Genomic DNA, 53,339 nt, shown 5'->3' on the forward strand with positions numbered 1-53,339 from the left:
TTACAGAGAGGCAGAGAGAGAGGTCTTCCATCTGCTGGTTCACTCTCAGATGGCTACAGAGAGAGCGAACAAGAAAACCGCTTCTCAGCCTTTTGGCTAAGATCAAGTGCAGAGAGAGAGTGAGAGATCCTCCATCCACTGTTTCACTCCCCAAATGACCCCAATGGCTGGGGCTGGGCCAAGCCGAATCGAGGAGCCCAGAGCTTCTTCTGGGTCTCCCATGTAGGTGCAGGGACCCAAGCACTTGGGCCATCTTCTGCTGCTTACCTAGGCCATAGAAGAGAGCTGGATCAAAACTGGAGCAGTGGCCGACGCCGTGGCTCAATAGGCTAATCCTCCGCCTGTGGCGCCGGCAGCCTGGGTTCTAGTCCCAGTCGGGGCGCCAGATTCTGTCCCAGTTGCCCCTCTTCCTGTCCAGCTCTCTGCTGTGGTCCAGGAGTGCAGAGGAGGATGGCCCAAGTGCTTGGGCCCTGCACCCCATGGGAGACCAGGATAAGCACCTGGCTCCTGCCTTCGGATCAGCGTGGTGTGCCAGCCGTAGCTCACCGGCCATTGGAGGGTGAACCAACGGTAAAAGGAAGACCTTTCTCTCTGTCTCTCTCTCTCTCACTGTCCACTCTGCATGTCAAAAAAAAAAAAAAAAAAAATTCCCGGAGCCAGCATGGTGCCACACAGGTTAAGCTGCTGCTTGCAGTGTTGGCATCCCATGTCGGCACCATTCAAGTCCCAACTGCTCCACTTCTGATCCAGCTCCCTGTTCATACACCTGGAAAAGCAGTGGAAGATGGCCCCAAGTACTCAGGTCCCTGCACCCATGTAGGAAACCCAGATAGAGTTCCAGGCTCCTGGCATTGGCCTGGACCAGCCCTGTCGTTGTGACCATTTGGGGAGTGAATAAGCAGGTGGAAGACCTTGCTGTCTCTGTCTCTGCTTCCTTCTTGGTCACTCTGCCTGTCAAATTAAAAAAAAAAAAAAATCCCTAGGGCCTGGGCTGCTACAGGTTAAGCTGCCACATGCAACACCAGCATGCTCAAGTCCTGACTGCTTCTGATCCAGCTCCTTAATGTGCCTGGGAGGGCAGCAGAGGGTGGCCCAAGGTGACAGCTAGGAGGTCTGTGCAGAGAAGAGAGGGAGAGAGCAGAGGAGCTGATTCTCCTAGGCTTCTTGGCACAAATCAGGAAGGTGGCCTTGGTCGGCAGTTTGGATTGGTTTTGTTGGAGATGCAGGAATCCAGCGTGTCAGAGCTCAGAAGCCACGTAGCCCTTAGGATGCAGGGGCGGGATGTGTGAGGGCAGCTGCAGCCCTGCCAGGCCCTGTGGCCTCTGGCTCAGGCTCACACTTTGCTCGTGCCTCCCTAGCTCTCTCTTCTCCCCACTCTGGCTCTGCAGCCTCTGATAGTCCACCAGCTCTGCATTATACAAGGGCATGACCTAGGGAAAGTGACTTGGCCAAGGTCACATAGGCGCAGAGTGGGGACCAGACCCAGGACTCCCCAGCCTAGCCCAGTGCTTTCCCTGCAGCTGCATAGTGGCCCCGGGCCCATCAGCCAAGCACAGGATGCAACCTGCCTCTAGGGGAACAGCCAGGCTTCGTGCAGTCCTGCTCGCTGCTTCTGCTTGGTTGCCTGGAGCAGCTGAGGAAAGTCTGGCTTCAATGGGGATGCATCCCAAGCCCATGGCCACCCGTGCTCCTGGTTGGGAATGTGAGACTGAGCTGAGCTCCCGGCTGAAAGCGATCCTGAGGCCTGGCATGGTGCCTCCTCCGTATCGGGTTCACTGTGCCAGTCCTGCTAGGACTCCTGGCCTCTCGGTCTCAGCCGCACAAAGCCAGTGCTGGCCGCCTAGAGGCTGTGACACTGTCAGCTGTGTCCTCTGCCCCAGGAGGGTCAATGCAGAGCAGCCCAGGATGGGCAGTGCAGGAAGGGCTGGGAAAGTTCTCATTTGCTTTATTGAACATCCGCAGGGGGCGCCTCAGCACTGACCATGCAGCCAGAGGAGGGCAAAGCAGGCAGGAGGGGGCAGCCGGGGAAGAGGACAAGGGTGCTCTCATTTCCAGTCCTTGAAGAATTGCTTGAAGATGGGACTCTCCCGGCCCTGGGGCAGAATCTCCACCTGCAAGAACAGCGGGAGAGAAGTCAGGCTCACAGGCTGCCACTTCTGCCCCGGCCAGGGAGGACGGGGGAGGGTGCTGGGCATCAGGCCTTACTGAGTTCATACACCATCCAGGCCAGGGATGTGCCAGGGACAAGGAGCAAGATTATAGGGGCCTGGGGCTGGGGCTGGCACTGTGGCGTAGTGATAAAGCCGTCACCGGCAGTGCCAGCATCCCATATGGGCACCAGTTCAAGTCCCGGCTGTTCTACTTCTGATCTACCTTTCTACTATGGCCTGGGAAAGCAGTAGAAGATGGCCCAAGTCCTTGGGCCTCTGGATCCACATGGGAGACCTGGAAGAAGCTCCTGGCTCCTGGCTTTGGATCGGACCAACTCCATTTGGGGAGTGAACCAGCGAATGGAAGACCTCTCTCTCTCTCTCTCTCTCTCTCTTTCTCTCTCTCTCTGCCTCTCAAATAAATAAATCTTAAAAAAAAAAAAAAAAAGATTACAGGGGCCTGTGAGATAGCGCAGAGAGCTAAGCCGCTGCATGCATCACTAGCATCTCATATCCAAGCACTGATTCAGGTTCTAGCTGCTCCACTTCCCATCCAGCTCCCTGCCAATGTGCCTGGGAAAGCAGTGGAAGGTGGCTTGAGTGCTTGGGCCCCTGCGACCCACATGGGGGACCTGGGTGGAGTTCCAGGCTCCTGGCTTTAGCCTGGCCCAGTCCCAGCCATTGAGGGTATTTGGGGAGTGAACCAGGTTCTCTCTCTCTCTCTCTCTCTCTCTCTGCCTTTCAAGATAATAATGAGAAAGGAAAAAAAAAAAAAAAAAAAACCATTGGGACACAGCCAAGAAAACAGATTGCTTCAAGAATTTGTGTGCACTCTATGAGAGATGCCCCCAGTTACAGATGAGCAGGCTCAGCTCCCCTGGCAAGGACTTGTGGATGCCCTGAGCTGAACTCAAAGAGGTGGCACTAGCCAAAGACAAGAGCCCAGAGGAGGAGGCCAAGCTGCCCAAGACACAGGCAGTTCCCTGGGCTCCCAGGGCAGCACAGCCGACATCCTCTTACAAATCTAAAGATCCAGAGGGTTTCCAACCACTGGATGGGTCTGAGACAGAGGCTGGGTTATTCCTGACTGTGCCCGTGGCCAGTTGGAGGGGTGGGAGACACCAGAGGAGCCCCAGGAGCAGGGCTGGGGGCACAGGCGTCCACTCACCTGAGTGTTGGGTGCGTACCGCATGCGGGAGATGAAGCCCTCAGCCACCTGGAGGGCCGCCTGCCGCTCCTTCTCATTGGCTTTCCGTCCTGGGTCACAGGAAAAAGGTTTCCAGAAAGAGCAGGGACCTCTAGCACCCATCCCATTTTTCATGAGAAAATCTCCGGGGGCCTGCAGAGTAGCTGGAGTTTTAATCCAAGTGGACCCGAGGTTGCCAAGGGGCTCTTTGGAGCTGTGAGGTCAGTCCCTCCAGGCTCGTCCCAAACTGGTAGCTCCAAGCTGCAGGAACACTGCTCCCCTGCCAGGGTCTCATCACCATAACCCAGGGACTCTTCAGGGAGGAGAAGGGATCTTCTCCCTGGCATACAACTCCAGGGTCAGGTCCCCCTGTCCCCCCATGTACTATTATCACGCCTTTTCCACAGAGTCAGGACAAAGGGTGCAATCTATTACAGAGGTGAACGGACTCCCATAATGCCAGCAAACCCACGTTGGCCCAGTGCAGATGCTACCTAAATGCTTGTGAAGATAAAGACCAGGGACCAGTGTTTCTGCACAAGCTACACTGCCATTTGAGATCCCTGCTTCAGATCCAGCTTCCTGTTGGCCTAGGAAGGCAGCAGAGGATGGCCTAAGTGCTCTGCCTCCTGCCACCCATGTGGGAGACCCAGATGGAGTTCCTGACTCATAACTTTGGCCTGGCCCAACCCTGGCTCTGGTGGCCATTTGAGGAGTGAATAAGCAAAACAATATCTGTGTGTGTGTGTGTGTGTGACTCTGCCTTTCAAGTAGATTTTTTTTTAATCTTCAAAAAAAAAAAAAAAATGAAGACCATATGCAATCCATTTGCTTCTGCAGGCTGGCTCTGGAATGCAAGCTATGCTCCAATTGAAGGCATTTTCCCAAGGAAACCAATGCTGTGACCAGTGGCTGGCTCTCCAGCCAGGGTACAAAGCCCCCCTGAAGGGCACATTGTGAGCTAACCAGCTGCACTCCAAATCCTAACTGCTAACACTTCTCCTCCTGGCCTCCTACACTTCCTGCTTCTCTGTGACTCTTTCCATAATGGTTCCGTTCCTTGCTTGGGTTTTATAAACTTCCCTGGGAGCGCTTCTATGCTTGGCATTGGTTTTATGGGGCGTTCACCCTCTGCGGGAGCCAGGCAGCCACCGTAGCACAAACCTCTCTCTTGCCACTCTCAGCCCTTAGTAACCTGCAGAGTGCTGGCTGCTGCACACCCCTCGCCTTGGCCTCTGTGTGTGCAGTGAGGAGCAGCTGTCCCAGGACCCTAACCACTTCTCCCTCTTCCTGACCAGACCCGGGGCTGACAATTTCTAGACTTTCATTGACCGCACAGCTATTCATTGAGCAAATGCTACTTTGTCAAGACCCTTAGGCGAGCATGTTTCTTGCTTTCAAAAAGCTTCTGATCTGGTCGCAGAGACCAGACACATGCGCAAGAAAAGGCAACGTGGAGAAGTCCTCAGGTGGCCAGGTCACGTGGAGACTCCAAGTGTTGCTTCCCCTTTTTCGAATCATCAGACCATACGGGCAGCTTGTGTTTGCGGTATTTCTACTTCCAGCTGATAGAATCTCTTGGAAAAACAAGTTCCGCAAGTTCACACCCCCCACACACACACTGCGGAAAGTGATTTGTGGTCTAAAATTTATCTCCCAGCACAGCTCGAGGTAAAATCCTCGGATGGGGGTCCCAGTGACCCTGAAGGCCTGGGAATGGGCTAGGACAGCGGCTCTCAAAGTATGGCCACTGGAACCAGCAGCAAAGGCACCACTGGGAGAGAAACTCGACTCACGGGCCCCACCCAGACCTGGTAAATCACTGTCTCTGGGCGGGGACCTGGCGGCCTGCTGGAACAGGCCCTGGGCTGAGTCTGAGGCCCGCTGTGGTCCCAGAACCACTGCCTTGGTTTCGGGGGTGGGAAGGGCAACAAGAAAACTCAGCTCGGAGCAGCTGAGGCTCTCTCGCAAGCGGCCAAGCAGGCAGGGGCCCTGCCATGGAATGGAAGGTTGCAGGGACCTGGGGCCTGTATGCAGGAGCCACACCCACCTTTCCAGATGTAGATCTTGCCACACAGCCCATTGTCCAGCACAAAGCAGTCATCGGACACCAGCAGCTCCGGTGCAAAGGGGCTGGAGTCGGCCACCTTGGTCAGGTTCATCTGTCCCGTGGCATCTGAGACCTGGGGAGCAAGGGCAGCACCAGACCTCACCCTTGTCCCTGACACAGCGGCCCTCCCCAACTCCCTCCTGCCCTGCCCTCACCTCTACCCCACTGCTCCAGACCCAGAGAAACAGCTTCTGGTCCCTCCCATCACCCTCAACCACTGAGGCACAGGGCCCTGAGCCCATCTGGCAATGAGGATTCCGACATTACAGATACATATGCAGGATTCAAAATAGGAACACTCAGGGGCCGACAGGTAGCACAGAGAGTTAAGGTGCTGCCTGTGAAGCCAGCATTCCTTAGGAGCCCTGTTCCAGGTCCCGGCTGCTCCACTTCCAATCCAGGTCCCTGCTAATGCACCTGGAAAAGCAGTGGATGCCAGCTCAGGTGTGTGGGCCCCTGCACCCATGTGAGACCTGGAGAAGTCCCAGGTTCCTGACTTCAGCCTGGCCAAGCCCCAGCTGTTTTCAGCCATTTGGGGAGTGGATCAGTGAATGGAAGACACAGATCTATTCCCTCTCTCTCTCCCTCTCCCTCTCCCTCCCTCTCTCTCAAATAAATAAATCGTTAAGGAAAGCTCAGCTTTGACTTCAAATCCTCACCAAGAACAGGCCCACTGCCCACCCTCCTCAGTCTCCAAGCCCAGCACAAACCTCACCCCTCCCACGGCCTCTCCTCGCCCTGCAGCCCCATGTGCACGCTGCTGTGTGTGCCGGCTCCCACCCCCACCCGGTCCCGGGCAGCCCGGGAACACCCACCTTGTACAAAGCCGCGGCCTGGGCGTTCGTCTGGTCAGCTGTGAGGTCTTCCTCGGGGTTGCCCTCCTTCAGAGGAGGCTTGGGGCCCAGGACCTGCAGGCCGGGGTCGGGTTGACAGGGATTCCTGCCCCGAAACCTCCCAAGCCCCTGTCTCTGTGGGATGCACCCTGTCCTACACAGCGGCACCGGACAGAGGTGAGTCGGGCCTGGCTCCAGCACCCGTCAGAAAGGTGCTTACCTCAATACTGCATCCAGCCAGAGGGGCGCCTTATCTTCCACACACAAAGGCACACTCCCGCGTGCGCCAGGTGCCCCTGCCATCCCCTGGCCACCCTCAGCTCCCCCCAGCTCATCCCCACAGAGGCTCCTGCTGCCCAGCCCAGCATCCCCAACCTGGATCATCTCCGCAGGCTCTTCCCCATCGGTGACAATCTCCACCTGGGCCTTGCCCTGCCGCTCGCTGTCCCGGATGGCCAGGGCCAGGTCCCTCGCCTTGTTGCGCTCCAAGATGTTGGACTTGCTGCCACACCAGGCAAAGATGTTCTGCAGGGAAGCAGGGCGGCTCGGGTCAGAGCCAGCTGCCCGGGGCCCGCCCCGTCTCCCTCTCACTGTCCCCAGGGCAGGACCATCAGGGGACCAGGGGGGCAGCGGCAGACCTCAGACACCACTCAGAGGACGGCGATAATGACACCTGCCTCCTCTATTATTTTTCTCTGTGTCACTCACCGCCGCGTATGTCAACGTAACTATATAATTACCCGTATCTTGTGTAGAGCCTACCGCCCCAACCAAAAAATAAGCTTCCTTAGGGCATAGATGCTTTGTTTCCCTCTGTTCACTGCTACGCGCCCAGTGCTAAGACACAGGCTGGCACATATTTAGCACAAGATAAATGTTTACTGAATGACTGAATGAATGAGTGAGTGAGCGAGGGCCATCCAGGCAGAGCCCTCCCCTCCTCTCCTGGACGGGTGATGGCGAGCAGTGCGCCCTGACCCCTGTGGCTCTCCACCACTTCCAGTCCTCACAGTCTCCTCCTGGCTTCATCTTCCTGCCCCCGAGTCTTCAGCCCACTCCAGTCCTCAGAAATCCAACGCCCTCCTGACCCGTCCCACCTTCCCCAGCAATTCGCACTCCCACTGCTCCTGGCTCAGGTCCCACCCCGCTAGACCCCTCTCTGCTGCCTCGCTCCTGCCTGTAACCTTCCCCCACCCATTTGGGGCAGGAGGTCGGCTCAGGCTAGAGGGCCCCCGCTCTGCCATCCCAAGCTGCCCCAGCACATGGCCACCGCCCTCCTTCCGGCCCACCCCAAGTGACCAGCCTGGCCTGGCTGTCTCCCCAGGACAGGCTATGATGCTCTGCACGCTGGCTCACAGAGCGCCTTGGAGAGTCACTCAGAGCCACAAGTGACTTCCCAGAGGCCCTGAGAAGGAGGGAGTGAGCTGCCAGAGTCTGGAGGCAGTGCCAGGCCTCAGAGGAAGGCTGACCCCTGTCCTTACACAGAGTTGCACCTCCACACTCGTGGACCTGACCAACCACATTCCACAAAGCTTCAGAAAAAATAATGTTGTCTGCACGAAACATGGATGGTTGTCTTTTCTTGTAATTATTGCCTAAACAGTACAGCATTGCAGCTGTTGCCATAGCATTTACATTGTACTAGGAATTAGAAGCCACTGAAGGAGGCCAGCACTGTGGTGCAGCAGGTTAAGCCGTCGCATGCAATGATGGCATCCCATGCGGCGCTGGTTCAAGTCCCAGCTGCTCTGCTGCCAATCTAGCTCCTGGGAAGGCAACAGAAGGCCCAAGTGCTTGGACCCCTGCACCTGCATGGGAGACCTGGATGGAGTCCCAGGCTCCTGGCTTTGGCCTGGCCCATCTCCAGCTATTGAGGCCATTTAGGGAGAGAACCAACAAATGAAAGCTCTCTCTCTGTAACTCTGCCTTTCAAATAAATAAATATTTAAAATAAATGTCACCTAGGGAAGGTTTGGAGTATATGAGAAGATGGGTCCTTTGGCCTTTTCATTTTCTGGCCTTTTGCCAGTGTGGGCCCCTGTGGCCTTGTGCCTCCAGGGCACGTGGCCTTTGGGCCATCCACCCCGTGCTTCCTGGCCTACATGCTCCTCCACTGGCTGGCTCCTGGTACTCGGTATGAATCCAGATTCCTCTCTCCTTTAGACAGTGCCTTCACTCTCCTATGTATTTCTCTCACTGAATAAAAAGCTTAAAATGTTAATATATATATATATACATACATATATATATACACACACATATATATATGGGTACAGGTGATTTGCAAGCACTGTGCCACTTTATAGAAGGGATTGGGCACGCGGGGCGGTCCTGGAACCCACCCCCCAGGCGTGCCAAGGGAGGAATGCGCAGGCGCATCCGCTTCTCTGCCTCTCCCCTGGCCACCTGCTCCCCGCCCCGTTAAAGGCCAGCGCCGGTTTGCCCACCTGGCCCAGGTCGAGGATGAAGCAGTCCCCGGTGTTGAAGCTGTCCCAGCCCAGCGCCCGCTCGGTGGCACGGATGTTCTTCTTCCCCTTCACCTGGTACAGCTTCCTGACGGCAGCCGGGGCGGCCCCAGGGGAGGTCTTGTGAAACGCTGAGTCCACACCGCCTTCCTGCAGCCCAGACAGTCCGTCCAAGTGGATTCCAGAGAGCCTCCCCCCACCCAACCCCGTGCCACTGGGAGATGGGAGAAAGGGACCCAGCCGCCAGGGCACCCGGGGCTAGAAAGGGCAGGAACCAGCCAGAGGCGGGGCGGAGGGCCAGGGGGCGGGCTCTGACCTGGTACTTGAGGCCGCGTGGGAAGTAGCTCATGAACAGGTCCGACTCATTGCCCTGCACCTCCCGGTGCTGCACCGGCCGCTCCCCAAGCTGCGTGTTGAGGTGCACGGCCAGCACGGCGCATGCGCCCTGCTCGTCCCGGGACGACTGCTGGCCTGGGACAGGTGGGAAGTGGCAGGGCAAGCCCTTGAGACCCACGTCAGCCCCAGCCCCCACCCAGGCCAGAAGACCCGCCCAGCCCAGCCCACCTCACCGATCCACAGGTGCAGGTGGGAGACCTCTTCCGGGCCGTTGTGCAGCACGAGGTAGGAGTCCCCCGAGAAGAAGACGCCCTGGTTCTCCCGTGCCACGGGCACCGGCTTCAGCTTCTCCACGCGCCATATGTGCAGGCCAGGATCCTGCACCGAGGCTGGGAACGGAGAGCTGCCGATGGGAGGGAGAGGGTTGGTGGCAGCCAGGGCCCCCGGAGAATGGACCCACGAGTGGAGCTCTGGGCAGAGGGGTCAGGGGGATGAAGGAAGGCTGAGGAGGGGCAGAGCTTGGGAGCGAAGCAGGCTGATGGGAGGAGAGGGGATGGGGCCCACAGCATACCTCTGGGAGACGGGGGTATACATGCTGGTCTCAGATCTGCAAAGAGAAGGTGGCATCGTTACACATGTCCTAACAGCAGCCTCTCACGCTGGTCTGGGGAGGACCCCCAGGCGGCCCAGTCTTTCCACATTCATCCACTCCACCATGCCCAGGAGCCCGAGATCATCCCTGGTTCTCTGATGCAGGCGAAAGAAGTGAGGCTCAGATTCTAAGTCCAAGGTCACACAGCCAGTGAGCAGCTCAAAAAAATCAGAGCTGTTAGGGCCGGCGCCATGGCTCACTTGATTAATCCTCCGCCTGCGGCCAGCATCCCATATGGGTGCTGGGTTCTAGTCCCGGTTGCTCCTCTTCCAGTCCAACCCTCTGCTGTGGCCTGGGTGGGCAGTGAGGATGACCCAAGTGCTTGGGCCCTGCACCCACATGGGAGACCAGGAGGAAGTACCTGGCTCCTGGCTTCCGATTGGTGTAGCTCTGGCCGTAGCGGCCATTTGAAGGGGTGAACCAACGGAAGGAAGACCTTTGTCTCTCTCTCTCTCACTGTCTAACTCTGCCTGTCAACTAAATTTAAAAAAAAAAAGAAAAAGAAAAAAGAAGAAATCATAGCGGTGCCCCGGGCCAGTGTCTGCGCCGCGCCAGGAGCTCTCGGCCACGCCTGTCTTCTGCCTCCCACCTCCGAGCTCTGCTATTGCACAAGGCTGGGACACAGCTCTCTCAGCAATAACTGCTTACGTTATTTACAATTAATGTAAAATTAATTTTACATTAAAATTAATGACTTAGGCTTCCCCAGTGAGAGGAGTAGTAAAACGGGACGGGCATTTGGCAGAGTGCTTAACACACCACTAGGAATGCCCCCATCCCACATCGGAGTGCCTGGCTTGAGTCCCGGCTGCTCCGTGCTTCCAGTTCAGCTTCCTGCTAATGCACCTGGGAAGGCAGCATATGCTGGCCCTGCCACCCGCATGGGAGACCAGGACGGAGTTCCTGGCTCCTGCTGTGGGCTGGCCCAGAGCCAGCTGTGGTGGGCATCTGGGGAATAAACCAGCAGAGAAAAGTATGTGCTCACTTCTCGGTCTCTCCGTCTGTGTGTCTGTCTATCTCTCTGTCACTATGCTTTTCAGATAAATAAATCTTTTAAAAAAATATTCAGGCCGGCGCCGTGGCTTAACAGGCTAATCCTCCACCTTGCGGCACCAGCACACCGGGTTCTAGTCCCGGTTGGGGCACCGGATTCTATCCCGGTTGCCCCTCTTCCAGGCCAGCTCTCTGCTGTGGCCCAGGAAGGCAGTGGAGGATGGCCCAAGTGCTTGGGCCCTGCACCCCATGGGAGACCAGGATAAGCACCTGGCTCCTGGCTTCGGATCAGTGCGATGCGCTGGCCGCAGCGGCCATTGGAGGGTGAACCAACGGCAAAAAGGAAGACCTTTCTCTCTGTCTCTCTCTCTCTCTCTATCCACTCTGCCTGTCAAAAAAAAAAAAAAAATATTCAGGAGAGGCTGGTGTTGTGGCACAGCAGGTTAAGTGGTGGCACGTGATGCCCACATCCGGCATCAGAGCGTTGGTTCAAGACCTACTACTCCGCCTCTGGTCCAGCTCCCTGCTAGTGCACCTGGGAAGGCAGCAAAAGGTGTACTTAGGTTCCTGACGCTCATGTGGGAGACCTGGCTATAGTTTCTGGCTCCTGGCTTTGGCCTGGCCCAGTACAGCCAGTGTAGCCATAGGAGAAGTGAAGCAGCAGATGGAAGATCTGTGTGTGTGTGTGAGTGTGTGTGTGTGTGTCTTTCCCTCTCTGTCTGTAACACTGCCTTTCAAATATAAACATCTTTAAAAATATTTTTTACCGGATGTGTAGTCACTGCCACTTCACTCAGTGTCTACTTCACATGGCCCCATCACCAGACGGTTTCTTTTTTTGGCCTACAATGCGGCGACCACATACCCACAAGACTGTGTGCTGTGCATCCAGCCAACGGAGTTTTTGTAAGGTGAGCCTTGGGGGATAGGGGTTGAAGGGAAAATGCAAATCGGCACCACTGGGAGGTTCTTGGGGGCTGGGCAGCAGGAGGGGAGAAGAGCAATCTTTGGCTGAGAGGGAAGAGAGCCGAGTGTGAACAGGAAGTAAGGGTGGGGTTGAGAGCAGTGGGCATTGGGACTTTCCCTTCCCATTCCCCACCTGCAAGGAGGCGTTTTTGGCCCCACACTTCCCTGATGTGGAAATCAGTGAGGGGGCGAGGCTGGAGAAGGGAAACCACTGGTTCTCCCAGCCACAGGGGTCACATGCTCCACCCACCTCCCCTGCATGGGGCAGGCCAGCGGCGACTCCAGGCTGAGGGGGTGAGGGAGTGAGAAGGCGGCTCCGAGGATGCTGTGAGCCAGCCGGCAGCTTTACTTTTCCGTTCTGTGGTACTGAGATGAGCATGCACCCTGTCCTCAGAAGCAGGCCGGCCACGCACCAAGCCACTTGCTGCAGGGTTTGCACGCAAGGGGGTCGCCACCTACTCCTCCGTCACCCTGGCTGCTCACAGGAATTACCTGGGACCTAATTAAAACCTAGTCTGCTGGGCCAGGCTTGGCCAGACTTCTGAACCTCCTCCTGGGCCCCTCTGTGCACATGCCTGCAACATCCAACTTCAGCAGAAGAGCCCTGCTAAGTCAGTTCAGCCAGAACTGATCACCTTTGGTATCGGAGCAGGCTCCCATCCTCCACCACCGCCAGGCCCAGGGGAGGGCTGACCTCCCCGGCCGGCCGGCCGGCCTTCAGCAAGAATCCTGGAAGGTCAGGCTGGCCAGGACCCTCCCCCACAACTCCCCAGTCCTGATGCTCCTGCTGAGCCACTTTCACCTACGGGGCTCCGCCCCTGGCTTGTTGGCTATACATTCCCAGTTGCCCAGGCTATACTTGGAGCTGAGCCCAAACTGTCTCCCCCAGTGCAAGACAGGGAGGTGCAGGGGTCTCTACCTGCAGCGAGGGCCCTGAATACGGCCTTCTTTCCCGTGCTGTAATGGGAAACATCAAGATGACTGCATTTTACCCAGACCCGAGGCCCAGACCTGGAGATTCTGAGTCCACAGGTCTGGGATAAGGCTTGAGCCCACAGACTGAAAATACAGTCAAAGGGATGCTGATGTTGCCAGTGAATTCTCTGTCCAGAGCAGCATCTCATACTTTGCCTGCACCTTGGATCACCTGCAGGCTTTCAAAGAAACCCAATGCCAGGGTAAATGCTTGGTGGTGCAATGTTATGAGGCTGCTTTGAGTACCTGCACCCGATACTGGAGTGCCTGCTTTTTTAAGATTTATTTATTAATTTGAAAGGCAGAGTTACAGAGAGGCAAAGAGAGAGAGAGATAGGTCTTCTATCCGCTGGTTCACTCCACAAACAGGCCGATCCAAAACCAGGAGCCAGGAGCTTCTTCCAGGTCTCTCACTTGGGTGCAGGGGCCCCAGGACTTGGGCCATCTTCTACTATTCCAGCCCATAGCAAAGAGCTGGATCGGAAGTGGAACAACCAGGACTTGAACCGGTGCCTACATGGGATGCCGGCACTGTAGGCAGTGGCTCTACCTGTTACGCCACAGCACTGGCCCCATTGGCTGGGTTTGAGACCCTGCTCTATTCTCAATTCCAGCTTCCTGCTAATGTGCAACTGGGAGGCATTAGATGGTGGTTCAAGTAGCTGAGGCCTCGCCATCCACCTGGGAGGCCTGGTTCCAGTTCAAGCTCCTGGCTTTGACCTGGGCCAGCCCCAGTTGCTGAGGGCATTTGGGGAATGAACCAGCTGATGTGCGCTCTCTTCTGTCATCTGTGTCTGTCTGCCTCTCTTGCTCTCGCTGCCTTTCACATATAAAACAATGCCTAGCTTCCATACTGTACCAGCTAAACTCAGACTCCCTAGGCAAACCCTGCAGAAGCTCTAGGTCAGCCTTCTAGACTCTTCAGATGAGTATCCACCATGCACCTGGCCTCTCTCTCTCTTTCCCCTCTCACCTGGGAGCACACACCCCGGCCCCTACTCATGGGCTGTCTCCTAGCACGAACAATGCTTCATTCAGGCCTCAACCAGGGCAGGGGGTACACCTGACACCTCCATGTCCTCAAGCTGCCCACCCGAGTCTATTCGATTGCAGTTGAGGGGGCTCGGGGGCTGGGGAGGCTGGGGTGACGAGGACCAGCTGGAGGGCACCATGAAGCTGGGAGGCACACCCTCAAGACCACAGCAACTGCCCCTGGGCAGCAAAGCCACAGAACTGCAGCATCAGCTGCACGAGATCCTCTGCCCTTATCTAGTCCTGCTCGGCACGTGACAGCCCACTGCCCCCAGACATCCCACTGCCCCCTGCCGGGTTTCCCCTGATGCCCAACCTGAAAAGACTCTGATATTTTCCCATTCTCTTCCTGCAAGTTCCTCCACTTTCTGCTTTAACCATGGGTCTAATCGTATGTGTTCCTAAGTCCCTGCTTTCTTGGGAGACCTACTCAAAACACAACAGCACTGTGCTGGCCTGACTCTGAGCCCCTCCAGCCAGAAGTCCTCTCACCAGCACTTACCAGCACGCCAGTTCCCTCCTACCTAACCCACAAAAGCCTTCCCCAGGCCCCTGAGCCAGGAGCCAGAGTTGAACACTACCCCTGACTCCTTACTCGACCTCCCTGTAATATATTCTCTCTGCAAAAAATCAGCGCTTCCGTGTTTTGGCTTTCTGACGCACATGGCAGATGGACTCATCTTGGATGGATACCACACGCACCTCTCAAGACACACCCATAAACACACACTGCAGAAATCCCTTCTGAACACCCTCCGCCCCCCACCCCCCATCAGCAACCGCTCACGAGGCAGCCTTGGCCACAGCAGGTGAATTATAAACTAGATTGTCAGGGCCTTTTGTGCAGGAACTGTATTTTGCCTTTATGGATCTAGCTGGGCCCATGCACCTTGCAGGTGCTTACAAAAATGCATTTGATAAACTGGACTTGTGGGAACCTGTCCTGTGGGATAGCCCAGGATGTCAACAGGCTGGGACCGGCTGCAGCAGCCCTGGAGGCAGAGGCGCTGAGGGTGGGGAAGGACGCACGCCCTGCTGACTGCACCGTGGCCCTGACTAAGCCAGTCTCTTCACAATTCACTCATTCACTTTATTATGTGAAAGACAGATACTAAGAGCTCCCATCCTCTAGTTTACTCTCTAAATGCCTGGGACAGCCAGGACTGGGCCAGGCGGAAGCCAGGGGCAGACAGTTCAATGTGGGTCTCTCTCCCTAGAGCCGTCATTTGCTGCCTGCCAGGGTGCACATCAGCAGGAGGATGGAATCAGGCCCCCATCTCAGGCAGTCTGATGTGGGATGTGCGTGGGTCTTAACGGCTGCACCAAACACCTGAGCCTTCACTTGTCTGGAGACACACTGGGCGGGGGTGGGGGGGCCATCACTGTTAGGAAATGGATGATGGCTGTCAGAGTGACACAATCCTGCCACGCACCAGTGCTGTCTTTGTCCTTGTTTAGATCCTGGCTCTAGTGGGTCCCTTCACTTTACAAACCCTGTTTGCCTCGAGCTGGGAGGAAACAGCATCTGGCCCTCTCCTGGACAAGATGTGGAGAGGTTGGTGACCACACAGACACCTCCCGCCCCCACCCCCACCCCCGACCCCCTGGGGTGTGGTCAGTTCTCAGGGGCTGTGGGTCAGTGCTCTCCCCTCACACTGTGGTCTCCTCCCTCTCCCACCCTAGCTGGGGCAGCCAGGCCACACCCACAGCTGGGATCTTGGTCAATGTGCCCCAACAACTTGAGTTCAAATGGCCAGGCTTGGACTGCCTCCCCCGCCCCCCCGCCCCCAACCTCTCCAGCCCACTTAAGGATAGGCATCACCAAACCTGGGTCCTCCTCTGGGCCGGCGTAGGACCTTCAGGAGGCCCGGAGCTACTGCTCAGAAGCCAGGCCAGCCCTGACCCAAGCCCATCCCATCCGTCCTCCGGGGTAACCTACCTGGAGCCTAGCGCACGGCGCCAGGGACAGCAGACGAGGGAGCACCGCTCCCGGCTTTGTTTCTGGACTTTGGCAGCCAGCCCTATTCCCAGGGGCCACCACCCAGGCCCGAGTCCTGCTCACACCTTCCCACACTCCTCTTCCTCCCGCTTCTGCCTCAGCTCTTCCTCCCAGCCGGCCCCACCCCAGCTTCTCACTTCCCTCTTACTCCTCCAGGCTGCCCCACCCACCTGTCCCGCCCTGGAGGAGCAGACTGCTGGGAGCAGGGCAGGCACTGGGCCTGGGCAGAGGGTGCTGCCGAGCCGGCTCCTCCGAGAGGCCCACAGAGGGGCTGGAGGCCCACCAGAGCCGAACGCCACCCTGGACACCGCCTGTGGCTGGGGACCAGCAGGCAAAGCCACAAATCCCACTCACCAGCCCCAGCCAGCAGTCTGCGGCTGGGTTAGTCACAAGTCCTGGGCGGGGTCACTGGCTCCCCACCGCTTTTGCTTTTTCCTCCTCCCCTAGCCTTCTCCTGAATGCAGGCATTGATTGTCCTTAAGGCCCCATTCTCAAGGCGTGGCGGGGGCCCTTCCTTGGGCAGGAGGTCTCTCCCCGCCTACCCCTCAGCGGCGGCCAGCTGGACACACACTGCCTGTTTGCCAGAGTCCGGGCACTGGGCACTCTGGCCCACGCCAATGGAAATGAGCATGGCTCAGGCTGCACCCAGGGCGGCCACCCCTCCTACAGTCCCGGGGCCCAGGAGCTACTCTGCTGGAACTCCACGGCTTGGGAGAGGCAACTGCCATGGTCACAAAGCGGTAGGGGAGACCTGTGGGGATCGTGAGAAAGCGAGTGCCCAGTTATGCAGCCACACGCCAGCTCCTCTGCCCAGGGCCCTGGCTGGTCTGCTGTGGGAGACCCCACCCAGGGGCCAAGGCGGGGGGGGGGGGGGGCAGTGGAGCAAAATCTGGAACAAGGCTTCCCAGCAAGCTGACCTTCAAAACAAACCTCATTATTTGACTGGCTGAGAAAGTATGAAAAAACGGAGTGCTGGGTGAACTTTTCTCATCCGTGCCAAAAAGTCTTCAGAGCAAGACAGGAAGTGAAATGCTCTCCCTAGAGAACACAGCACCCCGGCGTCTCCACCGGCAGACTGCCAATCTGGAATCCAGATTTCAGCGGGCCCTCAACCTGTGAGGAGCAGGTAACTTGGCAGAGTGGGTAAGGCTTGGACAGTTCGGGGCCGGCACCGCCTCCCACATGGCCACGGGTTCCTATCCTGACTGCTCCACTTCTGATCCAGCTCCCTGCCAGTGATCTGGAAAAAACAGCAGAGGATGGCCCAAGTACTTGGGCCCCTGCCACCCACATGGGAGACTTGAGGAGGCTCCTGGCTCCTGACTTTGCCTGGCCCAGCCCCGACCAATGCGGCCTTCTGAGGAGAGAACCAGTGGATGGAGGATCTCGCTCCCTGTGTCTAACTCTTTCAAAAATACATAAATAAATCTTTTAAAAATAAATAAATCTTTAAAAAAAAAACAGTTGGACAGTTTCACTACTTACCAGCTGCACTTCCTCAGGCAAACTACTTCACCTGCTGGAGGCTTTGTGTGTAGGATCTGTGAAATGGGTATACAGAGAAATGTGAAGGTTACATGAGACCCTATGATTAATGGTCAAATAATAGGTGCTCAATAAATCAGACTTCCTTCTCTTCTCTGTAGTTGTGGGCTCATCGTAGCGGAGAACTCAGCCCAGTAAATGCACCTGTGTCACCACGGCCCTGCCCCTCCCCCCAGATCAGGGTTTCGCTAGGGGAGAGCAGGTGAAGCTAGGGATCACTGTTCCTCCGGCCACACCTTCCTGCAGTCCGAGTCCAGGCGAGGCCGGTGGATCCCGTGCCCATCTGTGGAACACCTGGATGGCTCCTGGGTCCCGACTCTGTGCACCCGCTCGGGGAACAAGGATGAATGGGAATCTCCCAGGCCAGGGGTGGCACCATCGCCGCGGGGCGTGGAGGCGGGGCGAGGAAGAGGTTTGCAAATTAACATCGACAGCAAAAGAGCAGGTAAAAGTCCGTTCCGCCAGGCACTCGAATAACACACGCGCTAAAGAATCTGGGAACAGAACCCCAGAATTTGCTTTTCACCGGAACCGCAGTTGGCTTCCCGCCCCCCGGACCCCCAGCGGTTTGTCCCAAACTCAATAAAACAAAGTGTTTCTTTGGCTCGGCCCCGGCCTCTTCCGCCCCTCCTTACGGGAAGCCGGGAGACGGGGCGTCCCCAGCAGCGGTCGCCAGGCGCGGCCCCCAACTCCCGGTGTCAACCCCGGAGCGCGCGCCGCTTGCCTGCAAGCCCGGTTCCGGCTCTGGGCTCGGGGCTCCGGCCGCGGTCTCCGCCACCGCCCGGCCGCGCCCCTGCCCCCGCCCCGGGGCCGAGCGGCAGAAGCCTCTGGAGTGAGTCACAGGGAAGGACTGGGGAGCTGGCTGGGGGCGCCCCTGAGTCCACCGCCCGGGATCATCGGTCCTGGGCAAGTCTAGGTCCCGAAAGAGGCCGGGGTGTAGGGGCGCTGTGCTGGGGAAGCCATGCTCTTCTGGAAGCTGAGAGATTATAATAATAGAGTCCACTTCCTATTCAGCCCGTGGCCCTGGCCTCAATCATTCTTGAGCACTTACTGTGTGCTGCTGTTCCTTGAGCGCCTACTGTGTGCGCGGTGCTTTAAATGCCGTCTGGTGCGTCCTCAGGTCTACCACCATTACTGCTGCTGCTTAGATGGGGAAGTGGGGGAGGTTCACAGAGGGCAGGGAGGATGCCCTCGCCTTCTCCAGTCTGCACCCCTGCCTGGGCCCTCTGGTCACGTGCTGGGCAGCACACGGCCCACACTTCCCCTTTGGCTTCTCAGTGTGGCCAGCAAACCCACGCAGGCAGTCAGCTGACCCAGAGCATCAGGACCAGGCTGTGGCCTTGGGGTACAGTGGCAAGACCCCTCTCTTTTTTGTTGTTTCATTTCTTCGGAAGCACCAATGAAAGTCCAACCAGGATGATTTGATCTGAGGCCCACAGATGGGGACTGCCACAGGGGAGACCATCCAAGCCCTATCCATCTGGTCAACCCAGGGTAACCACACTCCACTGAGGCCTGCTTCGAAACTGCCCTGCTCTGACCCCCGCTGCTCACCCTGCAGGACCAGGTCGCACGCCCCTCCTCTGACAGCGTCTCTTCCAGGTGCTCTGAGCCAGCTGGCCTACAGACCTCGTGGGGAAACTTGCAGCCACACTCTGCTAGCAAGGGTGGGTTTACATCCTGGAGGACCCGTAGGCTGCTGGCCAGCTTCCTGACAACTGGCCCTGCACGGCCCTGCTGGGCACGGTCCTCCCACAGTCCCCACATTTACAGCAAAGTGCACAAATCCTGTGTGTACAGCTCAATGAGTTTTGACAGGGAGAACACCCATGTAACCCACATCCTGACCCAGATACAAAACTCCCAGCACCACAGAATGTTCCCTTACCACCACGTCTCACGGTCAGCACCTCCAGCCCAGGGCCTGTGGCCAGTCAACCCTGAAACCTCTGCACTCAGCAGAGCACACAGCAGGTAACAGGCCCTTGGAAGAATTTTCCTGAAGGTGGTAGCAAATGAGAAAGCAATGCCATGGGGCCGGTGCCATGGCGCAGGTTAATCTTCCGCCTGCGGCGCCGGCATCCCATATGGGCGCCGGTTCTAGTCCCGGCTGCTCCTCTTCCACTCCAGCTCTCTGCTGTGGCCTGGGAAAGCAGTAGAAGATGGCCAGGTCCTTGGGCCCCTGCACCCACGTGACAGACCAGGAAGAAGCGCCTGGCTCCTGGCTTCGGATCGGTGAAGCTCCGGCCTTGCGGCCAATTGGGGGAGTGAACCATGGGATGGAAGACCTTTCTCTCTGTCTCTCCCTCTCACTGTCTTTAACTCTAACTCTCAAATAAAATAAATAAAAATCTTTACAAAAAAAAAAAAAAAACAAAAAGCAAGCAAGCAAGCAATTCCACACATTCCAGTACCGCCCCAGCCTCTGTCACCCTAGGGAAACAGCTGAAGTTTCCAAGCCAAATGTTCCTCTTCTGGGAAGCAGGGGTGGAAACCCCAGCCCGGCACCTTGGGGGATTGTGAAGAGACAATGAGACAACCTTTTCAGAGGACTTGGGCCATCATGTGCTGATTTCCCAGGCGGCAATTAGCAGAGAGCTGGATTGGAAGTGGAGCTGCTGGGACTCGAACCGGCACCCACATGGGATGGGATGGTGGCTTAACCCCGCTGTGTCGCAGCACTGGTCCCAAGTTTCAAAAATGTTAATACCAGAGGAAACTCATACATTTAGTTCCATTTTCCCCAACAATTTTCTGAAGTACCTTCATGATTTTTCTCATTGCATGCTACCATTTCCTAACATAGATTCTGTTACTATCTTTATTTTGCAGATGAAGAAATCTTGCTCTCAGACCCACTTGGAAAGTGGAAGAGGGTGGGTGGGAGCCATGTGGCGGGAGCCTACACCTCCCTCCTAACCTTCAGTCCCCACCACTCTTCCCAGGCATGCTCTTCTCTTCCCCTCCACCTCCACTCCCAAAGCCCACTCCGCTTTCACCATCGAATACCATCCTGAGCCCGCCCGAGCTTGTCTCAATGCTAGCACCAGCTGTGAGTTCTTTAACTTAAGGCTAGCACGCTACATACCTTGCTTAAAAAAAAAAAAAAAAAAAAAAAGAGGCAAGCCAGCCCAGGGGCAGACTTTTGGCAGAGCAATTACAACACCACTTGGGACACCTGCATCCCATGTCAGAGGGCCTGGGTTCGAGTCCGGACTCTGCTCTTTATCCCAGCTTCCTGCTAATGGCATCAGATGACAGCACAGTGAATTGGGTCCCTGACAAGCAAGTAGGAGGTTCAGACTGAGTGCTCGGCTCCTGGGTTCAGCTTGGTCCAGCTCCTGCTGTTGAGGGCATTTGGGGCATGAACCAGTAGATGGATGGGAAATCTCTGTCTCTACCTCTCTGCTTTTCAAATAATTTTTTAAAAATATTTATTTATTTATTTGAAAGTCAGAGTTATACAGAGAGAGGAGAGGCAGTGAGAGAGAGAGAAGTCTTCCATCCGATGGTTCACTCCCCAGATAGCCGCAATGGCCGAAGCTGTGCTGATCTTAAGCCAGGAGCCAGGAGCTTCTTCCGGGTCTCCCACGTGGGCGCAGGGGCCCAAGGACTTGGGCCATCTTCTACTGCTTCCCTAGGCCATAGCAGAGAGCTGGACAGGAAGCAGAACAGCTGGGTCTCTAACCGGTGCTTCAGGCCAGGGCTTTAACTCACTGCGCCACCGCTCTGGCCCATCAAATAAAAATTTTAAATGTAAAATAAAGAAACTAGTATTGTGGCACAGTGGGTTAAGCTGCTACCGGTGATGTCACATCGCATGTTGGAGTGCCTGGGATGGAATTCTGCCTGCATTTCTGATCCAGGTTCCTGCTAAGGTGCGCTGTGGGAGGTAGTAGATGCTGGTCCAAGTACTTGGGTCCAGGCCACCATGTGAGAGACCTGGATGGAGCTCGTGCTTCTCCTGGCTTTGGCCTGGTCTAGCTCTGGTTATTGCTGGCATTTGCATAGTGAACCAATAGGGGGAAGATCTCTCTGTCACTTTGCCTTTCAAATAAAGAAAAATAAACTTTTTATAAAGTAAAATAATTTTTTAAAAATAATTTTGTGTTGGGGCGGGCACTGTGGCACAGTGGGTTAACGCCCTGGCCTGAAGCACCAGCATCCCACATGGGCGCCGGTTCAAGTCCAGACTACTCCACTTCCAATCTGGCTTTCTGCTATGGCCTGGGAAAGCAGTAGAAGATGGCCCAAGTCCTTGGGCCCCTGCATCCACGTGGGAGACCCTGAAGAAGATCCTGGCTCCTGGCTTCAGATTGGCACAGCTCCGGCTGTTGCAGCCAATTGGGGAGTGAACCATCGGATGGAAGACCTCTCTCTCTCTCTCTGCCTCTCCTCTCTCTGTGTAACTCTGACTTTCAAATAAATAAATAAATAATTTTGTGTGTAGGGTGGCCCCAGAGCATTTGGTGGGAGTCCCCTAAGCTAAGATATATAAAATTCCCAGTTCTGCCCAGAGATGCAAGTCACCTACCTGAGAAAATCTCTTGGGCCACAGAAAGCCCATCCTAACTAGGAAATACTGCAGTTACAAATGTTTCTTGGGTTGTAGCCCATATGGACAATGGACAGTCTCTGGCTGTCCTGGGCACTGCTCTGATGCAAGTATATGGCCATAGTCACCCTAAGAAGGGACTGCTGCTACAAGTGTACCCCTCAGATTACCACAGCTGATCACAGCCTGTGTGCAGTGTGTTCAGGAAGCCTAGCTCTGTCCACAGTACTGGATCTAGTGAATTCACTCACTTCCCATGATAGTTTCATTCCAAACAATTAGAGACTAACAAAAAGTTGCATAAATAGTGTGGAAGACAAACTATATGCTACAACCTTAAGGAACTTCAAAAATATCATACTAAGTGAAGGAAGCCAATCACAAAACACACACATATTGTATGGTTCCATTTATACTGTATATCTAGAATAAAAAGTCCATAGGAAGTCCATTAGTGCTTGACACTGGAGGAGATGAGGGGGCAGTTTGGCAGAGTTCACTGCTTAGTGGGTACAGGTTTATTTTGGGGGTGATGGAAATGTTCCAAAGTTAGGCTGTGGTGATGGTCAACCCCGTGAATATACTAAAGCATTGCACTGGGGGTGGGCATTGTGACAAATCCCATATCAGAGTGTCCATTGCATCCCAGCCCCTCTGCTTCGGATCCAGCTTCCTGCTGAAGCTCCTGGGAGGCAGCAGATAAACTCTCAAGTACTCAGGCCTCCACCATTCACATGGGAGACCTGGATGGAGTTCCTGACTCGTGGCTCCGTCCTGGCCCAGCTGAAGGTGTTCTAGGCATTTGGGAAATAAAGCAGCAGGTGGAAGATCTCTCTCCGTCTCCCTCTCCCCTCCCCTCTCCCTCCCTCTCTTCTTCTCTCTCTCTCTCTCTTCCACTCCTCTCTGTGTCACTCTGCTTTTCAAACTAATACAGTAAATTTTAAACCACTGAAAGAGTCCAGGAACGTCGCCTCGTCCATCTTTGCCCTCCAGGCCTGGGCCGGGCCTTCCAATCCTAGTCTGCTTTTGTCAAGGGATGGACCGGCCAGAGCGCGCCTCTCCTTAAGATCTGTCCAGATCCAGGGTTCGCGGAGTAAACAAGAAGAGAAGAGCGCCGCTAAAAGCCTCTGGCCTGCGGGGTCCAGTCCAGGACCAGGCCGCTATGAACTACAGATCCCAGCAGGCAGCGGGCAAAGAACCTTCGGGGGCGCGGTCAGGAGGACGCGGCGGACCTCGGGACGCACTCCTAGAACACGCACTACGCACGCGCACGCACCGTCTCGCGAGCGCTCCGGCCGTCCTGGCCCCGCCCTGACTAACTACAAATCCCAGCAGGCAGCGGGCGTTGGGCGCGGCTCCGACGTGGTGGGAGTCCCTTTTCGCGCGGTGGGGCTCCCGGCTGTGGAGGAGCGGCTCTTCCCTCCTCGCTAACTCAGCCCTTCACCCCGGCACGCACTGCTCGACCCTGAGGCCGCGGGCCCGACCCCTTCTCCGTGAACCTGAGCCCTGCCCGGCCCTCCGGAAGACGCCGGGGGGGAGGAGGGCGGCTTGGTGCTGAGCCTCCCCGGCCCTTCTCCACCCCCGGGAGCGAGCTCTGCTTCCTGGACCCTGCCGCAGGGTTAGCTCTGTTAGGATCCCCGTGCGGCCTGCACGTCTCGTGGAGAATTCCTGGAGACCTGGTCCTGGCCAGGGCAGCCCGCGTGCGCCCAGGGCTCAGCTTTCCCTGGCCGAGCCACGGTGATGGGCTGGGGGGCTGCCGGCACTCTCCCGCAGCGTCCTGTGGAGCGCCCTGCTCACACCTCAGGGCCAGGTGTCCGACTCTTGCGCATCTTCCCAGGCTGCCCCAGGAGCCTCGGAGGCGCCCCGGAAGGGACTTACCCAAACCCTTCGGTGCAAGTCAGCCTGCTCGGTGGGATGCGCCGTGCCGAGGCCCCCGCTTCCTCCACACCCTTCGGGACAGGGCAGCCTCTCCCGAGGAGGCCTCGTCTCAGCTGATTTCTGGCTCCCAGGTGGGGACTCAGGTTACATTCCTATCAGGAGCTGTGACACCACAGTGGCCCGGGAACGCATTGGACTTTGTCTCCAACCCCTTTTCAGCTTCTGCACTTCCTGGTGGGGCATACACTGCTGGATCCCTGCTCACCAAGAGGGTATAGGAAAGCACCTGGCCCGGGGAGCTAGGCTGTGGCTCTAAAGCCTTAGCTTTCCCTCGTGCCTAGGTCGAGACCAGCCACATCCTAAACGTGTCCCGTTTAATCCCGAAACTACCAGACGCGGCTGCAGAGGGGGTCGTCGTGAAATCGGAGCAGATTGCGGATACTCTTGGTTAGCAGGGGTGGTCTCCAAAGGGCCCATGTTTGCCCCGGGGAGTTCTGGAAGGCTTGTTTTTCTGACTATTTCTGTTAAGGCAGCCAGCACTTGACTGAGATGAGAGATAGCTACCATAGAAACCTGGGGACGGCCATTGCCGCTTTGCCCGGCTCTTTAACAACTACTAGGAATCTTAGCATTTAAAAGCGATCTGCATTCCAGGGCTCAGAGCACCATTCTCCTGAATCCATAAGAGCTCGTGTGACTTGTGATGTTCCAAGAGCCGTGTAACGCTTACCCCTGCTTCCTGAAGATCTAGAGCACAGGCTGCAGCCATGGGACGGTGTAAGTAGGTCAGTACAGGGAATGTGGCTGTGGGCAAGGGTGCAGCAGAGGTTAAATTCTTTCCCTGAAGGGCCTCTATCTCCCTGCTGGCCGGGCTGCTTCCTGTCACCCTCGGTCCTGGGACTGAGCCACATGCCGCCACGCTCCTCGTGACCGCCAGGGGTCGCCCTCTCCCGCGGAGCGACTGCTCAGGTTCCTGCTGTGGCCTGGGAGCAGGGCGAGAGGACTGCCTGGCGGCTTTGGCCCTGTGTGCATAATTAGATGGCCTTGGCTCCAGGCCCAGCGTCCATCTCCTTTTTCGTCTCGGCTCTTCCGTTGATAAAAGGTGGGGACGGTGATCTCGGGCCTCCACGCCCCTCCAGGAAGGATGCGGGGATGGAGACACATCCGTCAGCCGCAGCGTCTGGTCTTTGCTGAGTGAAGGGGGGAGGGTAGAAGCTGAGCCGGTTTTCCTGACCTCTCCTGGGAGAGGGAAGCCGTGGGAGCGGCAGATGCACGACTCTGGGTGCTGAACCATAGGAGGAAGTCCAAGCAGGGCCACGTTAGGTGACTGGGAGGGCGGGGGAGGAGTGGGTGCCCCCTCAGGAAGGCAGATGGAGGAAAGGACCGGATCTGGGGGTGGGGGATCGTCGAAGGTGTGGTACCCAGAGAAGCCGGTCCTTGGTGATCCAGCTGCGCTCAGAGAAGGGGCTTGTTTTCCGCAGACAGAGGAGTCCCCCAGGGCACGGTGCCCGCGTCTGGGCCTGGTGGTTGGTGACGTATGGACAGGAAAGGAACAAGACATGGGCCCTTCAAAGACCATGACCTTTCAGAGACCAAGGATATGTGGGGAGGCGGGCTCGGAGCAGGCAGTGCTGATGAGTGCTGTTTGAATAGGCAGCTCCCACAAATACTGATCGAGGGCCCGCTGGGTGCCAGCTGTGGGCTGGGGCCTGGGATTGGGCTGTGACGTGAACCCGCAGGACACAGTGGCTGCCAGTTTATACAGCCTTCAGGCGCGTGTGGGCGTCTAGTTCTAGCTGTGAAACAAACCTGTGGGTTTAATTAAAGTGGGGGTCCCTAGGGTGGGGGCTAGGGGCTTCCCCAACTTCACCCCCAAATCCTCCTCCCCCCCTCCCCGTGGTAGAAAGATCACTGCCTATGCTGGGGCCTGCTGAACAGGGGCAAAGAGCAGCAGAATAATGACAAGGGTGCAGCCCCCCCACCCCCGCCATGGAGCCTGACCAGGATTGGGGGAGGGGACTGCAAAGGGTCGAAGGAAGCCATGGATCTGTGTGTTTGCAACCCCGGCTCCCCTACCTGCTGCCTCCTGTCCTTGGCTCCCCCACCACTGGGTCACCTGCTGGCACGCGCTCTCTGTAGAATCTGGGCCATAGGCTCAAGCTAAAAGACAGCTGAGGAGGGCTGGGGCTGGGGCGGGGGAGGGGAGGCTGCCTGGGTCGCTTTGTTGTTGAATTGTTTGAAGTACGGTCCCATATGGAAGAGTGCTTTGTCACCCCTGTTTACTCTGTTGCTATCTTTCAGAACCTTGTTAAGGATTGAGCAAGGGTCTCAGTGTCTTCCACCTGAAATGCCCTTAAGCCAGCAGGATGCAGAAGGGGCGGCGTGGGCCCCCTCACCCGGGAGCTGCAGAGAGATGTGAGTGAGTCCTGGGAAACAATGGCAGGGCCCCACTGGAAAGCAGGCTGGGCGTGATTCCGCGAGGCACAAGATGCACGTGGCCTCCGTTCAGGGAGCGTGGGAGTCGCCCCAGTGTTTTAGGCAGAGCTGGGACACGGGCAAAGGTTGGGGAACAGGGCAGGGCATGCGGGTGAATGGGACGGAAGCGCACCGCCCTGGCAGGAGTGGCGGCAGCCTCAACCCTCAGCCTCCGAGGCTGCCCCTGGGAGGACCTGACCCAGCTAGAGCAGTGCACGCCAGGAAAACAGAGGCATGGGAGGCACCGCACAGCGGGCTTTCTGCCCACGTTCAGGGGAGCGGAGGGAGGCCCTGTCACAGACCTCTGAAGCTGCAGCCATAAATGGCGGCACACCAGGGAGGGCCAGGGCCAAGGAGCCCTCTGGAAGTAGTCAGTCCCTCCGTCTGTTGGCCCTCCATCGCCCATCGCAGCTGTCACCCCAGTAAGCTGAGTCAGAGGCCTGGGGGTGGGGCAGCGGCCAGGCTGTGCTAAACCAGCCCCATGTCCCCACACCAACTGCCTTCCTCCAGAATTGTCCTTGATGGGAAGTTGAACTCCACCCTGCAGAATTCAGATGGCCTCTGGCCAGTCTGCCAGGAATGTCTTGGGCCTTGAACTTAACCACCTGCTCTGGCAAAAATATCCTGAGGACCCAGGGCTGCTTACCCCTTGCAGGGCCTCCTGGTCTACCCTGGCTCTCCTCTCCCTGTCTCCGTGCCAACCGCTTGGCCCTAACTTCATGTTAGAACTTCAGAAAGTTCTCCCTCGCCCTTTCTACCCTCAGCTAAACTGCCACTAGGCCCTGTGGGTTCCCCCCACCCTAGAGAAGCACCCTTGCATCAGTAGCACTCTTTGCGATTTTCCTCCTCTTCCCTGCCTTTGCTGGCTAAGGGAGCCTGGCTGTCCCGCAGCGGCCCTCACCACCGTGACACGCCCATGGCCGGGCCCTCCTCAGTGCACAGTCTCTCTGTACTTCCTCATGTTGGAAATCCAGGATAGCACCCTTTCTATGTGTCATGATCGACTTACCTGACTGTAAAAGTGATCCATGCCTTTCCTTAAAAAGTTATAAAAGCAGAGAAATAGAAAGACACATTTATATATAAATATAAAACTCTGTAGTTCTACCCAGCCCCACCTTCTCAGGAGACACCCACACCTGTCTCCCTGTTGGTGATCCCACTGAGGCTGCCACTGCGTCTCTGGATTAGACTTCTTTAGGCAGAGTAGGAGAGAACCTGGCTTTCGCTGGCTTAAGCTGAAAAATAAGTTATTAAAAATATTCTGGGATAAGCATTTGGCTCAGTGGTGAAGACCCCCACTTGGACTCCCACATCCCATACCAGAGTGCCTGGGTTTGTGTCCTGGCCCCTCTCCCAATCCAGCTTCATGCTAGTGTGCACCCTGGGAGGCAGCAGGGGGGTACTTAGCTTCCTGCCACCACACGAGAGACCTGGATTGACTTCTGTACTCTTGGCTTAGCTTGGCTTTGGCATTTGGGGAGTGAGTTAGTAAGTGGAAGATCTCTGTTTTTCTGCCTTTCTAGTAGATGAAAATAAATTTTTAAAAAATTGTGTACAGGGTGGACATTGGATATAGCAGTTAAGATGCCCCTTGAGATGCCTGCATCCACATGGGAGCGTGCCCGAGTGTTGGTCCCAGGTCCACTCCCAGTGCCCAGCTGACGTGCGCCCTGGGAAGCAGCAGTGATGATTCAAGGGCTTGAGCCCGTCACCCACACGGGAGACCCGGATGGAGCTCTTGGCTCCTGATTTTGGCCTGGCCCAGCCCTGGCTGTTATAGGCATTTGGGGAGTGAACCAGTGGATGAGAGATTTTTTTAATGTCTGTCCATCTCTCCAATAAATGAAATGAATAAATCTTTAAAATGAGAGAAATGTCCCTTTTTCAAAAAATATACGTTCTTTTTTAGAGTTTTTTAAAAAATGTATTCATTTGAATGTTTGTATTTACAGAGAGAAAGGGAGAGACAGAGAGAGCGAGCTTCCATACCCTAGTTCACTCCCCCAAATGGTAACAACAGCCAGGGCTGGGCCAGGCCAAAGCCAGGAGCCAGGACCTTTGTCCAGGTCTTCCCCATGGATGGCAGGGCCCAAGGGCTTGGGCCATCTTGTGCTTCTTAGGTGCATGAGCAGGGATCTGGATCACAAGTGGAGCCACTGGGACTCGAACTGGCACCCACGTGGGAGCTAATGCTGCAGGTGGCAACTTAACCAGCTGTGCCACGGCACCGGTCCTCCCAAATATATATTCTTTAGGTAGAAGCAGGATGGGACCTGCCATGCGGTCCTGGGCCTGGGTGGCTGGTGGGTGGGATGGAGGTGACCGGGGACACAGTGAAGCATCGGCCCACTGCTGGCGTCCTGTGAACAGATTCACAAGGACTTAGCCAGGGCTTCTCGGGGGCCCTGGCAGCTGCACATCCTGCGGTGATGTACTTGTCCGTTCTAGTCCAGCAAGCAGCTACCAGCCCCTGATCCCACTGATATTTCTGCGGTGTGTCTGGAGTCAGGTAATGGGAACATTGTGACTCAGAGACACCATGACGTCACAGTGACTGTGCACAAAATGGCCCCTTGACTCTCCTCAGTTCCCCAGCAGCCCGTCACAGGGACTGGACACCACCTATGTTGATTATTTTATAGCGCTATTCAAGTTCTGCTAATGAAGTCATTCATTTAATGTGCTTTGGGCACTTTTCTGCTTACTTATTTATTTTAGAGTAAGTTGAAACCCTGTACGGACTGACCTATCAAGATACTAATAAGAAGGGCAGGGCTGGCACCGTGGCTCAATAGGCTAATCCTCTGCCTGCGGTGCCGGCACCCCGGGTTCTAGTCCCGGTCAGGGCACCAGATTCTGTCCTGGCTGCTCCTCTTCCAGTCTGGCTCTCTGCTGTGGCCCGGGAGTGCAGTGGAGGATGGCCCAAGTGCTTGGGCCCTGCACTGCATGGGAGACCAGGAGAAGCTCCTGGCTCCTGGCTTTGGATCAGCGTGGTGCGCCGGCCGCAGCACACCAGCCGCAGCGGCCATTAGGGGGTGAACCAACAATAAAGGAAGACCTTTCTCTCTGTCTCTCTCTCCCTCACTGTCCACTCTGCCTGTAAAAAAAAAAAAAAAAAAAAATTAATAAGAGGGGCAGACCTTTGGCCTAGCATTTGAGATGCTGATTGGTAGGGGCATCCCATATGGACGCCGGTTCGAGTCCCGGCTGCTCCACTTTTGATCCAGCTCTCTGCTATGGCCTGGGAAAGCAGTGGAGGATGGCCCAGGTGCTTGGGCCTCTGCAACTGCATGGGAGACCCAAAAAAGGCTCCTGGCTCCTGGTTTTGGATCGGCACAACTCCAGCCTTTGTGGCCAGTTGGGGAGTGAACCATTGCATGGAAGACCTCTCTCTCGCTCTGCCTCTCCTTCTGTCTCTGTGTAACTTGACTTTCAAATAAATAAATAAATCTTTAAGAAAAAAAAAAAAAAGATGCTGATCGGAACACTTGTTTCCTACGAGGGAATGGCTGGGTTTCAGACCTGGTTCTAATTCCAACTTCCTGCTCACGCAGACCCTGGGAAGCAGCAGTGATGACGCTAGTGGGTGGGTCCCTGCCACCCATATGGAGAGACCTGGATTGAGTTAGCCCAGTCTTGACTGTTGTGAGCATTTGGAGAGTGAACCAGTGAATGGGAGATCTCTATCTGTCTCTCTCAGATAAATATTTTAAAATGTGATTTTTTTAAAAAAAGATTTTATTTATTTATTTGAGAGGTAGAGTTATAGGCAGCCAGAGGGAGAGACAGAGAAAAGGTCCTCTATCCACTGGTTCACTCCCCAGTTGGACGCAACAGCTGGAGTTGGGCCAATCCAAAGCCCAGAGCCAGGAGCTTCCTCCGGGTCTCCCATGTGGAAGCAGGGGCCCAAACATTTGAGCCATCTTTCACTGTTTTCTTAGGCCATAGCAGAGAGCTGGATCAAAAGTGGAGCAGCCAGGACTTGAACTGGTACCCATATGAGATGCCAGTGCAGCAGGCAGAGGCTTAGCCCACTACACCACTGACCACAGTGTGAGTTTCTAATAATTCTAGGAATTCATCCCGAGGGAATATTTGTGGCATATTCAAACCAATCTGATGCCAAAGATGGGGAAAGAAGATGACCAAATGTACTTGTGTGGCTGGCGGCAGGCACAGCCCTGCAGCCTGGCTGCAACGAGCTGAGGCCATTGAAGCAGGCCCCCTCCCCCACGTCTGTGCAGGCCATGCCCCTGCCAAGATGGCACGGGTGGAGTGCATCTGCTGCCTGGGGCCTTGCATTTTCCCTGGCTGTGGCATTTGCCTATGCAAAGGCCTGAGCAGAGGGAGGAGATAGTGGTGGGGACTGGGGTACTTAGTTTCAGATTTGTCATGGAGTGAGGTGGTGACCAGAGCCGTCTCCTCACTCTGGCCCACTGGGAGGTCCTCCTGGGTGAGGGAAGTCGCCCCTAGCCTTACACACTGAACATGGAAGAAAGGGCAGCTGTGGGGTGGGGGACTTGGCCCAGTCCCTGCCTCATTTTTCCCTCTCTGCTGCCTGGGCTCCCTGTTAAGCCCCCACAATGACTCCCCAGGGCTTCCTAAGTGTCCCTTTGCCTGCAGGTCCCGGGAGCCGGCTGGTCTTCTCTTAAGGCTGTGCCAGCAGTGGCCCAGCCTTGTGGCCCCCAAGGACGCAGACACATGGGCTTCACGCCTCCTCTGGCCTGGCAGCTAGGCCATCACTAAGGTCACAAGCACGAGAGAGGCTCGGCCCTACACGGTCTCACAGGTCCTGGTGCGTTGTCCTCACACACGCACTCTGGGTTAAGCAGTTAGTTACCAGGACCGCTAGCCCTCCGTTTTCCCCCAACGCTTCTCAGAAGTCAGGCATCTAAAATTCACTCGAGGGACGGAGCCTCTGGAAGTCACAGGCAGCTGCTTAAGGAGGCTGGCGAGTCCCGACGAGCCTGATGCCGTCCCCAGCAGGAGGGTCCACACGACCCTATGGGAGGTGCCGGATGTTCTCTGGTTAGCAAACAGGCTCTGGGCTAGGCACACCGCAGACTGAAGGTCGTCTCTAGCAGGACCTTGGGAGAGTTACTCAACCTCTGGGAGACTGAGCTGTGTCCCCGCACCCTCTCTCCCCACTTGTATGTGGAAGCTCCACCCACCCAATATGGCTGTACTTGAAGGCAGAGCTTCAAGGGAGGTGGTAAGGTTAAAGGGGTCACAAGAGGGGGCCCTAATCCAGTATCTTTGTAAGAAGAGGAAGGGGGGTGGGCATTTGGCCGAGCGTTAGGATGCCCACATCCCATATCGGACTATCTGGGTTCAAGTCACAGCAATTCCAGCTTTTTGCTAATATGCACCTGGGAGGCAGAAGGTGATGGCTCGGGTGGGTCCCTGCCACCCAGATGGGAGATTCAGACTGAGTTCTGGGCTCTGGGCTGTTGGCTATTGTGAGCCTTTGGAGAAGGAACCAGCAGATGGAAGATGTTTCTGTGTGTGTTTCTCTACCTGCCTTTCGAATACAATGAAAACAAAAACTTTCATAGAAGAGGAAGCGTCCCCAGGGCTGCTCTCTGCCTGCAGGCAAGAGGCCATGTGAGGACACAGGGAGAAGGCAGCTGTGCACAAGCCAGAGAGAGGCTGCACGAGCAACCAGCCCTCGTGGCACCTTCACCTCAGACTACTAGAAAATGAAATTTCAGTTTCTGGTTCTCTGTCATGGCGGTCGGCGCTGACTAACCCTCAGTCTCCTCATTTGAAAAGCAGGGATAAAATCAGTACTTGCATCATCAGGTTATTTTGAGAATGCAATGAGGAAATATATGTGAAATGCCTGCCAGTTTAGTTTTGCTACAGCACCTTCAGCACCTGGAACAATGCCTCGTCTACAGTGGATGTTTGCTGAATACCCACTGCATAAATTCATCCATCAGAAGTGGCAGCTGTCACGTTGAATGTCACAGCCATTTCTGAACTTTTTGCTAACCTTCATATCCTTGATCACTAATTTCTGATCCACAGAAAATGACAGCTGTAGTGAAGGGGTTAAGAAAAGGGCCTGGGGCTGGTGCTGTGGTGTAGTGGGTTAAGCTGCTGCCTGCAGTGCTGGCAACCCATATGGGCACTGGTTCGAGCCCTGGCTGCTCCACTTCCGATGCAGCTCTCTGCTATGGCCTTGGAAAACAGTAGAAGATGGCTCAGGTCCTTGGGCCCCTGCACTTATGTGGGAGACCTGGAAGAAGCTCCTGGCTCCTGGCTTCAGATCTGCACAGCTCAGCCATTGCAGCCAATTGGGGAGTGAACCAGCAGATGGAAGACCTCTCTCTCTGCCTCTCTTCCTCTCTCTCTATAACTCTGATTTTCAAATAAATAAATATATCTTAAAAAAAAAAAAGAGAGAAAAGAAAAAGGGCCTGCATGCCCCCCAGTTCTTTTCTTTCTTTGTTTTTAAAGGTTATTTATTTGAAAGGCAGAGTGGTGGGGGAGAGAAAGAGTTTTCACCCACTGGTTCACTTCCCAAATGGCCACAACAGCCAGGGCTGAGCCAGGAGCTTCATCTGGGTCACCCATTTGGGTGCAGCGTCTTCCACCACTTTCCGAGGCACGTTAGCAGAGAGCTAGATTGGAAGTGGAACAGCCAGGACTCTAACATGCACCCATACGGATGCCAGTGCAACAGGCGGTGACTTAACCCATTGTACCATGTGGCCACCCCACAGCTGCCATTTCTAATCGGATCTGTGCGTTAACTTTCTGTTGTTGGTGAACTGGGAAAGGCAGCATTGAGCTGTGAGCCCTGGGCCAGCTTAGCTCTTCCCGAGGCAGAGCCTGGAGACCACAGCTGGGGGAAGCAGGCCTGGGGGTGAGGGGAGGGCTCCAGGAGAGCTGGGGCTAGGCCCTGGGAGTGTTCAGGGAAAGGCTGATCTGGGCTAGGAAGCTGCAGACCCACCTTCCTGGTGCTTAGAGATGCAACCACAGGGACAGTGGGGCCCTGTCTCTGTCTGCAGGCCGATCCAGGTCCCAAGGAGGCACTGCACCTCCACCTCTGCCATGGTGAGGCTGGAACCTGGGGCCCATGACTGTGGCCAGGGAGAGGCCTCCCAGCTGCACTGGCCCCCGCCTCCACTCCCTCTCTTGCTCTTTACAGGACAAGCTCAGTAGGATCAATCCCTGGTGAGCCCTTGGGCTCCTCTCTATCCTGCTGCCCCCTCTTTGGTCTCCATCCCCCACCCGTTCTTTGCAGGACACGGCCATCCTAGGAGCTGGGCTGGCTCTGCCCGGCCTCCCCGCCCAGTGAGAGCATTCAAGTGCCCCCCCCCCCACCTCCAGCAGCACTGGGGCTCCCCACCCCTGGCTTCTCAGGGCACCGACTTGTCTAGCCGTGCCCTCCTGGGCCCTAGCTCTATCCCAGCCTCCTGCTGCTGCCCTGCTGCTCCGTGTCACCGCCTGGCCCCCAATCACAGTCTTGTGGCTGGGGGCTCCTGGGGTGCAGTGTCCGGCTTGTACAACCTCAGGGGTTCCTTGGGCACAGTTGACTAGAGTCTGCTTGCAGGTTAGGGCTCACCCCCAAGATGCACCTGTAAGTGGCAGGGTGGGCCACTATGAGCTGGGTTTCCCTCAGGTACCTCTGGATAGGTAGCTCCTGCTCACCAGAGTTCAGTACGACTATGTCACCAGCGCCTGGTTCTTCCACCTGCCTAGGTCCAAACATGGGGTGCAGGGGCCAGGGACTGGCGTAGGTGGCACAGGCAGCTAGCTGGGAGGCCTTCTGGTTTCCAGAATGCCCACCTCACTGGCCTGCTGCCCTGTAGTGAGTGCCCATCACGAGGGGTGCCTCTGAGTGAAGGACTGAAGCCCAAGGTCAAGTGCAGGTGGTGGTCTATTCTGGGGAGAGTCAGGCCTGCGTGCTGGGAGGAGGTGAGGCCAGCCTGTCTGTCCAGACTCTCCAGCTTGGAAAGAAGATGCCGCCAGCCCAGCTCTTCAGCTGCTCCAGGGGCCTGGAAAGGGGGACGGAGGGGGTGGTAAGTCCAGCTGCTGAGGCCGGGCCGGGAGTCCTGGTCTCAGGGATCCTCCCTGTGCTCAGTGTCCCTTCTTGTACCAGGAGGAGGACGAGGAGGAGGACAAATATGAGCTGCTGCCACGTGAGGCTCTGCCCCTCCATCTGGCCCCTGCCCACCTTGCTGGTACCGAGGAGGGCTCCTTGTATCTGGGTGAGGGCTGGGGAGCGAGAAGGAGGGAGGGTGGGTGCTTGGGCAGGGCCGGAGGGTCCCCACCAGGGAAGAGAGCACAGGCCTCGCCTCTGCTTCCTCTGCCTGCGCCTCCACCACCTCTGTGCTGGGCATGGGGACAGGGCTGAAGGGAGAGGGGAGAGAGGGAGGGAGGAAGGAGGGAGTGTGGGAAGGGGAGAGGGGCCTGCGAGGTGCCGTATCCCAGGCAACGGAGGGAGAGCCGGAGGCCTCACATGGTCCCCCTCTGAGAGCCCAGCACAAATTAAGGCCGGGCAGGAGTGCCAGGGCGGAGGTGCCTGGTGGGGGCTGGGAAGCTGGCCACCTCCTGTTGCCATGGAGACGGGGCTGTCAGGGAGCCAGTAAGGCAGGGGAGCCGGAGAGGGAGGAGGAGATGGAGGCTGAGGCTGGGGGAGGAACCCAGCAGCCCACGACGCACGTGGTCTTTTCCAGATCGCTCTGGCCCCCTGGACCCAAGTCAGGCACAGCTCACACTGCCTCGGCCCTGTGGTGAGGAGCACCCCCCCACCAGCCCCTCCCTCCCCAGGCTGCCCTTTCCCGATGAGTAGATCCCAGCGGAGTCTACTTTACTACAAGCCCGTATTTGCATTCAAAAGGCCCCTGTCTGCTCTGGAGAGCGGAGAGCTGGAGAGCCAGAGAGCCGTTCCCAGGCTTGTGGAGCCTTAGTTGCCTGGCTGGGCCTCTCAGCCGGCCTTGTGCCACCGCCGCCACCAGGGCTGGGCTTTGCTGTCCCTCACCCGGACTCGGGCCTCAGAAGCCCTCGCTGTGCTGCCGTTCCATTCCCACCATTCCATTCCCTGGCTGCGGCCTTTGAAAGCTCTGTTTTCACCATACATTACGTTGGAATAAAAGAAAAAAATCCCGGCGAGCAGCACCTCCTCTTCTGCACACCTCCCCGAGTGCTGCGGTGTGGGTTTTGGAAACTGCACAGATGCCCATGGCCCTCCACACCTCTGCCCCCCATCCTTGCCCTCCCCCCTGCTCAGCTCCCTTCCCCCAACCTCCCTCACTGGTCCCACTGTGTCCACAGCTGAAGGCAGCCATGAACCCACAGGTGGTCAGGACACAGGGGCCCATCGTTGGGAAGCAAGGTAAGGGGGCCACCCTCCCTCTCCCCATTGCTCCACCCTGGAAAGGGGAGTCCTCCCCTTAGCGGGGCAGAGCTAGGTGAGGCTGCCTTGCATCCCCCCAGCTGGGCCCTCACCTACCTGCCAGTCCCCTAAGGTGGGCAGTGCCAAGGAGGAAACATGGACTACTGTGCTTATGATCACCCAGAAGCACTGTCCCTGACCCCCCTGCCCTGTCCTGCCCCTGGTGGGGCCTCTGTTCTTCCTGAGAGCCCTCACTCATCCTGCAGGGCCACGTCAGGCTACCTGTCTCCGGTTCCATCCGTGTCACCGCTGCCCCGGCTGAGCAGAGACCTCCCCCTGTGTCAGGACAGGGATTCATCTTAGCCAACACAAGAGGCCCCAGGGAGGGAAAACGCCTCCTACCCAGGCTGCGCCAGTGGTTGGTAAACCTGAATGACCTTGAGGGTGACTTTGATTTTGGAGCAGCCTGAAGTTACCTGGCAGCAAGCCTGGCAAATGGGCTGGGAGGTCAAGCCAGGCATGTGGTTGGCCAGCGGATGAAGATGGCTCAGGGAGCCCCTTGGAGCCGCACTGAGGACCCTTCACTCTGCAGCCTCCGTGTCGTGTCGTGTCACTGAGCTCCCTCCCCCGCCCTGCTGTTCGTGACTGGCTGGTCCTTCCTTTTCCTCCCAGAGAGTGGGGAGTGGCCCTTCCATCCTCAGCGCACATTTTAGAGTTCCGGCTAGGAAGTTGTCAGGGGTGGGGGCCTCTAAGGCAAGGAGATACCCCTAAAACCAAGGCACAAGGCCCAGGGCACAGCCCCTCGTCTGCCACAGGCGTAAGCCAGTTGTCCCAAGCGTTCCTTCCTGAAAGCCACATTCTCTGAGAGCTGGGGCCTGTGGGAGCCTCTGAAGGGACCCCCACTCGTACAGAGGAGCATCTCCGTCACCACGCTGGCTCCCAGAAAGAGAGGTGCCTTGTGGGCAGGCAGTGCCCTACTTAGTCCTGCCCTCACTGCTGGAGACCTCCCTACCCTAAACTGAGCCCCACACACCCCTCCCCACCCAAAGACCCAGACCCTCCAAAGGAACCCAAAGAGGACCTCTACCTGGGGCTTGAGCCCGGCCCAGGTGAGCGTCTCCCTCCACTCCAGACCCATCCTGGCCCTGAGACCGTCAGCTGCCCGCAACGCCACACGCTCCTGGCTCCGTCTTCTTCCCTTTCTCCTCTCCCTACCCTACAGTCACACACTGGCTGTCGGACACCCGTGTGGACAGCCACACTTCCGCCTTTCGCTGACCTAAGCTGCATCAACCAGGGAGGTGATCCCTGGAGCATGGCCTGGGTGGGGTCTCCCAGCTGCCGTGGCCAGGGCAGCCTCTCCCTCCAGCTGGAAGGACTCACAGCAGGCCTTTGCAGCTGTTCTCAGCACCTCCCAGGCCAGGCTGGGCTTCCTCGCCCGGCGCCCAGCAGAGCGCAGCCTGCCCTCTCTGTTTCAGTCTCGGCCTTGACTCGGGATCTGAGCTCCCTAGGCCTGAAGCCCCCAGGGGAGTGACCCAATCCGGTTTACACATAAGAGAGAGAGAGAAGCAACTCAGGCTTCCCCAGCCCAGACCCTGGGATGCGACCTTCTTGCATTGTCCCAGGGTGCTGGCAGTGGTGGCAGGAAGGGGATGGCTTGGGGTACGGGGCTCACTGGGCCCTTTCTCATGAGGGAGCTAAACCCCTGTGCTCTGTTCCCCAGTTTGCTCTCTGCAGGCCCACCACAGCTCCTCAGGAAGCTCGGGATGGAAGAGGCTGGTGGTGGGGGGAGAAGTGAGCTGGGAACGGGGGAAGGAGGGAGGCACAGGGTGGGACTTCGGACCCCAGGCAGCGGGCCGGCTGTGACCAGACCTCTTGTGTTCCAGGGGGCAGCAGCAGGGGGCAGCACCTCCAAAGGTGAGTCCAGGCGCCTTCAGCATGAGCTGGGCAGTCCTTGGGGCCCATGTCCAGCTGTGATCAGGCCCGAGGGGGGCGTTTTGGGCATTTTCCAGCATCGGTACCCAATCGGGAGGCCCTGCTCAGTGTCCCAAGATCACTCCTTGATGGAGGTCACTTGAGGCCTAGCCGGGTGGGGAGCACTGGCTGCCCTGCTTTGGGCTTCAGGCCTACAACTGCCCCCATCCCCTACTCACTTCCTTTGCCAAAACCCCTCCCAGCCCCCATCCCGGGATTGCTGCTTCCAGCAGGAAGGAGGCTGTCTCTTCCCTCTGAAGCCCCCACCCACAGCACCTCAGCTGCTGAGGTGAGGAGCTGGGGGCAGAGGCCAAGCTTCCCCGCCCAGGAACCCTCCCGGGCTAGGGAGGTGCCCCTGCGAGGAGCACTGCCCGTGTGCCTCTCTGCTCTGCTATGGGACTCGAGCCGAGGTGGGCGGACCGCGGTTCTCTGCTTCTGCTCCCCCGCCAGACCCAGTGCCCTCGGCAGCTGTGTGTGTGTGCGCACACACACACAGGATGGTGGCTTGCTGGGGCGGTCTTGATACTCGACTAACTCAGACCATCAGGCTGTTGAGAGTGCCCTGCTCTGCTTCCACAAGGTGGGCAGCCACAGATCCCGGGTCTTCTCTGAAATCCCTCTGCTCCCAGGCCATGACTGGATGAGTTGGCAGGAGTGGGAGGGCCAGCCGGCCGGTTCTCTACCTCATGGTCAGGGCTGAAGGCAGGACAGCTGGGCTCTCCCGAGCAGGATGGGGCCTACAGCTCCCAGCCCCTCAGCCTGGCTGTGCTCCGAGGCCCGGTCTACGACATTCCCATCCACAGGCTGGATGGCGGGGGCCACTATGCCCTGGCCCAGCAGAGCAGCCCCTTGGGCCCAGCCAAAAGCATGTGCCTAGGGGAAAACTCCATTTGTGCTTTCCTGGGCTGGGGCCAAATGCCAAAGGCCATAGCCCTGAACTCCACCCAAGACCTTTGGCACCGTGGGGAAAGGCCCATCTTGCTCTGGGGGAGGTGGCCTCCTCCCACCATGGCTCAGTCTGCACAGTTGAGGTGAGGGTGTTTGTACCTAGAATGAATGCAGCTGGGAGAAGGGCAGGATCCAGGTTGTCCAGGCTCTTGTCTACTAACTCAGCATTGCACCCCAGCATTTGCAGTCAGCCCACGCCAGAGAGCCAGGGCAGAGCGGGGCCTGAAGTTGTCTCCTTGGACTCTGAGCCTGGCCAGCAGCGTGCCTGCCCATGGGCACTGTTGAAGGAAAACTGCAATCAGGCAGCTGGAACTGGAGCTTCATGGGACAAACAGGAAGGACAATATCTAAACAAATGTGCACGAGCCCCCTGGCCAGAGCCATGCCATTGCCTCAGGAAGTTTCTCACACGTGAGGTTTAAGGGGCTCACCAGAGCCTGTCTCCCTGCACAGCTCTTCTCCTCCATGGTGGCCAAGGTCCAGCACTACCAGCAGCGCCCCCTGCCCCTTGTGGACAGGCACCTTGGTAGCCGGGGCTCACCTGCCTGCTCTTCCCCACCAAGCCCTGAGGGCCAGGTACACACCCACCTTTGCTCCTGGCCCTGTCGCACCTTGAGCTGTCTTCCGATCTCCTGTCTCCCTCTCTCCGACTCTCCCCAGTCCTTGCATGAGAAACCTTGGAAAAGGTTACCAGGAGAGAGGAAGGGTCCTGAAGGCCCCCACCCAGAGGCCTCCAGGAATGGCAGGGGGTCCTCCCTGACTGCTGGGGTCTAGAGAGGTCAGCCTGCTCCTGGGAGCTGAGCCTCAGGGACAGCAAAAGGTACCCTTCCACTTTCTCCTGGGGGAGGGACTGGGGTGCTCTGCACATGGTACACTTTCAATAAACATCTGTCCAACCAATCCTTGAAGCCGAGTGAAGCCGGCTCCGGGGTTCTCAAGTGTGCCAGGGCCGACTGATTGGCAGCCACTCATGCAGCTGCAACAGGCCAGGCCACAGCACAAAGAGCCAAGTCCCATTTCTGCCCAGATTGGGCCCTCCGCCCTTAGATGGTCTGTGCCAAGGAGGACAAAAGCCAGGCGGCCGATGTTTGCTTTCTTTGAGAGGTTGGTGGGGAAGGGGGATGTTAGGGAGATGTTAGGCAGATTGGTGCCTTCTCAAACGGAGCACCAAAATGTTAGGCAAAGGGTGCAGAACAGAGAGGAGACAGAACGCGAACCTGCAGCCAGACCAAATTTATTCAGAGAAAATAAATCTGCAGAGGTCGACCCACTGCCATCAGGCCCACAGAGCAAACACGAGGCAGAGGCCTGGGCCCCAGCAGGCTGGGCCCTTTTATATCTTAGGTGGGCTAGGGGTTGGGGGAGAGGGACAGTAGGCAGAGATGGGCTTCTCCATACTGGGTCTTCAGGTTTGGCCCACCTGCTTCCAACCTGGGGAAGAATGCAGGGTGTGAGAACTGACCTCCTGAAAGAAGTCGGGGTAACAAGAACCCTAAAACGGCTGAGGCTTATGTCCCTGTTCCATCAAGAGTGAGGCTCAGAGTCACCCCGGCCACCACCGCCTTAAGGCTGAGAATGGAGCCCATTAACTCCTCATCCAACGCCCACTTGAGGTCCAGTGTTCCCGAGGGAGAGATGAGCCTGACTGTTAGCACCTGGCGTAGTCTAGAGTAGGGGAGACAGTGCACCGAGCCGACAATCGGGTCTGGACGCCCCAGTGAGGGACCAAAAGCAAGGGCCGGAGGAACGTGGCGCTCGAAGAAGACCGGAGGCCGCCGGAGCTAGGGGGCGGTGGAGACCCGGGAGGCCCAGTTGGGCCGGGGGCTGAGACAGGCCAGCGGCCTGTGCGCGTCCCGGGCGGGGTCCCCGGCCCTGGCGCGGCGCCCGGAACACCCCGTGCCGGAAGCGCCATGTGACCGTGACTCCGCAGAAGTCGCAAGCGCCGCGAAACAAAAGGGCGGCTCCGCGCTGGGGCTGGCACGGAGGGCCCCGACCCCCGCCCAGCCCCAAAACCAGGGCACTCAGCCTCCCGACAGATGCCGGGCTCTGGCCGGGCAAGGAGGTGCGGAGCCCGGGAAGCTGGGGAGGGAGGGAGAGCGGGCCAGGAGGACGCGTGAGAGCCAAGTGCGAGGCCAGGGGCGGGGGCGCGCTCCGTGCGCTGGCAGGTCCCCTCCCCGGACCTCCACTTCCTCACCCCGTGATGCGGGGAGGTTGATGGCTCCTACGCAATCGACCTCCGGAAGGAGGCTAAGTGGGGCGTGCCACAGAACGAGGCGCCGAGGGCTGCCCGCCAGCTCGCAAGTGTACGCGCGCTGAATTCCCGTCAATTAGCTGCCACGGTCAAAGTCACCGCAGGGAAGCCGCTTCCGGCCCGGGCGTCAGGAAGGGGCGGGGGAAGGGCCGGATGGCTGGGCCGGGAGGGCGAGGAGGGGATTAGCGTCTGCGTCTCGTAGAAGCAGGCGGACCGGAGACCCCCAAGACCCTCCCGCGGCCGTGTTAGCGCAGTCCTGACGCCCTCCGGGCCTCGGTGGGCGTAGCCTCTCTCCTGCCTCCTTCCCCGGCTTCCCCTGGCAGGAACCAGTGGCTGTGGCTGCTGCGGGGCTCAGGGTACAGTGAGACCTGTTGCACCCCTCACCGGCCTTGGACTTCCCTGCGGGAGTTTTCTGCCCTGCGGCCACAAAGGCCTTGAGGCCTGTCTTCACTGACCGTGACGCCTGTGCTGGGAGAGCAAGGGCCAGAGCTCTGGGGTTCATGGCCGACTGGGACTCACTTCCAGAAGGTAGCCTCAGTTCCTCCCCAGCCCCGCCCCGGGGAGGCGCTGGCCAGGCGGTGGGGCCGATACATCATTAGGACCCCAGGGCTCAGCATCGAGACTCCCGGTTCCAGGAGCCGCCCCCGGCCCCCCAGTTTGGGCATAGGCACCTTGGGCAATCCCTTACAGCTGCCTTTTCACTCCTAGGACCAGCGGCCGCCACTGCCCACTTTTGTGAATTCCGGCCCAGAGGACTGTGGGTGGCGAATATTTGTTGAAAGATTCACCACAATAGGTCAAGTCTATCCTGGATTCCTCTAAGCTGGTAACATTCGTTTATCAAGACGTCCTTTGTTAAAAGTACAAGCCGTGCTATCCAACAGAGCTTTATGTGGCGATAGAAACCTGTTTCTGCATTGTCCAGTACAGTAGCCGCCAGCCGCAAGAGGTTAGGGAGCACTTGCCATGTGGCCAGGATGGCTGAGGAACTGAACTGTTTGTTAGTAATTTAATTCATTTAAATTTAACTAGCCATATTTAGCTAGTGGCTGTTGTCCTAAGGGGTGTGTGTGTGTGTGTGTGTGTGTGTATAGAGGGCAGTAGCGAATCAGAGCTGGGGAAGGGCTGGGTCTGCAGAAGCTTGGATGGTCCCTATAAGGAGTGTAGGTAATGGGGAGTCACTAAGGTTCTGAGCAGGGGTGTGGTGCAGGAGGGATGGCATTTTATTTATTTTAAGATTTATTTTTTATTTACTTATTTGAAAGAATTAGAGAGGTAGAGACAGAGAGAAAGGTCTTCCATCCGCTGGTTCACCCCCAAAATGGCTGTGCTGATCCGAAGCCAGGAGCCAGGAGCTTCTTCCGGGTCTCCCACCATGGGTGCAGGGGCCCAAGGACTTGGGCCATCCCAGGCTATAGCAGAGAGCTGGATTGGAAGAGGAGCAGCCGGGACTCGAACAGGTGTTTATAAGGGATGCCGGCGCTGCAGGCTGGGGCTTTAACCTGCTGCTCCAGAGCGCCGGCCCCAGGGGATGGCATTTTAAGGTGTCGCTCTAGTTGTGTAGTGCTGCAGGGGCCAAAAAGGCACCCAGAGGCAAGGAGAACCGTTAGGGGTGCAGGCATTTCCATCAATCAGGCAAGAGATGATGTTCCTTGTTTTCTGACCGTGCTAGTGTTCCTCTTAAGGACCCTATCCCCATTTCCTCCCAGCCAACAGGCCAGATTCTAGAAGATTCTAGGCAAGGTTACCCTCTGGGGCATGAAGGAACTTAGAAAAGTCATTTGGTGAAGAAGCCCCTGCATGACAGATGCTCATTTTGATATGTCTGTTGTCCAGGGAAGGCCTGTAGGGCGAGGGGAACTGAGGCGGTGTGGAACTGGGAAGGGTTTGAAAGCCATGGCTGAGCACAGCTGCACCTGCTGGGCCTCAGAGTGTGTCTAAACAACCATCCAGCACATTTTTGGCTTTGGTTTCTGAAGAGGCAGCTGGCTTTGGACAAAAACATGGGTAGAAGGTCTCAAGTTTGATTCTGCCTCACTTGCTCACTTCCTGTTTAATCATAATCTCAATCTCTTCATTTTTAAAAAATATTTTTTTTATTTTTCACTTATTTGAAAACCCTATAAAAGGCTTTTGACCTCCTGGATCTTTTCTTTTCTTTTCTTTTCTTTTCTCTTCTCTTCTTTTCCTTCCTTCCTTCCTTCCTTCCTTCCTTCCTTCCTTCCTTCCTTCCTTCCTTCCTTTCTTTCTTTCTTTCTTTCTTTCCTGTTTAAAAAAAAATAAAAAGAGGGGCCAACGCTGCGGTGTAGTAGCCTAAGCCTCTGCTTGCGCCACTGCATCCTATATGGACATGGGTTCAAGTCCTGGCTGCTCCACTTCCAATCCAGCTCCCATTTTATGGCCTGGGAAAGCAGTGGAAGATGGCCCAAGTGTTTTGGCCCCTGCACTCATGTGGGAGACCCGGAAGAAGCTCCTGGCTTTGGATTGGCCCAGCTCCCGCCAAGGTTGTGGCCAACTGGAAGATGCCCGGCGCTGCAGGCCTCTCTCTCTCTCTGTCTCTCCCTCTCTCTCTGTAACTCTGCCTCTCAAATAAATAAATAATTCTTTTTAAAAATTTAAAAATAAATCCTGTTGAGTTTTAAAATTTAAAAATAAGGGGGCTGGCACTGTGGCACAGTGGTTTAAAGCCCTGGCCTGAAGTGCTGGCATCACTTCAATCCAGCTCTCTGCTATGGCCTGGTGGGCCCCTGCACCCACGTGGGAGACCCGGAGGAGGCTCCTGGCTCCTGGCTTCGGATCAGCACAGCTCCGGCCGTTGCGGCCAGTTGGGGAGTGAACCAACGGAAGGAAGACCTCTCTCTCTGCCTCTCCTCTCCCTGTGTAACTCTGGCTTTCAAATAAATAAATCTTTTTTAAACAATTTAAAAATAAAACCTGTTGAGGAGGGGTCCAGTGGGAGCAGAAAGACACCAGGACAGTGGCTTCCAAATTGGACCTCAGACCACCTGTAGACCATGATGAGAAAAAAGGAAAAAAAAAAAACCCAAAATCCACCACTGCTGAAGTGAGCATTTCCATAAGCAAAATTATTCCATTTAAAGGGCTTCCTTTGAAATCAAGTTGTTTCTCTCTCTCTCTCTCTCTCTCTTTTTTTTTTTTTGATGTTAATAATAGCAAGAAAGAAAGCTTGCATGTTCATTACAGATGCAATTTTTGTTTCTTATATTTTCTCAACCCCACGGTTGTGGCACGGACAGATACAGAGGGCCTAATGTACTTGATTCTGCTGGGCCGTAGGATGAGAGGGGCTCGATGATTGGTCGTAGGATGAGAGGGGCTCGATGATTGGCTTAGCGGTCCCCTGGGGGGTCTTCCCAACTCTGGTATTCCCAGCACTGTCCCTGGGCTGCGTCTCCCCGCACCCTCCCTCCGTGCTCTGCCCCACTAGGTTGGCTGTGTGCCCTCTGGGGAGATGTGCTCCTCGGTGAGGCACCCCGGGGTTAAATGATTAGCCAGGAGACAGAGCTTATAAAAGGTGGGCGTGGGCTTCACACAGCCTACCTGGTGTTTGTCCTGGGATCAGACACAGATTGGCACCAACCTCCTCTAGGGCCTGGGAGCAAAAAAGACAGAAGGGCAGGCAGGACAACAAACACCAGGGTGAGGGCTGGTTGGGGAGAGAGCATGGGAGGTGATGGACGTGTGGCCGGAGAATAACATGGGCTCCCTGAACTGGAGAGCCACTGGGCACCTCGTCCTGTGTCCTCCCTTAGAGACAGGAAGTTAAGGCCTCAAGAGCAGTCTCTGGATGGGGGAGGGGTATGGATCAGTTCAGCCGGAGAAGAAAAGGAATTGAGGGAGAGACTTGCAGGCTGAGGGCAGAAACCTTAAGTGATGACTGGCCCAGGACTGAGGGCCCCAGCTCCCCATGGGTTCTGGGTTCTTGCTCCCCAGTTCTTGCTCCCCTCTTGGGGTTCCTCTTGGGGGCCTGGAGCAGGAGGCTGGCCCGAGAACACTGGCTAGGGGTGTGAGGACCCACAGAGGTCCACCGAAGAGTGGCCTGACTCAGCCTCTGAGCTCAACTTGCCCTGCGGAGAGGCTCCAGGAAGAGAGTGGCCCCGGGGAACTGTTCCTGCAGTCACACGCTTGGAGCAGACTCCTCTCCCCCACGCACATAAGCAGACTCCTCTCCCCCACGCATATAAACGTCTGTATCCCCGGAGAATCCGGGACAGGGGAGTCGCCAGCAGGGCCGCTGTAGATCCCAAACACCAGCAGAACCAGATGTCATTTCTGGGAATCCCCTGTCACCTTCTGGTCTCAGATGCAACAGTCCTAAGCCAAAGCCACGTTGCAAGTGTCCCTGCTTGGGCCCCCACTTCCCAGATCCTCCTGGGAGAAGCCGGCTCTGCCTTTCGGAAGGCTTCCAATAAAGAGACCTTGGGCAGGCTGGGTGCGGGCCAGGACCCCAGCTGTGCACGCTCTTGAAGCTGGGAGCTGGGGCAGCTGGGAGGCCTGGGAATGGAGTGGCTGCCGAGCCCTGGGCTTGCCTGCTCCTCTTTGCCACCCTCTCCCTGAGAGCCAGAAGCAAGGCCAGGGAGCTCCTGGGAGTCTCCTGCTGAATTCCCAAGGCCTGGCAGCTGGCCCTGCAGCTGATGCAAGGCCTGTGGTGGCTGAGCTCAGCCTGTCCCCAGCACTTGGGGCCTCTCATACCCATCCACCCTGGAAAACACATCTGTTCACTGCCACCCCCTGCCTCAACCTGCTGAGTCCCGGCTCCATTCCTCTGATAGCACAGCCTGGCAACCCGGGTTCTGGACGCGAGCTGTCTTAGGGCTGGGGTATCCTTGAGCATGTCTTTCTTTCTTTCTTTCTTTCTTTCTTTCTTTCTTTCTTTCTTTCTTTCTTTCTTTCTTTCTCTCTCTCTCTCTCTCTCTCTCTCTCTCTTTCTTTCTTTTTTAGACAACTACTTATTTGAAGGGCAGATTTAGAGGGGTTGGGGGAAAAGAGAGATCAGTCAATCTTCCATCTGCTTGTTTGCTCCCCAAATGCCTGCAACAGCTGAGGCAGGGCCAGGCCAAAGCCAAACACCTGGAACTCCATCTGGGTTTCTCATGAGGTTGGGGGTGGGGGTGGGGGAGGTCCCCAGTACTTTAGCCATCATCTGCTGCCGCCTTAGGTGCGTTAACAGGAAGCTGGATCACAAGCAGAGTAGCCAGGACCCAAACCACGTGCTCTGATATGGGATGTGGCATCCCAAGTGGCAGCTTCACCCACTGCACCGCAACACCGGCTCCTCCATGGGGACTTCTGAGTCAACTCTACTCTCCTGCGCCGGAACCCAGGGGCCCTCCCCACCCCCTGGGGAACCTGTCCAGGAAAAATGGAGGACTTGAGCCATGCTTCAGGCTCTGACCCTCAGTTCTGTCCATGGCAGCCCATTTCCTCTTCAGGGAGAGGTCAGACAGCCCCCTGGGCACCCTCCAGGAGGTGGGGCCTTCCTCCACCTGCTGGCCTCTCTTACTTCTGATGCCAGGGACCAAGGTAGGGCCCACAGCAAATCGCTTGCCCTCAAGGTGTCCCCAGCCCAGGACCACTGTGCGTTCAGCGTCCGTCTACCAACAGCCCAGCAGTAAGGACTTGGCAGGTAATAACTAAATGACGATACTGCGTGTGAGCCGCCTCTTACAAAGCGCTCTCAGGATTAAGCAGTGCTTCAGGGGCTCCGGGTGACAGTGCCGTGCTATTGGCAGGCTCTAGACGGGGAAGCCGAGGCCCGGGGAGTGGACGCGGCAGAAGCAGGAGTCACAGCCGCAGGGTTTTTGCTCATCCTCACGCTCCCTTCATCCTGCCCCACAAGCGTGTGCTGGGCAGGCTCGCCTGTTGCTGGAGATCCAGTTGAGGCAGAGGGGTGGAAAGGAATGTTTCTCGTGGCCAGCTGGGGAAAGGGTGGGGGAGGCTGGGAGGCCAGGACTCACAGGTTTGGAGCTCGGGCATGCTGGGGCCATGCCTGTCGGGGAGGGGACCGGAGCCACTCAGGGGAGCACCTGGGTCTGTAGGAGGGCTCCTAGGAGCATTGGGAGTACTTTGCTCGACAGAAGGCTCATCGCTCACACCAAGTTCAGGCTGGCACCAGCAGGGCTAAGGGCAGAGGCTGGCTTCATGGTGGGCCCCTCCGCTTCCAGCCCAGGCCCAGCAGCAGTGGCCATCACCGGTGTCCCTCTGACGTCTGCCCCCTTTGTCCTCAGCCATGTCTGACCCTCCTGGGGGTGGCCCTACACCCACTCTCATGACCCCTCGCCCACCCTCCCACCCTCCCATCACAGCTCTGGCAGCTGATGCAATTTCTGAGGCTGGTGAGTTCAGGCTGTCCAGGTTTATTAGCAAGTAAGCACACAGTGCCCTGTGTGGAGGGTACAGCCTGTGCCAGCTGCACCTGCTGCTCCCAGAGTCAGCCTCTCATCCTGGCAGGGCGGCCTATGGTGGAGTTGGAGGCCCACTGGCAGGACAGGGATAAGATACCCCAGCTGTAGGGGCCACAGCAGGCCCAACCTGCTATCTTCTCACCAGCCCCTCAGGGTCAGAGAAGGGATCTAAAGAAAGAAAGCCCAGCTAGTGGCCCCTCCCTGACCTTGAACCAATCCCTAGAGCCACCAGAATCACTTTCAAAACAACAACAACAACATTTTATTCACTGGTACATAAAAACTGTACACCTTTATGGAGTATCAGGTAATATTTCAATACATGATATCATGCTCAAATCAAGGCAAAAATGTCTCTGCAAACGTCATTTCTTTATGGTGAAAGCATTCAAAATCCTTCCCTCTAGTTTTCAAAAACCTATTCACACTATCAGTGGCTGGAGCCACCCTACTGTGCACTGGAATCCCAGAACTTCTTACTCCTTTCTGCCAGGAGCTCAGTACCCACTCATCTGTCTCCCCCATTTCTCCCTTCCCCCTGGACAACGTTTTCACGTTCGAATTCTGTCTGTTATTTGTACAATCACATGGCAATACGTCTAACAGGCTCTAAAGAGTATACTAAAAAGGAAAGCAACTCTGCCTCCCACGTGGGTTGCTCAGCTGCTCTGTCCTCCTCCCCAGAGGCCAGCGGTGTCACGGGGCTCCCTGTGACTCTCCAGATAGAGGCTAGAGCAACTGCTGGATTTCGGATTTCCTGGGGACACACAGCAAGGTCACATCGTGCCTAACTATCTGCTTGGGGTGAGGGAGGACACGTACCTCCGCTGTGAACATTCCTTGGGAATGAGTAGGAAATGACCAGGGATAAACTCTCCTCCCCCCGCCCCAACCTCCACGCCCCTCCACCTGTTACGACACTGGATGCCAAGGCACAAGCAAAGAGAACAGATGGCATTTGCCTTGTTTCTTAGGGAAGCTGACATTAAGGAGACCCGACCCAAGGTCACACGACTGGCTAGGGCACCCCCAGTTTTCCCAGACCATCACCCACTCCCTCATATTTTCTCTGTGCTGCGTAAATGACCTCCAGTTCTTAAAACACCTCTCCATGCTCCTCTATGGACATTTCAAGGACAGGATCAAGGACCCTTGTTCCTCTGTCAACCCCCTCCCCACCCCTTCTTCCCGTGAGCTGAACTCTGAGCTGAGCCCCTGAGCAGCCGGTCTGTGGCGGGGGCAGCAATGTTGGCTGAACGGAGGAAAGAGAGAGTGAGTCTGTGGTTCTTCCAGGTGCACCCGAGGCTTCTATCTGGTCGCACTCACGTCTGAGACGCCCACACTCACTGGCCCACAGCCCCGGGCCTCACTCGTCCTGTTTCCCACAGTTGGCTCAGTCAACGCCGTCCAGGAGGCCAAGGCCGTGGGCTGCTCCCTAGGGGCAGGATAATCCCTGTGGCGAAACATTCTGTTCCTTGCCCGTGAACTGTACAGAGTGTTGCTGATTACAAGCGAATGGCAAAAAGAGACTGTGCCTCCTTGAAACGCAACGCGCACAGCAGCGGCAGGGGTGACTTCTCGGTGATCCCTGTCCCCTGCCACCAGCCACTCGTTCCTCACTCCACCACCTCGATCCCTGGGGGGATGCTGGGGCGACCGGTCATCTACCCTCCCTTTCTGCCTTTGATGTCCGGGCTAAGTTCAATAAGCAGGTGTCCCTCTGAAAGTCAGAGTGCAGAAGGATTAGGTGCTCAGGAAACAGGCTGAGGAGGAAGGGCTGTGGCTTCAGAGGGTGTGCGCTGGGCCGGGTTAGTGAGGCGGCAGGAACGAGGCGGGAGGCTTTTTCCTTGTTTCAGTGCCTCTTTCGTGAATTCAAGCTCAGGTCTGGGGTGGGGGTGAGGAGCCCCAGGGAGAGAGGCCCGTGGACCAGAGAGCTGCCAACTTCTGCAAAGAGGACAGGAGGGAGTCAGGGCTATCCCTGGCCATGGAGAAGGCTGAGGGAACGGCGGAGCGAAGGCGCAGCAGGTCGTGGGTCACAGAGAAGGCATCTGGAGGCCACACGTGGGCGTTCCACCGCCACCTGGAAATCGTACACTCCCAAAAGCGCTCGTCTGCTCCAACAGCTGGCTGCCCTTCCTTCTTCCTCATTCTGCTTGAGGCGTCACCATCCTGCTGGGCCAGGGATTCACCAGGAAGGCACCTAAATAGGCTGCCTAGGCCACAGCCGGATCCCGCCCGCCTGCCTGATGCTCTGTGTGGCCCCCACTCCACCCCCCTTACTTTCTTCCCTCCTGACTGCAGGAGGCTGTGTGTGTCAGGATAAACCCACCTGGGGGGAGAGAATGACTTCTGCACCAGATCGGATGGAATTGCTTGGTTCAACCATTGGCCATTAAACATGGCAGCCTGTATGTTGTCATGATGACATCTTCCTCCAGAGGAACCTCCCACTACCAGCCTGTCCGTCAGCAACCCTAGCAACAGCGACACGGGGCTTCACGTTTACCAAACGCACCCTCACATGGCTTCTGGGACTCCCCTCTTCTCCACGTCCTTTTCTGATTGCTCTTCATCTTCCTGGTGTTGAAACCTGGGTGAGCCCAGGCCTGAGTTCTTTTCTTTTTCCTTGCTCACAAGCTAGATGGCCTCCCTCAGGTTCACGGCTTTGATCCATCTCCCTGTGCTGACTGCTGCAAAGCTGACGTCTCTTCCTCCTTCAATACTCAGCTGCCTATTCAGTTCACCACCTTGACCCGATGTCTGAAAGACATTGCCAACGTGCTATCCAAAACCACACCTTCACTTTCCACCCACTCCTGCCCTGTCTACAGCCTTCCTTAGCTCGACGAATGACACCTCAGCCTTCCGATGCTCAGACCAGGATCTCTTCCTTGACATGTTTCTTTTACCCACAATCTACATTCACTCTATCTGCAAATACTCTTGGTTCTACCTTCAAAATACTGTTATCTCTTGCTATGCATGAACTCTATTCTGTGGATTCAACCAAGACTGCATAGAAAATCAATAGTGCTATGATGGTTGCATCCATACTGCATAGGTATAGGTACAGACTTGGTTTTTTTCTTTCTTTCCTTTTTTTTTTTTTTTTTAAGATTTATTTTATTTATTTGAAAGGCAGAGTTACAGGGGGCAGGGTCAGATCTCTTCCATCTGCTGGTTCACTCCCTAAATGGCCACAATAGCCAATGCTGGACCAGGCAGAAGCCAAGAGCCAGAAACTGCATCAGGGTTTCCCATGTGGGTGGCAGGTTCCCAACTTCCTCTGCTTTTCCAGGTCCGTTAGCAAGGAGCTGGATCAGAAGTGGAGCACTCAGGACTTGAACCAGTGCTCATATTGGAAGCTGGCCTCCCAGGCAGCGGCTCAACCCACTGTGCCCTGCCAGCCCCGGTCCTATGTTTCTAACAAGCTCTAAGGCGACGTGGGTGGACCATATTTTCAGTAATGAGGACATGGTGACTTTGGGCGGTTACTTTCGTCTCTTTAGGTTCCAGTTTTCTCACCCACCAGACAGGGCTCAGCCATTTCACTGGTTATCACAGGATCACATGAGCTAGCATGCATGAAAATATAACAGAAACCAAAGACACTTAGCAGATGTCAGACTGACCATCTATCTCAAGTGTTGTTGCCAGGATGCATGTGATAAAAATAAAATATACAAAGGGTTTGGCTGGCTCAGCAGGTGTACGATAACTGTCACTTGTTTTTCCTCCAGACGCCCCGGGGTTCAAAGCGTAGTGGTCTGATACCTAGAAGGGAGACTGCTAAGAGAGGCTGTTTCCAAATGTCAGTCAAGTACGAGGTCACCGCAGACGGGTGGAGGCAGGAGGTTGGAAAGAGAATGCATTGGGGGCACGCATTTCCATGAAGCCTGACTGTGACACACATAAGAGAATACAGAGCTGGGCCTTTCCAGGGGATTATCACCCTCAGCTTCAGCGAGCACAGCTTTGTCCGTGGAGGACAGTCCCACGCTGTGTCCTGTAAGCCCCCACCACTTCTGCGCTTGGCTCCTGACTTCAGTCCTTAGGCTTGTCCTGATTATCTGGTCCACCGAACCCTGAGCAGCTGGCATTGGCCTTAATCATGTCTTTCCATCTCCTGTTGGCCCCACAACACAAATCGCTTCTGATGTTTGTAACAGACGTCTGTGCTGACGCCAGCCTGTTCCAGGTGGGGCTCCATTCTGCCTGCTCTGTGTGGCAGGCTTACACCCACAGCCACCTCAGTGCCAGAGACAATGGGATGAGTGTGAAAGCCGTTATCAGCAGCCAGGGACTACGCTGTGGTGACTCACGGGGTACCCATGCCAAGTGGCGGGTGGAAGTGGAAAATAATTCCTATGTTTCAAGCCTAGGGGGAGCAAGAATGATGAAGTCTGAACTTTGGGGCCAACTTTGGAGGGGCAAGAGGGTGGATCTGTCCCTTAGGCTGGTGGAAGTGTGGACTGAGGTTCACCAGAGCGGGCAGATAGGGGAAGAGAGTGGAGAGATACTCATATAGCTGTAACTTCTGGATCTGTTAGACAACTGAGGATTATATGATTGGGAACACCCCTGTCCACCCATGCAGCCGGATAAGTTCCCAGGAGAGGGTATTTGACCAGATTCTCAAACTGTGATCCCTCTCAGGCACAGTGGCTTCCTCCTGGCCCTCATGGAGGGGGCTTTGAGGCAAGAGGTCAGTTGGACTTGGCTCTCGATTTTAAACTCAATAATATTTCCAAATAGGATTGCACAGCCAGTCACAGGGAGGCCCTGTCGTCTTCCTCATCCAGTCAGTAGCAGTGGACAACCAGGAGTTTCCTGTGGCCGTCCAGCCCTTATCCCAGGAACGAGCGGCCTTTGTCCTCTCTGTGCTCCCTCCTTATTCTGGTCCTCACTGTGGCTAAGCAGCAAGACAGGGAGACTAGAAAGAGCCCTGAACTTGGATTCGGAATCCATAGATTTCAATCTCCTGTTTTCTAACTATATTCAAACCTAAGGGACTATCTTTCTAGGAAGTGTGCTTCCCCATCTCTCTGACCCTAGGAGCTGTCAAATTTGCCAACTCTAGTCCCCCCACCGCATCAGGGTCTACTCCCAGACCAACCATGGAACTCTACTTCCTTTGCCAAAATTAATTGGTCTAGTGGGCACACCTGACTAAAATTGGACCAATGAGTGGCTTCCACAGAGAGAATAGAATTGTATTTCTCCACACAAAATTCAAGGCAGTGACAGAAAGGAAGCAGAAAATTGAGTAGTATCAATCTTGGAATTCACTAAAAATGATGAGAGAGGAATTTGGAAATAGGCATAAATGAATAAGAATGAAGGAAACCTGGGAGGAGACATAGCAACAGAATTTTGGAAGGTGGAAATGAGTGGTAACTGAGTTAAAAGATCCAAGAAGACAGGCTGAATCCTGTTGGCTGTAGGAAAAACCAAGAAGCAACTCATGTACACCACAGACCCTCCCGAAGGCAGGCAATCGGAGGCACCAGGTATCACGTGAAGTAAGGCAGAAGATGGGCCTAAAGGGGTGTGCACGCAGCCTAGCACCTAAGACTCCACTTAGGATGCCCAGGAACCATATCGGAGTGCCGAGGTTCAATACCCGGCTCAGCTCCCGGCTCCAGATGCAGACTCTGAGGAGCTCACGTGGTGGAGTGCCTGGCACCATGTGGCGCCCTGAACTGAGTGCCTGGCTTCCGGCTTTAGCCTGTCCCAGCCCCAGCTGTTGCAGACATGTAGGGAGCAAACCAGCAGATGAGATCGCTCACTCTTTCTCTCTCTTTGTTTCTCTGCCTCTCAAAAGAAGAGGAAGAGGAGGAAGAGGAAGAGGAAGAAGAACTGGATCTAAAAACAGGAAGCTAGTTAAGTGTCTGTTTAACCAGCAGGTAGGTGCCCTAATCCCTCCCCCACTGTCCTTCAGTGAGTGGTTGTCACTGTTCCCCATCAACAAACGACACTACAGACTCCCGCTAGGAGACGATAAAACGGATTTTTCTAGCCTGGGAGACATCAGTCACAGTTGAGGGCATAGGAATAGGGTCCACGACACACTAAATGAGGCTGCCTATGGCTCTCCTCCCCCACTCAGCAACCAGAGCTCTGGCTGGCAGACCTATTCTTTCTGGGTGGGAGATTGGAAGACACGTTTCTGGGAAGTCTGAGTAAGCCTGCCCAAAAAAGGCTCTACAGATACTGGCATCAGAGGTTTCCCAATGAGTTGG

The 53,339-nt window shown here is 56.3% G+C and overlaps 2 protein-coding genes and 1 long non-coding RNA gene across 8 annotated transcripts; 2 read left to right on the plus strand and 1 right to left on the minus strand.

The window, feature by feature from the left end:
- Positions 1-1,903: 1,903 nt before the first annotated feature.
- CAPG (capping actin protein, gelsolin like) lies at positions 1,904-23,692 on the minus strand. 6 transcript variants are annotated; one of them, XM_062209763.1, is made up of 11 exons: positions 23,676-23,692; positions 17,183-17,238; positions 9,652-9,687; positions 9,314-9,483; positions 9,061-9,215; positions 8,727-8,894; positions 6,655-6,804; positions 6,262-6,354; positions 5,387-5,519; positions 3,319-3,407; positions 1,904-2,111 (listed from the first exon to the last, which is right to left on the minus strand). In XM_062209763.1, exons 3-11 carry the CDS (start codon positions 9,672-9,674, stop codon positions 2,046-2,048), a joined length of 1,047 nt encoding a protein of 348 aa, XP_062065747.1. In that variant the 5' UTR covers positions 9,675-9,687; positions 17,183-17,238; positions 23,676-23,692; the 3' UTR covers positions 1,904-2,045. The 6 variants fall into 6 exon arrangements, with proteins under 6 accessions (XP_062065747.1, XP_062065746.1, XP_062065745.1 ...); XM_062209762.1 differs by lacking the exon at positions 23,676-23,692 and adding an exon at positions 18,294-18,313; XM_062209761.1 differs by lacking the exon at positions 23,676-23,692 and adding an exon at positions 17,967-17,984.
- Positions 23,693-34,123: 10,431 nt separating this feature from the next.
- SH2D6 (SH2 domain containing 6) lies at positions 34,124-39,125 on the plus strand. The gene is given in 7 exon segments (XM_062208861.1): positions 34,124-34,183; positions 34,246-34,372; positions 34,841-34,952; positions 37,386-37,416; positions 38,203-38,504; positions 38,775-38,953; positions 38,956-39,125. Coding segments are annotated over 7 exon segments (846 nt in total). The 3' UTR covers positions 38,991-39,125.
- A 1,724-nt stretch (positions 39,126-40,849) lies between these two features.
- LOC133772217 (uncharacterized) lies at positions 40,850-52,972 on the plus strand. The gene is made up of 3 exons (XR_009867764.1): positions 40,850-41,200; positions 41,381-41,498; positions 52,922-52,972. It is a non-coding gene; the product is annotated as an uncharacterized LOC133772217 (long non-coding RNA).
- Positions 52,973-53,339: the final 367 nt, after the last annotated feature.

Source organism: Lepus europaeus, chromosome 13 (genome assembly GCF_033115175.1).
Source record: "Lepus europaeus isolate LE1 chromosome 13, mLepTim1.pri, whole genome shotgun sequence".
NCBI lineage: Eukaryota > Metazoa > Chordata > Mammalia > Lagomorpha > Leporidae > Lepus > Lepus europaeus.

Coding starts and splice junctions, on each gene's coding strand:
- CAPG (XM_062209763.1), bottom strand. CDS start 9,674: ATGTATACCCCCGTCTCCCAGAG. Junction 9,484..9,651: donor TATACCCCCGTCTCCCAGAG/GTATGCTGTGGG, acceptor TCCCATCGGCAG/CTCTCCGTTCCCAGCCTCGG. Junction 2,112..3,318: donor GGTACGCACCCAACACTCAG/GTGAGTGGACGC, acceptor CTGTTCTTGCAG/GTGGAGATTCTGCCCCAGGG.